General features: G+C 46.9%; 2 protein-coding genes across 3 annotated transcripts in view; both read left to right on the forward strand.

Moving 5' to 3' along the window:
• The first annotated feature begins 14798 nt into the window (after window positions 1-14798).
• On the forward strand, window positions 14799-57314 carry LOC119460950 (uncharacterized). Of its 2 annotated transcripts, none has more exons than XM_037722097.2 (48): window positions 14799-14832; window positions 15227-15265; window positions 15445-15492; window positions 16029-16166; window positions 18170-18384; window positions 18598-18710; window positions 19034-19151; window positions 19925-20077; window positions 20799-20912; window positions 21450-21576; window positions 21994-22035; window positions 22099-22233; window positions 25466-25689; window positions 26386-26495; window positions 27009-27114; window positions 28680-28823; window positions 29699-29815; window positions 30345-30474; window positions 31257-31319; window positions 32810-32842; window positions 32957-33001; window positions 33790-33831; window positions 34328-34459; window positions 35336-35544; window positions 36142-36251; window positions 36865-36991; window positions 37367-37510; window positions 38749-38865; window positions 40047-40173; window positions 40708-40737; window positions 40887-40922; window positions 40991-41035; window positions 41310-41441; window positions 42496-42722; window positions 43586-43677; window positions 43764-43872; window positions 44204-44347; window positions 45433-45724; window positions 46312-46374; window positions 46758-46883; window positions 47813-48036; window positions 49574-49671; window positions 50651-50756; window positions 51601-51762; window positions 53104-53217; window positions 54450-54582; window positions 57054-57098; window positions 57200-57314. In XM_037722097.2, exons 2-48 carry the CDS (start codon window positions 15244-15246, stop codon window positions 57208-57210), a joined length of 5394 nt encoding a protein of 1797 aa, XP_037578025.2. In that variant the 5' UTR covers window positions 14799-14832; window positions 15227-15243; the 3' UTR covers window positions 57211-57314. The 2 variants fall into 2 exon arrangements, with proteins under 2 accessions (XP_037578025.2, XP_049528147.1); XM_049672190.1 differs by having other exon boundaries at window positions 46318-46374.
• Window positions 57315-61696: 4382 nt separating this feature from the next.
• The window catches only part of LOC119462047 (uncharacterized), a 99811-nt gene continuing 89960 nt past the window's right edge, over window positions 61697-71547 (forward strand). Inside the window, exons 1-7 of the mRNA XM_049672403.1 lie at window positions 61697-61829; window positions 62880-62901; window positions 63844-64037; window positions 65553-65612; window positions 66623-66733; window positions 67730-67885; window positions 71091-71320. Coding sequence (XP_049528360.1) covers window positions 61802-61829; window positions 62880-62901; window positions 63844-64037; window positions 65553-65612; window positions 66623-66733; window positions 67730-67885; window positions 71091-71320 — 801 coding nt within the window. The 5' untranslated portion in view covers window positions 61697-61801. The remainder of the gene's footprint in view (window positions 61830-62879; window positions 62902-63843; window positions 64038-65552; window positions 65613-66622; window positions 66734-67729; window positions 67886-71090; window positions 71321-71547) is intronic.

Here is a 71547-nt window from a genome sequence, read left to right on the forward strand (position 1 = left end):
CGCTGCCGTCGACAACAGTTGTGCGCGTTGTTTGTGGGACCGCACACAACCGCTGTCAAAATGCTGGCTACGTGACAGAACGGCTAAAAGCCGTTGTCGACGCTCTTAGGGGAGAGGCGGGCGAGAGCCAAGAGAGAGTCGGCGACACAGGCGGCAGAGGCCGACAGGGCTGCGCGCATGCGCCGCAGTGGGAGAGTGGGTACGCACATGCACAGTTTAGGGTGCCTCGACGCCCTCCTCGCCCACCACTCCCCTTCCACTTTGAAGTCGCGTTTGCTCTCCGCCGTGCGTTCGCTCCCCATGAAAGCGCGCGTCCCTCGTCCTCGCGCGCTTTCACTTGCACATACAGCATATGGCCAATTAGAGATTTTTTTCTATTGCCGGACGCGACCAACCCTCGCACGCTTTTACTCGCACACACAACGCGCGGTGACGGTTTTATCGCCGTTAGACTTTATACGGAACATCACTACGACGGCGACGGCAAAATGCGCTTGAAGTGTCCGCAATAAAAAGTCGTAACTCAAACAACTTTCTAGATGCGCATGTTCAGGCAGGAATTCGAATGAACTAGGACAGCCATTGTTGGCTGCATTGTCATTGACGGGTTGATCCACGCTCACAAGCAGCGTACGAGTGCGTATCGGTGCCATATGTGGCCAGTACAGTTGTTGTAAATTGCGTACATACGCAGGCTCGCATAGATATAATTTTACATATGCATGTTGCATAACGTATGAGTGTAACCTTTCGGTCCATCGCGTGCTTGTGTGGGCGCGTGTCGTGCAAGCGTACTGATTGTATGTGGCTAGCCGAAATCGTCACATTGCTGACATTCAAAATCAGTATAGAATCATTCTCACCCATCTCTCTTTCATTGCCTCTTTTTCCCTCTTGATCATTGTGATGTAGTAGGCTAGGGGAGGTTCTTCAGGCCATTCAAATATTTTATTTCTTTCTTGCTTTTCTTCATTCCAGAGAGTTCAACAGCAGACAAATGTCATGCCATTGACTCTTATTTACAAAGTTTTGGCATTTTTTTCTAGGAGCACCTGCATAAAGAAAAGAAAGAAGAAAGTTAAAAAGCAAGGCATAAGTGGGTGTGCGATGCCGCATGAAATTTTTATTTGTACAAGGCTGGCCTGACGCAGTCCCCTCTCTGTCACTTTTGTAATGATCCGGAGACGATCGACCTTCTTTTTTTTTCCCCAGTCGTCGATTTTAGCTACGAAGAAAAAGACGTTTCGAGGCTCTGTTTCACAAATTCAGCCTTCCCATTACATCCCCAATCATTCTTATTGCGGGGGGCCTCAGCTCTGGGCTTCACATACAGGGATGGTTGAGTTCCCAAACGCGATTTCATTTGCAACACACAAAAAAATTAGTGTGCTAATTTGATATTATCCTTCTTCTCTGCTCTTGAAAATTTCTCCTGCAAATTTCGAGTATTATTTCATTCATCTTCAGTCAATCCTGCATGATTCCTCTTCTGTTTCTATACATTTACTCTTATACAATGCTTTGTATTCCTTCATTTATTCTTCTTTTATATTAAGTATACCGCCCGCTTCTTGGACAATCCCCCGTTGTGGGTCTATGCCATACTGGGGAAATCATCATCATTCTCATCATCACTATTGTCTTTCACGTAGGCACGAGTCACGTGTTTAGGCCACAAAAAAAAAACAATGGGTGTTAACAAATTCCAGTGATCGCACCCAAGATCCATGGTCCCGAGAGGAACGGGGAAGGTGGCGCCGAAGGCCAAGTCGACGAGGTGGCGCGTATTGGACACGTAAGGAGTTCGCGCGCTGTTATTATTCGGCAAGTCTGCAATGCATTAATTGCCCGCCTTCTTCGTCCTCACATTTGCAACACGCACCCGCTTGGTGGCGCCCGCACCCAAGGTGGCTGCTGAGCGCGTGGCCGAGCCGCACGTGCATCCGGGAGCTCGGGTGGGGCGCGCGGCGTGGAACCGAGCCTGAGGAAGACACCGGGGGCAGCATGGCGGACGGCGCCGAACAGGGCCAGGACAGCCCCGTCGAAAAACGTACGTGCTGAGACTCTTCTGCTTTCTCGCCAGAGCTAGTGCGTTCCTGCTTTATCGTGAACCGGCAGACAAGACGAGAGCGCGCCCACGCTGTTGCCAGAGTCGGCCCGTCAGTGCGGCGGGTAAGACTCGTACTGGAACGAACAAGAAGCAATGATTCTGTTAAATTGACACAACATAAACATGTCCCCTTGCTTCTGCTTACGCACTTCCCATTTCGAGGATCATTGGCTGTGGGCGTCTGTGATGCACTGTGATGGTTTTTTATTGCGATAGCAATTATATGGACACTCAAAAGCAGATTTCCGCCGTCGGCGTCGCCGTCGCCGTCGCCGTGAGGTTCCGTATGACGTCAATGGAGATGAAATCGTCGCCGCGCGCCGCCGAACGCTGTATGTGCGAGTGAAAGGGCGCGAGGGACGCGCTCTTTCACGGGGAGTGAACGCGCGTTCTGCGCCGTGCTTCCTTAAGGGCTGCAGAAGTAGGCGTCTCTTTCCTCCTTTACAATCACCATATATGTAGAGCAAACGCGCCTTCTTCTCACGCACGAAAGGCCGCGGGGGGGGGGGGGGGGGGGGGGGAAGGGAGGCAACGTTTAGCTGCGGCACCAAGTGCCTATTTATAGCAGAGGCTCCGGCAACAGTCACCAACGCCGCAGGCATTTTGAGCGAACGCGGGCAAAACGCCGACGGCGTCGACAACAGTTCAGCGCGTTGTCGGTGCTGCTGCATGTCCAAGTTTATACAGCTAAATAATAAATTGTGGGGTTTTACGTGCCAAAACCAGTTCTGATTATGAGGCACGCCGTAGTGGGGGACTCCGGAAATTTGGACCACCTGGGGTTCTTTAACGTGCACCTAAATCTAAGTACACGGGTGTTTTCGCATTTCGCCCCCATCGAAATGCGGCCGCCGTGGCCGGGATTCGATCCCGCGACCTCGTGCTCAGCAGCCCAACACCATAGCCACTGAGCAACCGCGGCGGGTCAAGTTTATACAGCTGATAAAGCTAATATCATTACTCCGTATAGCTCTCTACAAATTTGCTATCGCAATTGATGCTTCGCCTTTCAGGTGAAACTGCGACAACTTTTTTTTTTTTTTAAGATGTTGTGCAAAGGCTTGACATCTGCCTCTGTAAATCGGTATCCGCTCAGTGTTTTTTTAGTACATTGTCATTGTGGAGTGCGTAGCGTTAAGAAGATATGCATGGTAAGACGCAGCTTCCGATAGGACGTCATTTGCGTGTGAAAAAAAAAAGGCGATCGGGCTGTTTGACTTTACTGGAGCCTATCGAAAAAGCTGTTGTATGGTGTTTTCGGCATCACTAATCGAGCGTCAGACTGCAGGTGGGATATTACCATGTGCCACCGGCTTTATACTGTAGAGCGCGCGGGAGCGATCACAAGATGTGCGACGTTAGCGCGGAAGCCACCGAAACATTGCGGTCATTTGGCACTTTTCGTATTCGCCTACGTTTATGTAAGGATGCTTATCTTCGAAGTTCTAATAGCATTCAACACAGATATTCACTGCAACAATCTTAACGGGATTGACTTACCCACAAACTTTGTCAGCGGTGCCATCAGTGGGGCTCTTAGCCAAATGAATTATTTAGCTAAGGCAGACCGTATTGTGGAGAAGTATTGTGGAGAAAGCTAGCCCGAAGGGCGTCCACGTCCACTCACCAATGCTTTCTTTCTTTTCGTCTTCAGAAGAGACAGATGATGACGGGTAAGTGAAAAAGCTGCCGACACTTCGCAATCACGCAGCTCTCAAACCTTCTCGTTTCAAGCACACTTCGCTTTCGTTCCATATACATCGCTTATGCCTTTGCTGATGCTCTGCTAGAACAATAGCAAGCTAGCGCATACGTAAAGTGTCCCCAGTGGCGTTCCCGTTTGTTCAGTACGCCTCGTAACTGCACAGTGCGCTCGCAAACTTTCGTGTGATCCGGCGCGTTGGTGGAAAGAAACATTGAAATGTATGTAGCGTTCGGTCGTGTCAGTGTTGACCTCGCACTGCCCGGATAAAATCTTAATTTGTGACTGTTACTTGCATGCCACTAATTTAGGACAGAGAAGTTGGCACGCCATAATATCACGACGTATTTCGAAAATAAGTCACCTTGTTCTTGAAACTGGTAATTGGCGCAGGACACTGGTCATCGCAGGTGAGAGCGACGTCAGCAGACTGGTTGCGCCCGCCGCTGTCACCCAGCAATTATGATTTCTTAGCCCAAAATTAGTTTAGATTCACTGCCGCGATGGCCTTTTTTGTGAGGGGTAAGCTTAAAATATCATGCGTACGTGTGGTATCGGTCTATGCTTAATTCGCATGAATGTTAATCTGGGATGTCCTACTACAGGTGTGCATCTTTGGAGCATCATCAGTTATCATTTAATTCTAGCGACATTGCATAATTTGGTTTCAATGTTGAGGTGCAGCTACAAATAAGCAATTACAAATTTATCTTGAAAGCAGAGTTCGTGCAGCGTAAATGGACAGGACATAAAGGAACACAAACGGCGTAGACAGGCCGGACAAAGCTGTACATTTCCGCTGAACAAACCCAGTTTTCAAGACCAATGTGCCAACTAGCCCGCGAACGAATCGTATGTGAATTAATCACAGAAACTGCAAAAAAGCGCGTTGTCGCGGCCGCGTTCAGAAATTCAAGCGCTTTCATTTACATCCAGAGACACGTTTCGGTAAAATACGTTTTCTCTAATCAAGCTTAATCAGCACAGGACGTCGGAGCAAAAAGAAGAAAAAATGTCATAGCAACACGACTTAGAATGCATTGTTTTTCGTTAATTCAATTCGATAGCCTTTGCTCCCACTTTCCCATAAGTTCAACGTGAACTTGCCAAAAGGCATGAAAGTTAGATCCATTATACGAGGGCAGGGCGTCCTTAAACAGGCTCGCACTGGGCGGGGATCGCAGGCAGTCCGGCCTGCTGTCGTGCCGGCTGTTCGCGGTCATCGCGGGCGCCGTGTTCATGGCGCTGGTGGTCCTGTTTGGCGTCCCCAAGGACGAGCAGCAGCAGCACGGACTCTCTACAGCCGCACGTGAGTTCTCGAACAGTTCCCTCATCGCCGCGGGTGCCGACTGCCAACCACACCTGTCTCAAAATTCTGCTCGAGCATCAATAGTGCGTCAATCACAGTGAAGATTAAGGGGAAAATAGGGAAAGATAACAGCTTCAATAGAACTTCGGTTAGTGCTAGTTTTGTACGTAGTATTTTAAGGTGAAAAAGTTCAGCGCAAACACCCAGGACAAACCACGAAGAAGAGTTTTGTTTTTTGGCTCGTCTCTTGTTTGTGGTTTGTCCCGAGTGTTCACGCTGATTTTTTTCCACTTAAAAAAATGGCTTCATTGACTGAAACAATTAGTCCTGAAGGCCCGAGATATTGATGAATGAATGGATGCTATGAGCGTCCCCTTTTAAATGTAGCGGTGGGTTGCGTCGCTAAGCTCTTCTTATTTTGCCCAATGTCTTACTTACCTTATATTTTCTTATTTTATTTCTTTTTTTACAGATAAAACATTCCAAGCATCAAACTTTCTGAACCATTATTGGGAACTTTGTTTTTGTACCCCTCCGTTGTTTGCGGTCTCCCTACTTTTCTACCACCAAACCTCCAATCGCCTTTATTATTCTCTGTTGCGGTCCCCCTGCCATCCCTGAGCCCAAGGTCTTCAAGGAGGCTATCGGAGCTTAAACTGAAAGCCGGGTCGATATCTGCACATTCCAATAAAACATGTTCCGTCGTTTCCCTAGCTTTACCGTAGCAAACACATGCTATACTTCTTCCTTGGTGTACCTCACTTTATACCTACGAGTTCTAAGTCATCCTCATCTCGCTTCGAACCGTAAAGAGCTTCCCTTTTAGCTATCCTAAAATGTTTCTTTCCTGATTTTGTCTTTTCCTCTTATGTAGTTATTCATAGCAGTTTTCCTTTCCATTGCCGCAACCCAGGAGATTGTCTCAGCTTCTCTGACTTAGCATTTAACGTTATTTGTTGCCATATTGCATCCATACTGATCGCATACTTGCTGGTAAGCTTCCTAGTTCTTTCCTTCCACTGTGAGTCAATATTTTTCCTGTAGAAAACTTGAACACTCTCGAAAACCATGAATTCGTTCAACACTGTGACAATTAAACAGACTTCGTGATGATCTCATGGCTGGCAGAATTAGGCTCTCACGTAAATGGGGAAAATTGTAATATAGCTTATGAAAAAGGCAAATACTTGCTATCTTACGACGGGATGCCAGGGGGGTTAGACCAATCGAAGCTTTGATGTTAGTAACGCTCAACTGAGAGTCATATTTGGATGTTATAAAACGAGCAGCTCGATTTTATTGCCTCTAACGCCTGGATTAGGTACTCTTGAGGGGGGGCATATAAATTTGCCTGTTAGCAAGCAACACAATGTTGTTCGCATCAAACAAACCTTGGAGCTGCTGGTCTGCTATCGTGCCCGCTTGTTTGTAAGAGAGATAAACCCGATATTGATTCCTTCTAGCGCCCTTTCCATCTTTACCATGTACATCATAAACAGCGGGGATAAAGCGCACCCTTGTCTTAGTCCTTAAGTGATATCAACTTTCTTCTCGCTCCTCAATCCCTTCCCATTCAAAGCAAACGGTATTTTCTAAGTAAATCTCCCTCAAAAGATTTATACAGTCGTTGCCTAAGCCTTCTCCTTCAAGAATATCCCACAAGCTTTGCGGTTAGCGTTATCATACGCTTCGGTAATGGCTAAAAAAGCCAGATACAATGGTCTCCTTTCTTTTCTGGATATTTCAATACACCGAGTAAGAACAAATAAGTTATCGAAATTTTTAATTATGGGGTTTTACGTGCCAAAACCACGATCTGATTATGAGGCACGCCGTATGAGGCACGACTCCGGAAAATTTCGACCACCTGGGGTTCTTTAACGTGCACCTAAATCTAAGTACACGGGTGTTTTCGCATTTCGACCCCATCGAAATGCGGCCGCCGTGGCCGGGATACGATCCCGCGACCTCGTGCTCAGCAGCCCAACACCATAGCCACTAAGCAACCACGGCGGGTAATAAGTTATCAAGACGTCTACCGATTTTGAAGCTACTCTGAAGTTATCTCAATTTGCCGTTATGTTGTGCCCATGATTGCAGTATCAAATTGCCTGCATTACTAACCTTTATATTACCTATGTCATGGTCAACGGTGATTGAATTCTATCTTTTCCAACCCTTACCTTTATAAATTATATTCATCCTACTCTGTCGCCAACTGTTTGATGTTCGCCTATCTTGTAAGCTTTTTCCTACTGCTTTCAACACTGCTTCCTTAAGTTTTGGTCTTAGTTCATTAATCAGCCTAATGGGAACCTCGCTAACCCTGCGACTGTGCGCTTAGGAATTTTCTCTTCGGCATTTATTTAGTTGAAATTTCTCAGCACTAGCTCCTTTTCCGTCTGGTTCTCCTTCATGCACATTTTTTTTTCTCAGAATCCCCATTGTCATTGCCTTGAAATTATTCGACTGTTATTTTTTTCGGGTGTAATTTAAGGCCACGTCCCCTTCCAGGTTGTTTCCATCTTCATGTAGGTTATGTTGTATTGTTTCACACTTTTTACCCAATAAGTTAATGTGGTTCCAATATATTCTAGATGCGGCCTTCTTTTTCTCACGTATTTCTGTCAACCAACGTTCACTGTCACGTTTAATTTTTGCTAGAACCAGTATTTGAACCATAATTTTTTTCTATTCCCGTTTTTTTTTCATATGCTTAATAATTTTAGCGCCAGTGATGCATTGTGCCAAGCAACAACACTAGAAGACGTACCATCGGCTACAGAGAACTAGACTACAGCTATCTAGTGTTGGCACCGCTACGCGGTAGAAATGAGTGCGATAAGAAATTTGAAGTGACAGCTTGGCATCTGTTATCGCTTTTGCCGCAGGACACGACCATCCCGCGGTGCATAACGCCCATCAGCCAGGTGAGGCTCTGACCAACGTTGCACTTCTTGTCGAGAATATGTGGTCTGGCGCGAGCATTTCAAAAAATGTCGCAGTAGAATTTTACACCGGACAATTGAGGTCCTATCACTCTCTTTAACGATTACGCGGAACAATATTTGCATGCGTAAGTTACCTGGTTCCAAAAAAATGACCTTGTCCGGTGAGTATTGGCCCTGCCAACGTAATATCAGTCATCAGTGTAATTAGAATAAATATACGAAGCTTGTCGCATGTACTCGTATGTCTCTGGAACTCAGCTTCGGCAACAATCCCGTAGCATTTATTGTCACGTTGAATAAAGATCTCTCATGCATCGTATCTGCAAAAGCTGAAGGGCTTTAATGTTAACGAATAATGCCGGAACCATCGTGACAATGGCGGCACAGCCGGTTACCTGCTGAAGTATTGAGCACTAATTTTCACGAGCATTCACAACACACCTGGACCTGCATTCCAAAAAACCTCTTACCCTAGGATTGTGCGTAAGAAAAACTTCCAGCCAATAGTAATGCTGGACATAATAGGGAAAGTGGGTGGCCAATGTCATAAACGACTTACTAAAGATAACCTTTGCGAATTCCGCATGCGATCTTTCGTGTCTGTCCTGCCCTCCCCAATAGAGTTCGTTTGCAGGACTTTCTCATATATGCGACCTGGATTCATGTGATCATTTCGACAGCGCTTTGCTTACTTCCCCCTACGAACTTGTTCTTTGTAGACTCTATCCTGTAAGTTTTCTTGCCCGTATGTAACGCCACAAATGTCATAGCAGCTAAAGCGATTAAGTGTGTGTCGTTTTGTTGACCGCTATTGCTAAGGTGGCTTGTTCGATTCAGGGGCCTGGTCCAATTTCTCGGGAAGCTTCTCTCTGGCAGACGGACGAAACGCCGGTAAGGCTCGCCTTCCGCAGCTTGAGTTTGTCGAAGTGCGAAGTCGGCCAACAAAACTTGTTGCTTTATTCCAGCGGACCGGCAAGACAAGACTCCTGGCACACAGAAGGGTAAAAATCATTACACTCTTCTTATCAAAAGTTTCGTCTGGTTTATTTAGTCGCGCACTTCATTTGCTCTCAATGCATTTCAACGAGAGCTTTATTTTATGCTGACCATTCCGTGGGATAACTTATTAGCCGAAGAACACATAATAAAGGCACTTGTTGCAGCTAAACCACTTATTACCATGTCTTCAACATGTTTTGAGTGGCACCCTAGTACGTCAGTGTATTTTTATTTGACCCCGTGTTCTCGCCCCTACGGTGATCTCGCCTTAATTACGCACATACAGCAATAGCATTTCTCACCACTCGAATAACGCTTGCTCCTAATCCAGCGCTTGTTCTGGTCTTTCCTGTCCTTTTCCCGGGGTGCGCTGTAATTAACAGTAACATGGAACACCAACTAACACGGTCTCAAACCTTGTTGCGGTTAATCATAATCCCTGCAAGCTGTAACAAGGTGCATCCAGTTAAATGACAATTATTTTATATGTTTTGAAGATTACTTATGCACTCTCTCGAGACTTCACTAAAGCTCAAGACTGCTTGAGCCTGCGTTCGCTCTCACTGCTGTCAGACGAGGAGTCTAGAAAAAAACGCAATCTAAGATAACGCGAAAACAGACAAAATGCAAGGAGCACACTGTAGACAAGCACTGTCCGGCTAATATCGTTAATGTTTCCCCAGCAGTTCCGGTTGCGCGTTTCTAGAAACATGAAGGGTAAATCTTGTTTAACTGTTATAACACGTCTTATATTTTTAAGACTGTCCTGCCGTTTCACAAGGCTCATATTCTAAAGGCTGCCGTTGCCGTTAAAGAAGCCCCGTGTCAGGTTCTTCGTGAAGGAGAGCACTTACGGCTGCCCCGGTCCTTCTCGTTTGCCGGTTCTCGCTCTATTTTACATAATTCATCCCGTCACAAGACAGAAACTAGGGCATGTGCTCATGCTAACTGCTTTACAGTAACACTTATGATAGTGCATATTTTGACGTAAGATTATAGAAAACAAGGACGTGACTTAAGATTATTAACCTACCAAATTTTAGAGAATAGACAGAGCCAACGAAAGTTTGCAAGTTCAAGTGACGTTGATTGCGGCTGTATGATAGTCTTTGAAAGATGGTGCCGTAGCTCTCGGTATCCGGCTGGCTCTTTGCAGGGCAGTCCACAGAACCACGCCCGCTGCTGTGTGTGGTGTCTCGGTCGCTGAACAACCCGATCCAGTTCCCGCGCAAGCACTGCACGCACATCGTCTATCAGGACGTGGCCTTCAACCCGACAACCGGAAAGTTCACGCCGGTGAACTGTAAGAATTCGTTTTACTCCCTTTTAGGTCCCTCACGTTGGTCTGAAGCGTCTCAAAACCTGAAACTTGCTGTGCACTAAGTTTTTATCGGTTCATGAATACTATGAAACTCCAGATAACGGACCGTGGATGAATGCATGAAATAATTTTTATCTCATAATCTCCGAGTTAATATTATTCTGGTATTTCGGATAACATGCTGATCGTAGGCGAGCTTGACTGGGCCGAAATCTCGATATCAGCAGTAAAACAGCAGGTACACAAACCACGAAGTCGTTCCAATGTAAACACGCATAGACACGGCCGCCGGGCGCAGGGTGGTTTTCAAGATGTGTCAAAGCAGCTTTTTGCCTTGCGCCCCCTGTCTCCGGCTACTCTGTAACTGCGAGAGAAATAAAATTTCATTTTAAATTGGAGAAATGGGAACGAGGTTCGCAACAAGATTTAAGCCTTAAACTAACAAACGTTATGATTTAGTGAAACAAGGCCCTCGAACAACGAGAATGTGGATATTTTTATGTATCTTTTAACGAGTCAAACATCCAAAACGGACACTTGTCCCTACGTAGAAATTACATCAACGAAACCACTTTCATGAAATGTTTGATGTGGGTTCGGTTCGTCCGCGCAGCTGCCACATTTGTGGCGCTTCGAATGCTGGTCGAGGTAACGCGGCAACGGGCACTGGTGGCCGTAGCCAACCTGGAGCAGCATCGGGCCCCCGAGGACGCGCGCCGCCTGGCCGCGGCTTTGGTCAAGTGGACCCCGGCGTCTGGATTCCACGGCGTTGCTGTGCTCGGTATCGACACCGCCTCCGACAAGCTGCCGGACTTGGGCCCACTATTCAAGGCAAGCTATTTAGCAGAATAGATTACATCCACTGACATTACCCTAGAAACCATGTTGGTGAACCAGCACGGTGAGCAGCCGCGTCCGTTGGCGTATCGCTAGGCTCCAACACACTCCAACACAGCTGGCAGGCCAGGGGCCTTTCCTAAGCTTTTCTTGCACCATGGAAGCAGGTTACCAGCGGCAGTGAATATGATACCACTGACGTCGTCCGAGGCGCCATATTGGAGAACCATCGCGGTAAGAAGCTGTTTTCGTGACGTCACGCGCAAGATATCTGGACGTCGGTGCCAGCCAAGTCCACCGCTATGACCGCGAGCGGCGCTGTAGAACACTCCCAGGGTCAGATCGCGTGCACGTACACAACCGTTCAAAAAATTTGATGGGAGAAGTGCCGTCGGCCGTAGCTCAATTGTTGGAGCATGACACGCGTAATGCAGAAGCTGGGGGTACAGCTCTCCCCGGCGGCAAGCTTTTTTTAATGCAATTTCTTTCCCTTTACCTCATCGTTTCAACGATTTCTACATATCAATTAAAACCACAGGTAATTACCCCTATGCTTTCCTTGCCTTCATTGTACCTTGGCTTCATGTGGTTGGGAAGCCAACATGCAATGGGCAACAAAAAACCGAGCCCCTCGTTCAACTCTACACTGAGTGTTTCGATAATTGAGATGTCTTTATGAAGCTGGGGTTTCTGTGTAACAAAATTAGCGCTCTGTAGTCATTAAACGCGCGAAATTAACTTTCACAGCTCAGTCTGTCTCGAGGCCATGCTATGCGCAAAAAAAAGCAATGAACACAGGAGCACAATGTAAAATCAAGTAGATAAGCGATGAAGCGCGTTGAGTATTTGTCGTTGCATCCCCGTATCGCCTAATTTGATATTCCGTTTCAGCCAGCGTAGCAGGATAAGCAGAGCGTCAGACAGAAGCACGTGGTGTATAGTGTGACAGAACTGACTGCGCCTGAACTTATCTCAGAATAGCACACCCAGCCGCCTTCAGGGCCGTGAAAGTGAGTTCAAATGAAGAGAACTCATCTGACGTAAGCTGAACTAATGCTTGCTCAGGTGAAGTCCTCGGTTTTCCATGCAAATCATCTCACACAGAAGCGAGTTGACTTCGATGAGTCACATTCAGAAGTATTGGGTAATAGCAGCGGAAAAAGGTCTAGACAACGTTTAACTGCTATCCAAGAGTGAGTGTAAGCTTTGTTGTACGTTATGTGCCCCTGTCACGTGCTCTCCCAAATGATGTTGCAGCGGAATGGAAGCTACAAAGTCATGCGCAGGCTCTAGAGACTTCCGATTTAGACTGTGTTCAAGATTGAACACATGGAACTCTGACGTCCGCTGTTTTCTAATATGTCGCGGTGCCATCCTTGTTCCGTTCTGTTCTTCCAAGTTTTCCAGGCTCATTAAAGTGTATCCAGGCTCATTAATGTGTATGTGTGGTATCACATACAGGCGTTAAGGGAATCCCTCTCAAACAAACGCCTCCGTAACGCACTCTTCACGCAGGAGCTACACGGTGCCCTGAAGCCGGAGAAGCTGGAATTTCTGGCGGCCGTGCATATTCGGGACTGGGACATTCCTTCGGGCCTCGTCGTTAGCCGACTCACTGCTATAGCACCGTGAGTTTGGGGCGCCTCCACTCAAGCTTATCGACTGAAGAAATAGCCACTTACTTCGTAGCTAATCATGGGTGCATGCCTTAAATGCCGCTAATTTCATCGCTAATGTACACATGTTGTTCGCCAGATTGCAGCAATAAGTTAGCTAAAATTACCTTTGGGGTATAGGCATTACCACTGCTTCCAAAGACTTGGCCATCTGCAGTGGGCTTTGAGCCATCTCTCTCTCTCTCTCTTTCTCTCTCTGCCTCTTAACTGTCGTCCTAATTTTTAATTTTACTTCTACTACTACGGCAGTTCGTCATGCTTATTCAGTAAAGCACGGAAGCTCGGAACCTTGCGCAGGGTTCAATGAACAGTTGTACTACAGGTGGCATGTGTATTTATTTCCTTTGTCGTACTGGCGGCCAGGTAAGCGCGTGCAGTCTCTAATGAGAGCATCTGAGTTTAGAGACGCTGTTGCGAGAGCTTGTCTTTACGATTCAGCGAAATTCGACGCGAGAGCTAGAAATTGTCATGATATTCAGCAGCCATAGCGCTATGTGTACTCCGTGTTCAGTAAGGTAGCTCACCTAGAACTGTTACGACTAAGGCACCTCTAACGACAATTTCGGCTATGGAAAAGAAAACCAGGGAACACAGTGTCAAATTTGCCCTATAAATAAATGACAAATCCACTCTAGAGAAATACGTGTTCCAGTCATCGTAAATAGAGTAGGTTGAACACCGCTCGCGGGGAGTGCCAATGTTACGTTGCCGTCCACAGGCACCTGGACTACCTTGTCCTGGAGACGCACTACGACAACCGCTACAATAGCTGCCACATCGCGTACTCCTCGGTCTTTTACTCGACGGGCGCGCAGCCTTCGCCCAGCGTGCCCATCGGTCAGGCGCTCTCGTGGATGACCAGCCTGCTGATGGAGCAGCGGCAGTACGTCACCACCTGCTTCTCGATCAACATGGGCGCCGTCGTGTTCCGCGACGCGACGGAGATGCGCGGATCCTGCTCGGGCAGCGACCTCGTCTCTTACATGCAGGCACGTTGACACTTTCCGCATGTACATTTGGCCCCAACACGTGCAGGGGCAAGAGTCGTATACGTTTTGGGAAACAAAACCTGCAGAACGAGAGAAAACAACGCTTCTTTAGGGTAGCCAAGACTCTTCAGATTCCTTTGGTTTGGTCAAGCCTTATTCCGAGCACCGATCCCTCTCAAAATATTGTGAGCGCAATGTATGCATAATTAGAATACCGCGCTGCGGAGTTAGGATACGCACAACTTGAACATTAGCAAAGGCGATGAAGCGCTTCTATCAATTGATAACATTTGATAGAAGAACTTCATTGCCTGTGCTTAGAATAGCTCTGCAGCGTTATTCTGTCATTCCAACTAGCCCCAACGCAAGCCTTAATCGATACATGCAGCTCTTATCCTTCAACTTCCCCTATTACCACGTCTCACCCCTCTCTACTTGCTCCGATTGTCTTTGCCGCGGAAACGGAGATTTAGCATGTATCTCGTTTGAAGTCTTACATATGCGACGCGTTTCGTAACGCTTTTATGCGGCCAAATAGGAACTTCCGCTCAGAGGGGGAAATTAGTGTGCGGGCAATGTTTGCATCTAATCTTTCTCATCTGTACATCTTAGAGAAATAAAGGCGGTTCCTCACAATACCAAACATCTTTGTCCTTAAATTTCGTTGCCAACTACCCGGGGACGCGCAGGTATGCAAGGGTGGAGAGTGGCGCCCCTCGTCGGTGGCCAACTTAGACGCGCTGTCCGTGCTGCGGCTCGGACACGGCCGCGTAGAGAGCCACGAGGACGACCCGCTGCTTCTCCAGCAAGGTGAGCCACGCGTTGGCCAACTACCCGCGGGCCTGCGTGGTCGCCTACGATGTCGATCTCGATGACTACGAGGGACAGTGTGACACCTGAGCCGTTCGCCAGGCTGCGGAACCTCCGCCGCGCAGAAGGTGCGTTTGTACAGTCATCAGCCCAGCGCTGCAGTAAATAGATTAGCCACACCACTTTGGAAAGTAGTTCATTTTCATGCCGTTGGTAACTGCAATAACAGAACAAAAGAACATTTGTAACGGCAGAAAAAAAAAACACTTAGACGTGGCTGGAAATGAAATGACGTTGCGAAGGACAAGCTACGCGTGCCTGCTTTACCGTTTGTCCTCACGATGCGGATTGGTAGGCAACGTTGTCTTAGGCAAATCTGCGGTGCCGTTGTCTAAACCTACAAAACACAGCTTGTCACAATTAATCCCAAGCAATCTTAGCACCTTTCTTGCTCTGCGACACGTTCAGTTTTACGCCGGTTCTAATCATTGCAATTTTCTGTTGTTTTATTCTTCTTTGCAGTCCGTAATGACCCACAAATGGCAGCACAGTCCTTGGCAAGTAAGTTGCTTTTAGTTGCTGCTCTAAAAAGCATTCTTAACAGCCTGTTGGACCTTCTTGCAATGTCATAAAAATACGAGCGCGTTCAAAACTGGTGCGAGTTCACTGGTATTGCCCAAGGCCATGTGGCTGTTACATTCAGTCTAATATTTAAATTACCTTGCGCTTTCTTTTTCCAGAGTCACCCAACGATGAACTGAAGAAACGCTGCATGCCATCTGGAAGTCGTAAGCAAAACATCCACACCCGCGCGTTACAGGGATCTCACGTCGTCAGCTTTATATATGCGAGCCAGCTCTTCTGACGTCACCGGTTGAGGCAACACCACCACCACTCTTGTAGAATTCTCGCACACAAAAAGAATCCAAACCAGTGTAAAGATATCAATTCTTGTTACGTCGCGCAATGACGTCATAAGGGGCCGGAAAAAAAAATCAGAAAGAAAACAAAAGTTGGTTGGGCCTCGATCCTGTTGTAATATTCTCCGGCACTTGCTAATCTTTTTTTTTTTCAGGTTGAAACAAACATTGATTGGGTTTCAGAAGAGCGTAGCCGGACTTCACTTTGTCTCTTACTTTTAGGGCGTGCGGGCATGGTAGTTGGCGTAGGTTCCTACATAACGGTTTCAATCTAGGATGGTACACGAAATATGAAAGGAACGCGTAACACGGAGCAGTGTTCTATATTGTTTTTCCTCGTGCATAGTCTGCGCCTTGATGTTTCACAGCTTGTGTGAGCGCCCCCTTCTACCGTTTCTGAACAGAGAACAAGCGGCCGCTAGTGTGTGTGCTGTCTGATCGCATCGACGCCGACCGGAACGTGTCCAAGCTCTTCTGCACTCACATCGTCCTCTCCCTGCGTCGCTACGGTCGGTTGGACGCCCTGCAGGACATCACCAAAGGTGAGCGTCGAGAGACTGTCAACGCAGCGAGCATCTGCGGAACTGCTATGCTGTCCTGAGAAACACAGCACCGTTAGAAACGGCTGTATATGAATGCAAAGAACAAAGAGTTTGTAATAGAGCATCGCGTGAAAACCACAAAGCCTAGTCATGCTAGTCATAAACACTAGAGAAAGGAATACATCAGAAAAAAAGACACCCAGCACACGACCGTGTCACGCGATAGACGAGCGGTAGATGTTCATTCAGTTTGGATGCCCTTTCGGGAAGGGCGGGTCAAGAGGATGAGGCAGAGGTAGAAATAGTTTGGTTCAAACCTGCACGGCTGTGTCAGAATTGTAAAACTAAGTCACGGGAAAGAAAAAATAAACCACGCAATACGCAACACCTTCCTTGCAATGCGCAGAGTAGCCTACAGGGCAAGAACATCCTGTAAATAACTGCGCCTTATTTGTGTGTCTTCCTTCTCGTGACGTCATCTGGCCGAAGGAATGCACTAAAGTGAAACAAAAAAATCTATTGGCTTCATTAAAGGGGGATATTCAAAAGCAACGCTAAATCAGTTTATTACTAGTAAACTATTCCTTATAAGCTCTATTTTTGTTTATCTCGCGGTATTAGGTTGACTATATGAATAGACAACGGTGATTAGTTCCTTTCTTTTTTTTTTTTTTCTTTTAAGTTTCGCACCGAAATCCCAACGCCAGCATTTCAGTGCAACGTCATAGATTCCAAAGTATATCTTTCTGTCGTTTTTCACATTCGGGACGTAGTAGCTTAGTAAGATTTCTTGAAACTAGCTAAGTTCAGTCTTCAGCTCCTTTAGAATACAATGTAGTTTGCCGATCTTTGCCAATAACAAATTAACTAGATGACAGAGTGGACGCTGTCAATATATTTCACATTATACTCTGATGTCACATGACTGGTGCGGGAACTTCGAGGTGGCGTCGCCAGCAGTCTTTAATTTTTCCACGTTTTAAATACAACACACGTGAAAATTAGGTACATAATTCCGTCTAGTACACAGATAGATAGCATAGATCCCGTACATTTTTTTTTTTATTCTAAAAAATGGTCTGTTAGTTTTTGCATGAATGTAGGTGCACAGGTTATGGCGGCAATTTGGTGGGGCAGGTTGTTCCAATCTGTTGCTGCGCGAAAAAAGAATGAGCCTGAAAAAGTGGTAGTGTGAGTGCGAGGGCGGCCAACTTGGTACGCGTGCCGAGTGCGATGTGATATACGGGCAGCGGGAATAATGTATGGCGGTTGATTAAGTGAAGTATGATAAAACTTATGAAAAAGAGAGAGAGTTGAGATGCGACGACGATGAGCGAGTGGGACCAAACCGGATTCTTTTTTCAATGACGACACGCTGACATCATAGGAATACGTTGAATGGATGAACCTTATGGCACGGTTTTGCACCGATTCAAGTGCGTTGATTAGATATGCTTGATGAGGGCTCCATACGGCACATGCATATTCGAGTTTAGGTCTGATTAAGTTTTTATAGGCTTGGCTAGCCTCCTCCCACGGTATACGAGTGGCTTTCTTGGTATTCATTTCATTTCATTGATTCATACTATCGGCCCTTACTGGCTATTACACGAGTGCGTAGCGTACATAAACGTGCATTGTACTTGAAGAGCGTACATTCTATTGCAGTAGAGTAATTTACTAATACAGTTTAAATAATTTTTTCTCCTTAACTGTTTCTCCTAACAACCCCGAGTGCTTAGCGTGGACTAAGCCCTCAGAGGTTTGTCGTATATAGCTGTTTGACATCACGAGCAGTCTACGAAACTTGCAATATCGCAGCGCACTTTGATACAAGACACAGCGAACAAATACAGTGAAGCGCTCGTGTTTGTTCACTGTGTTACGTCCTTGTATCGAGGTGCGCTGCCATATTACACCATGACTTACCCAACCAGCCCACCAGTATGTCTAAGAAGAAACTTGCACACAAGCCTGATGTGTGCTGGCGTTTGTGCGCGCAGAGTACGTGGCGCAGCTGCGCAGTGCGGCCCCGCCGGGCGTCTTCGTGCTGGTGGCGCCGCACGAGCGCGCCCTCGAGCAGAGCCACGAAGGCGAGGCCGTGCGCCTGGCCGAGGCCACCGCGGTGCAGCTCAAGGGCAAGCAGCTCGACGGGCTCGCCTTCCTGCACGTGGCCCGCACAAGCGCGGCGCTCGTCGAACTCGGCCCCACGCTCGAGGTGAGAGCACTCGCAGCTTACACGCACTGTGCGGCTCTGCCGAGCTGCGGCCGTGACGCGACACTTGTCGTTATTAATCGCTGCTGCAATTGTCGCTAATCCGCTGCTGCTCATGTTCAGCGATAGAATCAAGCAGAACAGCTTATAATGTAAATTTGTATTCCTGCTCGTTGTGTTGTCTAATGGGCATGTAACTTCTCTGGCATGTCTTAGGTTCTGCACGAAACCTACAAGGCCGCCAACCTCTGCCTGGCTCTGGATCTCCAAATTCTTGACCCAAGCACTCCGGCTGAAGAAGTCGGAAAATCTCTTTCGCTCGTTGCCAAGTAAGGAACCAAATCATACTCTACGCGTTTGTCAAAATTCGTGACAGAAAACCTAAGAAGCACTGACGGCTGAGCCGCTTGCTGCGTATAATCGCGCCATAAAACTTGCGGCTTCTGTCTCGCGTAAACGATGCGTCTCAAATTGAGAAGCTGAATTCAGCGCTGCTTGTCACAGCACTTAAGAAATATGTAAATAATTGCAGCGATCTTGCACATCATGCTGTTTTGCTACCTATTTGGGGTTATGTTTACCTTTAATTTTGATAAAAGCGGTGGTTCTGCGTTCGTAATCATAATTTGTTTTCTGTTGGCCACTTTGACAGACACGTTGATTTGCTTGTGGTGAACACGCACTACCCGGGCCGCATGGGCCCTTGTCGGGTGATGCCGCTAGCCTCTGCAATACAGCCGGCACAGTCCTGCATTCCCTCCGTGGCAACAGTAAGTGGTCTTATTTACTTCGCGATAGCTGTTCCTGTGCAGTACACTCACGAAGCAATTTATTTCATGGTCAAAGTAATTAGCGCTGGTGATCGCCGCCCTCTACGGCGCCTTCCCAAGCTTCAAGGAAGCTGCAGTATTAGTTAATTAAGCAACAAACATCAGTTCAGTATTAAGCAAAAATCTCAGCCATAATTGGCATTGATGAATTTTATTGAGTTTCTGGAGCTTAACTAAGAAACGCTGTTAATCGACCGCCACGAAAAAGCTGTCTTCCGTTTCATATGAGCACTCCGACGACGCGTCGAGCAGTTCTGCTATCCCTTTGCAGAGGTTCCTATTTCATGAAGAACTATTTCAGGTGCCAATGTTGATTAACTATACTAAAGGATATTTTTCAAGGCTAATGAATGAGGATGGGACTGCTCGAAAACAGCGACCCTGTGTAGCCATAAGAGGTAGCCGACTGAAAAGCGATGATGTTGGATCCGCGTGCCTTACATTGTATGCGCACAATAAAATATAAAGAACCACGATAACGAAGCAAGAGCTTGAAGAGATGGCTCCTGCTGTCTCGACAGTTCTTGTTTTGTTCTCTTTACTTCACTTGCTCACCAATTCAAATTTTGCTCTACAACCTTAGTTGCACCAGTCAAGGCAGCTCGAGCTCGTGCCATTTCGTATTTTGGTGGCGACTCGTAACGTGTGGGAAATTAAGGAGCGTGCCTGTCGTCACTGCCACAAGAAAGCTAACGCGCAGCGCTCTCCGGCAGGACACTGCGGTGCAGTGGCTCAAGGATGTGAGCGAAACGGGCCTCACTCTGGTCTGCCTGTCCGTGGACTTGCGCGTCCTTCGCTTCCGCGCATACGGCACGGTGGCACCCTTCGGCTCCTGCCGGCGCGAGGAGGCGCTGGACTTCCCCAGAGTACGTACGCCTGCCTCGTATACGATCGGTATCAGTGCGCATTTCGATAAACGCGGAACCGCACTCGAAACGCAGCAAAGTGTGTTAAGGCTATAACCACTGTAGCGGACCATCGGACGTACAGGAAAACAAGGGACGTGGTCGTCTCGTTTCGGTGCTAACCATGCTCTGGTACCAACGTTTTTACGAGCGGTCTTGTCTTTGTCGAAGAAAAAGCGGTCATACTATGCGTGGTTTCGATTGGTTCCTCTTTCCGATGGCAGGGAGCCCGGGAGGGAATGGTGTATGTGGGTGATCGCGGAAAATGTACATGGCTATGGCAAAAATGATTAGGTTGGTAATGCATGCTTCTGCCTATACAAAGATGATTCGGCTATTGTAAGATCGCATGTGAATTCAAGCGTATATGCCTGAATGCACTACTGCCACTCAATGTATTCATTGTTTTCTCGCCATCGTGTCGGTAAACTGAAGCACCTGTTAGCAGGTTCACCACCATGGCAGCAACACTTTTTCTACTAGGCCTTTCAAATTTTCGAGTCCAGAAGTTTGTGGTGGTGCAAATTTAATAAGCTGAAGTTCTCAAGTAATAATTGTATGTAATGGCGGGCGCGGTTGTTTTACCTTTTCTATCGTCTTGTACTCCATTACCTTGCGAAGTGCACATGTGAAGAATGGTGCCATCACTCAGTGGATGTCTTTAATACTGCGCTCGCGACAGGCTTGTACAGGTGGCTCCTGGACTCAGGTGCACAATGCTTCGCGTGACAGCCCCATGTGGCAGGACGGTTACAACCTGCAGACGTACGACACGGCAAGCTCCCTTACACAGAGGGTAAGCTCAATGCCAATGTTTTTGTTGCAACAGACTGTGTTTGACAACATTATTCACCTGGAAGGTTAAGGCGATTTTCCCCCGGTGATATTAAACAAGGAAAGAATGTACGTCATACTAAAGACGGCTCCCAGTAGAAATCGGCTGACTGACCAAAGAAGGACGATATGAAATATTTGTTTGATCTGCAACAAATTAAACATCTTCAGACGATGCATTTACATTTCTGGTGCAGATATTTTGTTCACGACGATCTATGTTAAAGAGGCCAAATAACTTATGTTTAAAGTCTTGCTGACATACACGCACTCTGTAATATAGATCTAGCTGGCGTGCCTCAGAGTCGCTCATGCTAGTTAACGTCCGATAATTGCCGGCGTGAAAGATACCGCCTGTTTCACTTTATACTGTCATGATGGCAGTAGTATAAGTGGTGCTAGGCCGCACGCCTTCAATCGTTGTATTTGAACAGCCAGCCAAGTAGCTCTAATGTCTGCCGGTGATTCGTGGTCACAGAATTACACCGTACTCCTGCAGGTTCGGTCGCTGCTTCCTCTTCCGAACGCTGGCGTCGCTGTCTTCAACTTGGACTACGAGGACTACGCTGGGGTCTGCGATGGTGGCGTGCCTCAGGCTCGACTCATGGCAATTAGGGCGGCACTCGGTAATACAACGTAGCACAACATTGATGCGCATGGCGACGCTTCCAGGCGGCGGTACCGTTGGCATATCCTCGCTTTCAATGATGCTACTGCACTTTCAACGTGTGAACGCGATATTCTCAGAAGTCACGATGCGATTATGAGACGACCATAACTTCGTTAATACTATTAGTTAAAGGTCGCCCAACTCGTAACCTGGGCTGTCAAATGTGCCGCCTGACGTATGCCAAGTGCCCGCCCTGGTGTCTGACAAGTGCCACTTGTTGTTTTCTTCTTTTTCTTTCTTTTTTTCTTTCTTTTTCTTCTTTCTTTTGGTGGTGGTGGGGGGGGGGGGGGGGGGGGGGCGAGGGAGTACAAGCTTCGCTGTTAAACACATCGCGTACCTTGGTTCACAACAGTTCCCTTCTCTCTCGTTTCAGACGAGGAGAATATCACCGCCCAGACTACGATAACCCTCGAGGGTAAGTAAGCGATTGACCAAGTAAGCGACAGGGAAAGAAGAGACCGAGCTTTATTCTTCGCAGCCCCCGATCGTCCACTCGTCTGCGTGCTCTCTGCGGCCGTGAGGAACGAGTCCCGCGTACCGTCCTCCCACTGCACGCACCTGGTGCACGAAGGCGCTCGCTATTCTGTAACCGAAGAGAAGCTCGTCATTCCCGGTGAGCGCGTGTAACTTTGGTGTAACGCAGTTTCACAATGTGGAGACTTTCTCGAAACCTCTCGTTTACCCTCTTCGCCTTAAGAGCAAGCTTGAGCTCGGCAGCTTCTGTCTAAATTCATGGGAACGGGGATGATGTTTTATTGCGACAGCAGTTATGCGGGGGTTCGAGACTCCTTCACGCCGTTGGTGGCGCCGTTGTCGTGCTGTCCGGCTGACTAAAAAGTAGCGACAATCTCCTCCTCCGCCTTCCCTCCTCCTCGTTTCTCATCTCTTTCGCGCTCCTTTTTCGACCGTTGCGGAGCCTACACCGCTTGAAACACGTGCACTTGTTTATCTTTCACCGCTGATCAGATTCGACGATCGCCGACTGTGTTCGTCGCTATCGTTGTGCTCCTTGCCAGTCGGTAGACGCTTCTCGGGCGAAAATGGCGATGGAGCGTGATCGTAAACAAACGCCGCCAGCGCCCAGGGGCTCGATGGTCCACGTGATGCCATTAGGCCAATACCGACGCGGCGTCGGCCTCGGACAGGGTGTGCGAGGAGGCGGCGGCCTTCTTCAAAGCGTGACGCTACTTTTTATATATAGGGGTTTTACGGCTGACGGCGCATGCGCGCCTCGCACGCGGTAGTTTGAAGCTCGGCTCCCAGAAGATACGGAGTGGCGGAGTGCGTTTGGCTACCAAAATGACTAAGCGAACTGGACGCATCGTCAAGGGTATACGCTCAATCGCCATCGTGGCGGAACCAGGGTAGCGTCGTGCCTTCCCACTGCTGGCATGACCGTTGTGCGTGCACACCTGTAAGCCCACTGGCGTTTCTGCTGTGTAATGCTCTGAGCGGAACGGGCAGTGAACGTCCAGCTAACGTTATCTGATATTTCACTAGCCGGGAACTAACACCGACGGTTTCCCGTCGGTCCCATCTCGTGCACCATCAATGTAAGTGTGAAGCCTGCAGTACCACTGGCGGCGCTCAATTCGGCAGGTGAGATGCCTGGTAGCTGCCAGGGTGCTCTTCTCGCTGCACCAGCAGTCGTCTTGGCTTGCTGCGTCACGTCAAAATGTCACACCAGCGTATAGTTAACACCACTCGATAAGTTCAAGCACAGAACTAAACCTTGCGAATGCTGTCAATGCGCACCCCCTTCAGGCGAAAATACCAATGTTCTTTTTTTTTACTTGCACTGATTTTGATGAGAATTGGTGCATTTAAAGAGAACTTAAAATCTAGGAACGCTGAGAAGCGGATGTTGAACTTATGCTGCAAATGTTTTTAGAAAATTTTTTGAAGTTTGCAAAATTTCAGTGACCTGCAGTATCACGTTTACAACACTGACTCGGCAAGCAAAATTCTCAGCACAGACTCAGTCTACAAGTCTACGACGCTGACTCAGCAATCTAAAAGCAAGCAAAATTGATGTGTTATGCATCGCCCTGAAATATACCATTAATTTGTCAGTAGGATTTTTGCTAAACTTTGGTAAGCATTGTAACAATTTTTACGTAAGCTCTAAATGCATACGTTAGATTTGTCTGCTTGCACTTCTCTAAACAATATTCAGTTTACGGAACTGCGATATGTTTTTGGTGCCTAGTTACAAATTTATGAACTTCGTGCCTCAATTTTTAAACATAGCGATTTTCCGCAAGCTTCTTGTACAATTAAATCAAAACTTTGTTTGCTAGAGTGGCCAAATTTGATTTTCTCTAGCAAATGTAACAAATTTCGTTCAAATCTTACCAATATTTGTCTCATAAAACCAGTTCTGCATTTTCTTTTCATATATTTGAATAGAGAAATTGTGGTTGTCCTCGAGCTGAATCTTCCCCTTCAGCGTTCACCCTTAAGCGCTCGTCCTATCAATTTGTGCCGATATCACCAGGAGGATTTCCTTGAGCTCTGCGATTAGAAACCCGCCAATTTGCATTTCCAGCCTCAGATGAGCACAAGAAAGTAGATATACCGGGTGTTTCAGCGAACACTTTCAAAATTCTTTAAAGGTTGCCTGTATCAAATAGCACAATTCTAGTTTATGAGCTTGTCTACTCGAAGAGGCGGACATTACTTGCACAAAAAATTAAGATGCATAATCGACTAATTAACAAAAATCACTAATTATGTTTTTAAATTACCATGCGGCCCATATTGCAGATTACAAATTCTAGCCGTGTAATTCGCAAGGAGCACTCACTTGGCACGAATTCTCAGGACGACTTCAGTTTCGAGATATTAATTCTCGAACTTTGCGGAGAAATAGATTGGCGTTCCAGTTTTGTGCGTCCATGAATAAAGCTACATTTTTCAGATAAGAGTGGAATGACAGTGCATTTTTGCCGCTAGTTTGACGGTGCATATCTCGTAAATGGTGTCATCCACGCAATTCTTTTCAAGTGGATATGCCTTGCAGTCTCACCCGCTAGAATTTGTAAATTGAAATATGTGCCATAAGGTAATTAGTTAAAAACCTAATTAGTGAATTGTTGTTAATTGGTCGATTATGCATTTCAATTTTTTGTGCAAGTAATGTCTACCTCTTTGAGTAGACCAGCTCATGAACTAGAATCGTACTATCTGCCACAGGCAACCTTTAAGAATTCTTGAAAGTGTTCGCTGAAACAGCCTGTATATAGGCCACAGTCGACTACGCCAGTCCGGCACGAGCCTGAACGCTTCGAACATCACGTTAGCACGCTGCAAAATCTTTCCTCGTACGACGTGTGGTCCTGATTCATTGAGCATGGCACACTCATCATGTATTTAGCTTCGACGCCAGCGCGGGTATACGTCCAGGAAAGACCAGACGTCTTGTAAGAAGAGAATTTCTGTTGTGGCTATCTTAACACCGACGTTCATTTCTATCAGTCATCACGAAGTTACCGCAAACGCAATAACTGCCGTCAACTCTATTTTATGAATAAGGAAGCTGTGACGTCACTTCTGGGCCGCTTTTTACTGTATGCAAATTCATTCAGCAGCTGTTGAACATGACGTGTTCGCTCTTTCCACGCGAAAAGGTGAGACCTCGTGCGCACAGGACGGCACAGCACGATGCGCAAGTCGTTTTGCTGTCTACAGTAGTATTATCTTTAAATCAGTTTACGTGCAGCGAAGGTCTACTATAGCTTATGTGGAAGTGTGCAAGAAAAGTGTCGCGAGCGTATAAGTACACAGCTTCCCCCCAAAAGAAAGGACTTGCTTTCTCAGCGGTGAGCCACTCTCTCTTCATCCAGAGAACACGGTCAGTCTGGCCGCTAACCGGAGCAAGCAGCGACACCTCGTTGGACTGAACGGTAACGAGATGGTAGAGTTGCTCATGACGGCCAACGACAGGGACAGACACGAAGTCGCTACCAGGATGGCTTCCGCCGTGCTCGCCGCCAAAATGCAAGGCCTGGCCATCCTCAACTTCAACAGGACGTCGAAGACGATCGCAAACTTTGGAAGCGTGCTCGAGGCGAGTATGCCCGGTGTGAAACTGCACTATGCAGTGCATCGGGGTTACCGTTGCTGTGCCGGGATACTTAGATGTTTGATCCTCGGCCTCAGTAATCGAGGTTTTGTGTGGCTGTAACAATATAATTGGAACGCCACAGCATGTTGATTCTATAGCACCGCTTAAACTACCGAAAACTCGCCCCTGCATAACAAAACATTTATGGTTATAGTTCACATCTCTGGTCATTGTCATTGTTTTATAACGTATATATTTTACGCAAGCTACAGCGACTGAATTTAGGCCTATTTACAGCCCTGCTACATCCACAATTTGCAGTACATTTCCATTTCATAAACGATTCATTGAAACCTATCACCATATGTATGGCAATCATTGGCCAAACTGGCCCTTGCGCCATAAAACCACATACATCATCACCGAAAACTTGTTAGAAACATTCGTTATGATAATTTCTGGTAAAGTATGTGGGTAAATTGCGATGAAAAGATTGTACACGTGTGAAATGTTACAGGAGATAAACTGCGTGGTAACAGCTCAAAATTGACGGAACGCAAGACGAAATAAGAATAAACACGGCACTTTCTTTGTCTTGTGTTTCGTCAATTTTGCGCTGTTACCCTACTTTCGCACCATGAACCAACTAGCCCAAGCCACAACCCTAGCTGGGTTCGAGAGAGTACTTATTTAATGCAGGTTATACGGAGCGTTTTCGCCAAGGAGCTGACCATCGTGTTCGGTGCTGAAGTTCTGGACTTCAGCCTACCAGCAGAGATCATGGGACAGCGCCTGACAAAAGCAGCCAAGTACGAATGATGGGAAGACGCCTTTACTCAGCACCGCGGAAACTGGCATGCTTGTAAACCTGATGCGTAACGCTAACTGGTCATTTCTCAAAGTAACGTGTCGCAGTCATGATTTTCTTATGAAATTCTCCTCACCTAATAACGTCTGTTTTGATAAGATCACCAAACGCTTACAATTTAGAGGACCCGTAGCCGGAGCTCAAAACCTGTATGTACTTAAGACTATGTAATAGGCGAATATCTGGGGAGGTATTCTGTAAGAGTCGTCTACTGTTGAAGTTCTGATTGACTGGGCTGGGTACGCTTCAGCAGGAACCACGCGCCACAGCCAATCAGCGCTTCAGCAGCAGACGGAATGGACATGTCCACTATGTGGACTATTACAAAATACGTCCCCTGTTGACCGCCCATAGTTGACGTCAACTACATATGCCACGTCAGTTTCCTTTGTTATGGCTAATCAAATCCGGCGAACTCATATGCATGGGCCACCTGGTTTGTTGCTCTTTGCAGGCACGTAGACATCTTCATCCTTCAGACGCACTACCGGCGCCCCCGAGGTTATTGCCGCGTCAGCTACCCGTCCACGTACAGGGGAGACACACCGCTCGTCACTTTGGTACGTTGGAGCTTGTCTTTCAAGTAGACGGTACACGCAGCGCAACATGTCAATAGTTGTAGATATGTAGATGATAAACCAAGACCCCCACGACAACATTTCTTCCGTTATTTCATTTCTTCAAACCTATAGTCTTTATTTTGTTGGGCCAGGATGGTTTTCATCTTATTTAAGTCGCGGACGACCACGTTCACAAGCGCGTCGACGAAAATCGTCAAAAAAAATCCATAGCATGCTTGCGCATGTACCTTGGGCGTTCATCTTTCTGCATAAAGCCTGCACACGGACCATTCAGCGTTTTTGGAGTGATGAAAGGAACGGGTAAAACTTGAGACAAAAAGCGTGTAAACTTGAAAACGTTCTAGATGCCCGATGCCAGGCTGATTTGCTAATAGCTGACGCGCGTCAGCGTGACAACTGAATGAGCTTAAAGCTTAGTCGTGACTTTTGATGCATTGGCTTTCACGGTGATTGAAGCACCCAGGGTGGCAGCTCTACACGCTTTACTCTTCCAGCGACCCGCCGTGGTTGCTTAGTGGCTATGGTGTTGGGCTGCTGAGCACGAGGTCGCAGGATCGAATCCCGGCCACGGCGGCCGCATTTCGATGGGGGAGAAATGCGAAAACACTCGTGTACTTACATTTAGGTGCACGTTAAAGAACCCGTCCAAATTTCCGGAGTCCCCCACTACGGCGTGCCTCATAATCAGAACTGGTTTTGGCACGTAAAACCCCATAATTTAATTTTTACTCTTCCAGCACTATGCTCGTACGAGATGAAAGCAAAGTTTGTGTAAGGATTGTGTGAACATGCTACTATACTATACCACGATGCGCAACATGGGTGCTATTTACTGAACGCATGCGCATGTACAGAAATTCATTCTCGACATCATATAACTTAGATGGCAACCCCCGGATTAGGGTGCCTCCCTGTTGATGAAGACGCTGTGTAATCGAACCAGCGCCCCGTTTCTGAACGTCGAAGCGAGAAGTTTGGTTATCAAACCCAACTTCTCGTCTTCAGTCGAAACAATGGTTATTAAACAAATGGAAGCTTACTTTCCAAAAATACAATGGGACAGCATGCAATCACAGCATGGGTATGCTGACAAACTTTGAAAATAGCTCGAGCGTGTTAGCTTCATGAACTATTTTGCAGTTTGTTATGTGAATATCGTAGAATTTTCGAACGCCTAACGTAAGGAACTACACTGAATACGCGGGACACTGAAAAATGATACTGCTATTGCTTTCATACAAAAAGAAGCGTTTTCCGATGGGCACATTGTTCACGGAAGCGAAAACGCTCTCCGCAAGTAGCATACGGTGTTTTTTTATTGCTGGACAACGGCGATGTCTGTCTCTCCCACCCCACTCGTAGTTATGCGCACATCGCCTGTCAACACCAAATCTGACCAAGGATGCTGATGCGAAACATCCTGTCACGCCGCGTGTGTCGCGTGACACTTTGTCAATACCGGCAATGTTTGTGCGAAGACCTTGTGCCACCCATTTCGAACACGAGGTCCTCGCGGACAAATCTATCTTGTTTAACGTTCGCAGTCGGCAGCCGCTGCATGGGCCCGGGCCATGGAGACTACCAACCGTGTGTGCGTCTCCTACACGTTGGGCGTGATTCAGTTCCAGAAGGGAGACGCCATGGGACCAGCCGCGTGCGACAATGTTACCCTTCTCGACCGCGCCGATGTACGTACGGTGCAGCTAGATGCTGGAGAAACAATTTTAAGCTGTTAGTAGGGCCTATAAACTGCCACGTGCACCTAAAGTTACGTTTATAGAGAACCTCGCTTTTGTAGCGCATTTAATTCCAGCCCTCATCGACCGAATCAAGCTAGTGAAAGAAACTGAAGTAGGCAAAATGCTTGAACATGGCCGGGTCTCTTTGACCGTGGGCCAATGGAAGCTACTCCATATTTCACAGCTGACTCGCAGTGGTGGCAAGGCGCAAGTGCAATTGATTGTAACGATCGGATGTAACCGTCTTCTAGGGCGCTTTGACTAGCTTAGTTGGCATGCTTGATAAACTGGTTTGGTTAGCATGCTTTTGACTTCAATTATAGATGAATTTTAGTGGAGCCTCTCCGGGGAAGACAAGCTTCTGTGGCAAAGATAATTGGCATCTACAACAGAAAATAACGTGCAAGAATTTGGTGCTTTTGTATGCTCTTGTTTTGTGTTTTGAATGTATCTTTCGTATTATTTATTACTTCTTCGCAGTTGAATCACAGCGGCAGTGTCTTAACTGCATGAGCAGGCGTTTTAATAAGCGTTTTATATATATAGCCAATTATTTCGGATAGCGCATTCACCCTGCCTTATTCACGCCCGCTCCCCTCTACCTCCTGGGAGATAAATTTATTTTTCTTTCATCATTCTTTTTAGATGTTGACACTACCTTTATTCCTCTAATAGCTCATTACGAACTCGCGAAGCCAATCTTTCAGAAAATCTGAGCGCCAGTAGGCCGACCACAAGATGGTTGTAGCAGTCTTAATTTCGGTATACATTGGTTGTTTATGAACTGAGTAAATTACTGAAGAAAATGTTATCCGCAATTGCAGGCATGTGACGAGAAAGACTGGGAAGTGGACGCAAACAATACGAAAACTCTATCCGTCATTCGCAAGAAAGACAAATTCATACAGACGTTCGAATCGCCGGAGTTCCTGGCCGAAAAGGTGAGTGTCACTTGTGCACACAAACTATTAGCAATATTAGCAACGTGAAGGCATCATACAATTAGTCAATCCAATCATCTGGACTCTTCTCTTCCGCTCTTGTTTTATGCAAAGGTATTATTTCTTTGACGTTCGGTCAGCGGAGTCGAGACTGTTATTCGAATTTTTACTCCGACAACAAAACGTGATTAGAAAAGTTTATATACACTGTGATGCAGCGCCCCAGACAACTAGTCCATGGCGCCCTTCATGCTTCGTTGACCCTGAGCGACTTTAAGTTCAGTTCATGGACCGATTCGGTAATGCCGTACTTTGGGAGAATCCAGTAACGAATTAGCCCGCACAATAAATTGAAGAAAGTTCATTCGTTTACTCGACTTCTTATTCATTCATCCGTTCATTCATTCTATTGATCACTTCGCCACTCGCTTGGGACGTGTGAATAGTTTCGCATTCAATACACTTACGACCTAAATACACAGAGTATACAGAGTTCATGCTCGACTTTTCTGATGATCCTACAACGCAGGTTTCCCGAACGTTCAGCGAAAATCCAGGGAGCTGCGTAGCCTTGTTCAATGTCGACCTCGAGGACGCTACGGGCAACTGCGGAAACGCGCACGCACGCAAGTTCGCCCGCCTTGCGGTTGTGGCAGAAAGTGAGAAAGCGAAACTTGTTTTATTCCTTTGTCTCTGTCATTTTCTTATTTCTAGAAATTTTTATTTTTTTATTTTATTAACCACGAGGGAATCCAACACGGCCGGGTTGTCTGTCCCCATTTTGGCATGCTGGGAAACATTTTCCTCGTGGTTAGTTTATCGCTAATCAGGTTTATCTTTCATGCGTAGTTCCTTTTAGCGACTGAAACCAGTTCTACAAAGATCGGGAAACACCATTCAATGAAATCACCGGAGATAAAAACACTTGGTATCACCACGTTTCGTTTGTAGACGACGTATGTAGTCTTGTGCCATGTTGAACATCGTTCTACGCAACATATCGACACCGTTACAACGACAATATCCCCGCATGTGTCGTTATGGGTAATAAGAAAGACAGTCGGCTCCCCGCGATCAAATATTCCTGGGCTAGCCAGGCTAATGTGAGACAAACCGCCAGTTTCTTCAATTTTGCACGCAGGCACTTTCTAAGCTATTTAAACAAGCATTTGAAATTATATTTAAATGCAAAAAATAATACTAATATTGCATTGTTAATATCAATGGAATCAAATTGCAAAGCAAATGAGGCGAGCCAAACAAGTGATAAGCATCTGTATGCCATGACAGTGTTGATCTTAATCGACAGGGTGGATAGTTCAGTTACAGTAGCTTTCAAAACAGTAATCTTTCTTTTAGACTGATGAAGCCACGCACTTTGTCAGTCAGTCGTTATATGTGCGTCCTCGCGGCGCTAATTTTTTTGGTTTTTTTTTCACAGAGTACATTGAACTCGATAGCAGGACCAAGTCCAAGCATCAGCTCCTGCCTATGCTGACGAAAGGTGAGGCGTACGCTGAAATGCGCTCCGTCGCGTACCCTGTGTTCACGGTCTTAAAGTCAGAGGGTTCACAGGTTTCTGTCTTAAAGTCGGGGGTTTTGGCCGAAAGTTCCCTGCTGCCACGTGGAAGATGTGTGTTCTTTTACAGCGAAGTTGTTAAGGGCTCACTCTTCGATGGTCGCGTCGGGATGTAGAAAAAAACTTTCATTGGCCGTATGCTGTATGTGCGAGTGAAAGCGCACGAGGGACGCGCGCTTTCACGGGGAGCGAACGCACGGCGGAGAGCAAACGCCACCTCTTCCGTCACGCGAAAGGCCGTGGGGGGACGGGAGAGAGGGAGGGGAGGCGACGTTTAGCTGAGGCACAAAATGAGTATCTTGCGACCTGGGCGCAAGGGGAACTGGCGACTCAATCTCCCACGCGAAAGGAGGACAGAGGGAAGGCAGCGTGGGAGGGAGGGGTTGCGGCTTCTTCTCTGCGAGCAACTTGTACTTTGCGCGGCGCCGGGTGGTCGCGCGCACCGTATCTTGAAAGGGATCTGCAACACGGCTTCTACCTTTGTATGCGTTGTGCTTTCGCCGCTCAGTTTCCGTTGAAGCGATAGACCGCATGAACCTTAGCTTGCTGCTGCTGGCGCGCTTGCTCACGCAAGCGTTTTGACAGTGGTTATGTGCGGCCACAAAAACAACGCGCAGAACTGTTGTCGACGGTGGCGGCACTTTGCCCGCGTTCGCAAGGAACGCGCGCGGCGTTGGTGACGTGTTTGTGAAGAATGTGCCAACCTTTGCCGTACACCCTATGGCAGTGTACCGTAGCGACCCACACCCTAAAGGTGTGGACCACAGGGCCATGGTCCCTGTGGTCGCTAAATAAATGAAAACCACCGGATAATATATATTTCTCGTTCTTTAAGAGTTCAAATAACCAATTACACCATCACATCTTAATAGGCATAATTGGAAATACATAATTCCCACCATAGTACAGCTTCGCTGGTCTTCCATCTCCACCCCAGTGGAAGGGCTGACAGTATTTTTTTTTAAATCTCTACAGTTACGAATGGTTTACTGTTTACCTCTATAGCTTAAATAGGTTATTGTTTGTCTGTACAGTTTTAATGGCTTCGTTTTTGTCTGTATAGCTTTAGTCGTTTAGTGTTTATGTGTATAAGTAAAATATTTTAGTGTGTCAGCGTAGCTTAAGCACAGGTTTTCTATATGCGCAGTTGTATGATTGCACCCGCGTTCTATAGGTATAGCCAGTACACGCCCACGCGTAATGCGATATCTTTGAGCAAGAGTACGGTAAGAAGTTGCTCTTTGCAGCTGTCTTCGGTTGGACCTAATTGATTTATCCGATTGTAAATAGATGAACAATTACTACGGGCTTACTGACTTTGCTTGCTGCTGAGGGGTATAACACAAAGAAAGAAAATCCTTAATTAGCTTAGACTAGCATTGTAATTTTTTTGCAAACTTCTGTTTTATTTGCAGTTGTGCCCAACGACACCGCCGCAAATTTAGCAGGTGAGTTACCTGCAGTAAACACGGGCTTTTTCTTTTTTTTTTTTTTCTTCTTTTAGATATTTCACTACATCTGTCATAGTGTCCCGAGTGTTTAGAAGTGAAAATGCTGTGCAGGTTACCTGCCACACTTCGCTCCCGAACGTCTGGTTGGATTGAAAGGTAAAGTGGCGTCCATCGTCTCAATCACCCGTAAATATTCCAAAGCTGTGTCTGTTCGCTATGTAAAAACGAGTGCAAAATAAGCGACGCTTGAGGAATGTTTTTCTGTCTTAAAGGAGCCCCATCAACACTGTCACAGTACACCACCTACAACGAAGCTTTGGGATTTTCGTACTGTGTTCACGCTGAGGCATTTCATTGGCATTTGATAACCAAGCCATTTTACCTCCCCAACTGCAGTACGAGAACAGTCTACCAGTGGTTTCCAATTATCCTGCTCTTGTTAGTACATTCATTTTAGGCTTAAAAACGCGTGATATTCTCCTCGTAATGATTGTTGACGAATACTTGAATGCCGAACGAGGCGTAAAGTACGCTTAAACCTATAATAAGCGGGAAACATCAGATCCCTCAAAAGATGTACGTTCTACGCTTAAATTATTTTAAAAGCAGAATAATTACGCAAGCCTGATAGTCGCCAGTCGAGTCTCAAGTCACGAGTGAGTGCAGAGTGTTCTGCAGTTATCGTGTTTATGGCGCTTGCCGTAGTTTGTTCACGGTTGCAGCACTAGATTGTAATAATACCTTAATACTGCGTCAGCATAGCGTGGCGCACGCACGTCTTGCTAGCTTTTTCGCTTTTTTTGCTTGCACGCCACCGCAAAGGAAGACACTACAGTGAGGAATTCTGAGTAGCTTATCACACTCGCAGCGCGATACACGCGCCAATACAAGCGACTTCCATCGTGGAGCTCATCTGCAAGACCCATTGTTCGTTTGCCTTTCAGCACGGACTACCGTTTACCGTCCTGACATCTTGGGAGTGCCAGGTGCGTTGATACTTTGCTACTGCTGCTCACTGCCACCTTCGCGCACGTCACCGCTTTACAACTTCCCACTGACTGGACAGGCCAACGAAATACAACGGCTACTTTATTGCTGCCTCAATTACGAACAGTTACATGACGAAAGACGTTCATGGCCGGGTAAACCTTTATCCGACGTTATTTTTCACGTCACATCGTCATTGGCTTTATGGAAAGTTGGAAATTCGGCACGTCAAAAGGGCGGCGCGCAATATGACGGATGCCACGTGAAGGAGAAACTATTGTCGCGCGTATACTTCTTTTGGAATACGGCTCTTATTGGAGTAGAGAGCTTTAGGGGGACACAAGCGTTGGGGGCCCCTAGCGCTTGAGGGCCCCCACGCTGGCGTCCCCCTAATCTAAAACTCTCTACTGCTGATCCCTGTGTATGCCGCCAGCGCGTCCGGCCATGAAGGCATTTGTTTTGATGTGACATGCCTATTCTCTTGCTTTGTGACAGAAAAAAGGCCGTTCGTGTGCCTGTTCAGCCCGTCCTGGACGAATGCAAGCGTCAGCCCGGTTCCTTCACGATGCACCCACGTAGTGCTCAGCGCCGAATCGCTGGACGCTCCCAATTTGACTGCGACAATGAGTGAGTGCTTCGCTTTAGACATCAATTCACGCCACTATAAGTGACATCTCGCCTCTTCTGATTTTGCCATACACGTATAAAGCGCCTCATGTGTTCGTCTTACGCGCGTACTACAGGACATGTATGAGCCAAAACGTCCAATAATGAACGAGAAATCCTCAAACACACGTGCGTCTGCAGCGTGCTGCTGGGCGAACGCCACGTTTATACATTTGTGCAGGCTGCTTCTACTTCCTCATGGTGGAATGTCCCGGTGCGTTAACATTGGCTACACTCGAAGTTCGAAGGATTCTTCGTGCTTCGTGTGTTTGGAACGACAGAAATCTGAGCGGATTGCTAAGGAATCGTAGTTGAAAAAGGTTAGGCGTGAAAAAAAAAAAACAGGCACAATAGAAAGTAGGCGTTTGTGTTGTCCTTTTTTGTTCCTCTTGTCCTCTTGTTTTCAACGCCTAACTTTTCCAATTATGAATTCATGTGTTTACGCAACGAGATCCTTTTTCTGGTTCCGTGTCAACTGTACCTGTTGCCACTCTCTGGCAGTGCGCGTCTGACGATGGTGTGTTTACTATTTAATAACGGTGGCGCCTACTTTCAGTGACTCCGAAAGAACTAAATAGAACTGCATCTTGTAAAGGGGAGCACCTTTAGAAAATAGAACCTTTCTTCGTGAGCGCGGAGGGACGGTAGAGTAGGCGCAGCGCAAGTTTGTGGGAGGAACTTTTAATGCATTCCTAACTTTTACGTAGACGAAACGGTGGTTTCGGGCTGGCGCTGCTCTTGTTCGCTCGCTGCTCATCAATATCTTAACTACAGGATGAGTGGACGACCAAACCAGCTCGTGTCACCGATTCCACCTCTCACGCCTCGCACCTGCAGGCGAACGGGATGCTGCGCTCGAGCGTCTTTCGCGGGGCCTCGGTCATGGCGTGAAGCTGTACGTGCGTCTGCAAGGCTGGCGCCGGGACATCGCCACCAAAGCACAGGCAGTGCAGGACGCCATGAGGCTCTCGTACGCCCAAGGCGTGGCGCTCACTGACATCCGCATCGCCTCTACTGAAGCAGCGCAGCTCGCTCTAGGGATACAGGTAAGAAAAAAAAAGCGCGGGGAGGAGGCGCTGTGAGTGTCAGTGCCACGTACACCCGTCAGCAAAAGCATACAGACCAGGGAATTGCGCGATAAAGCCGATTTTTTCAACTGTCTGCGAATGCAACTTGAAATTGAGGACTGCAGTCCAAACTTGGGACTGCGAACTTTCCAATGTACTCGTCAATTTCAGTTTATGGATGTTAATTACGAAGAAATTCAGTTTTTTCAGTGACCCTGTGGTCCGTATACTTTTGCCCATGGGTGTACCTTCTCTGTGGCTCATTACATGTACGAACTACATAAGTGTTCCCTATGTATCTACCCCACGAATTATGACGTTGTGCACAGTTGGTGCGAAGTCGTGCTCTAGAGAAAGCGACATTCTTAATTATATTGACCCACACTGCCATTCAGGCATCAGGCAGAATTAAAAAGGTTATAAAGTAGCAGGACACGTAGACAAAATTGTAAAAGCAAACTATCAGTCAGACGAAACAGAAAAGCTACGCCGCAAGTAATAGATAGGTGTCCAGTGAGTGTTGTGACAGCTGGGATGGCGAGTTTGCCTCATACGTGCCGCTTAATTCCTTTGCAGGCGCTGATGGAGCAGATGCCGAAAGACACGTCCCTGATTCTTGGCTTAGAAATGAGCGATTACGATGAAGTCGGCCAGTTGCTGTCGCAAAGGCTCGCACCTCTCTACGAGTAAGCGAGCTTCAACGGCTGCTTTTATAGAAATTTTAATAAAATTTTCTTAGTGCAGCGATAGCCTGGCTGTGAGAAATGCCATAAGCAACGGTTACCGTATTTATTTTTACATCTTTGTTTTCTTAACTATTACAAGCCTACAGGCGTTTTTTGCAATTCTGATGGGGGATCTAGCCTCGGCGATGCGAAGTCGAATCTATATCAGGCTCGATACAACCGTACCATAGCTGCTGAATCACTGCAACGCTTGTGTTCTCCCATGAGCTTCATGGGGTGATGATTTTAGTGGTGATGTAGGGGTGTAATTAGCGCAGGCAAGAGCTAGCGCTTCTTGTCGCGCGGATGCCTGTTCAATCGCCAGGCTGCAAAATGGTCGTTCAACCACACGTAGGTGTTGCCGCCAAGTGCAGCGGTCATTTCATTGCAACATAAGAACCGCCATTAGCGATTATTGGCCCAGTTTAACTCATATGATTAGAAACAAGCTCCTGGTTACCTGCGCGTTGCGGTAAAATACATCACTGACTGTTCAGAGTTAGAATTTGCTGCTGTACTTCACCACCGGAACAACGCTAGTTCATCAGAGCGGGTCCACACTTTCTGCACGCAGATTCGCAGATGTTGTGGTGCTGCAGACGCATCTGAGGACTGGACACAGTTGGCCCTTCTGCCGGACGACCTATGCTTCCCTGTTCGATCATCCATCCGACGACTCCTGCCTCCAGACGCCGCCCGCGGTCAGCCAAACTTAAGCAGTTCTCGTTTCTGTTTCAACCCACACCCCATGCGCATTTGGCAGCCCATGCGTAATGTAGCTAGTCCCTCTGAGAGCTTGCCCTGCATCTCTTACACTCCCCTGTGCACAGCTAATGGGACCATTTTTGCACTCTAACATTTTATCCAGAGAAATCACTTGCTTCTTATTTGTGCATCCGCATCAAGACCAACATTTATTTAAGTAGTTAGTTTACATTCTTGCTATGAACTTGTACGAAAATTTTGTGTCTTGAATCACCTGTCGCTCGTGTGAAACACCCGCCTGTCCTCCGCACATGGTCCCATTCTGCTTACGGCGCTGCTTTAAACGAAAAATGGACAATGTCGTGGTGCAGGTGACAGCTCTGAGCTGGATCAAGCTGCTTCAGCCATTCTCGGTGCCTACCTGCCTGTCGCTCAACATGGCCGCTGTAAAGTTCCGGGCCTCGAAAAACGCGACACCCGAGGCATCTTGCGAGGACGCCCTAGAGACGAACGACGTACGTGCACGCGCGAAGAGCGATCGGCATTATAATTTTATTTAGTGCAAGGCAACAGACGGAGACAAATAACAAGCTCTACTCAATTTATATTGCAGTGTTTATTTGCTTCTTCCTGTCGCACTGTGCTAGATATGTCAGCACATCAACTATTTCATTTGTTTCTACTGCTATTGCCTGTCCACAACAGATCCCTAATGAAAGATCACATTTTGTCAAGTACCTTAGACGTTCAGGCCGGTGTTTCGGTAGTCGAACCTAATTTTGTAAAAGTTGCTTTGTAATTCTTAGTGTGTTAGTTTATATTAGTGTGGTGACATGCGGTGATCCTCATGATGGTATCTAGATCGTAACAAGAACGCAGAACGAAAGGGAGCACTAAATAAAAGTCAATAAAACCATATGTTGTTTTGATGCCAATGGTTGGCCCACTTTTTGGGAGCACTTTATCTTCGTTGAACTCGCAAACCTGCACTTGGTTCTCATTATTTTGCCTTTAATCTCTTCGTTAGTGATCTAGTGAAACCATTCGATGTCATTGTCTCAAAACCCAAAGTCACGACCGGTAATTTTGTTCTGGCTTACGGTGCTAAAGGAAGCTAAGTTCGTAACTTGCACTTGGCAAAGAGTGCGATTAGTACAATTCAGTCAAATTCTTGGCCTTCGACAGAATTATCCAAATAAAAAATATAAAAACAGACGTCGTCAATTGCAATATAAGGACAAAAAGCTAGCTACCTCAGACGAAGGTTAGCATTCATAACCGGATAAAGAAAAATGTCATACGGGCAGGTCGTAGATTCGGTGGACTGAGATCACTGTCTCGTGTAGCTGAAATTACAGTTCAGTTCAGCAAGTGGCACCTTGTTAAGGCGCTACACAAACATCATGCGGTTGGTGCAGAACGTCAAGGTGTGTTAACTCCGATCTATCACATTTAAGCAAGAGTAAGCTTACGTCATGCTTGAAATATTTTAACTTATTGGGAACCATTCAAGTGGCCGCAACGTCTTTCCGAACTTCTCTTGCGTAGTAAATTTGTAGCAGTTGACCTGTTCTGGTCCATCTATACTTGTAAAAATATGCTGCCCTTCTTGTTCTTTTTTGTTTCTTTCTTTCTTTCTTTCTTTCTTTCTTTCTTTCTTCTTTCTTTCTTTCTTTCTTTCTTTCTTTCTTTCCTTCCTTTCTTCTTTCTTTCTTTCTTTTTCGTAGCACTAAAGCAAAGGTACTGTTCGCAGGTTTGCACCGCGCAAGCATGGCCAAGCGCAGCGGAGTCCACCTCGAAGCTGGCTGCCTATCGTTATAAGGACGGCTTCTCTGTTACCATGGAGACAGCGGAGCTGCTGCGCGAGAAGGTTCGTCATCTTTGGTCGCTTTGAGCATTGTTTTTGTTTCTTAGCCGGACTTCGGAATACATAAACCAAGTATGGGCAGCGGTGTTCAATATACTAATTCACGTAGGCAGCCATACAGAAAACCTAACTTTACGGTTCAGAGTGATAATCGCGATCACCGTGAAAACAATACACACTAATCTGTATCCCTCTGAGCTTGTCTTGGATGGTAAATTAGCTTAAATGCAACACACTCATCTTCGAAAATGTAAGCGCAAAAAGAACACGCACAGCAAGGATGACAACACCGACAGTGCTGACTCGCAAATGCATCTTTATTTCACAAAAAGCAAACACCGTGCACATATGAAAAGTTAGTATCAACATTTGCATTGGAATAACACTCTAATGAAATTATACGACTAACACTGAATAGAAACGCGACGGCGCGTTGATTTTTCACCTCTAACGACACCTTCACCACAATAAGGCTATGTATGCAGTGGTGCACCCTTTACAGGCAAATGTAGGATGGGTTGCACAGTAATTCAACTCGAATAGACTCGCAAGCTGACGCGTAACCAACACTTAGCTTTAGTTTTATTCTCTAGATTTAGTTTAGTTCATTAGTTTTAACTAACATCAGGAGGGTCCCACCATCCGACAGCCAGGAGCGCGAGGCGTAAATCTGCAGGGCGAAGGCGCTCGCGCACTTCGGGTGCTGCAGGAGATAAGTGCGGAGAAGACAGCGAGATGGGTCCATTCTTCGGGCACTGTTCGTACGTGCTTACGCCCCACACACTATGCCACGAATATATGCGATTTTTTGCATGCGAGTACAATTTACAATCCATGCTATGAGACTAAAAGCAGACCTCAGTGGACATCAGCATCAGCTGGCATCAGCTCTGGCGCAGCACTGAGTAGCCTGGAAATGAAGGTGGCCCGGAAACGAAGGTGCCTTCGGCGCTGCTCTGACAAGCTTCGGATTAAATGTTCGCTATTCCCGCCTACAGAATGAATACTTAGCACGAAGCTTAGCACGTTGCTTTCCGTAGAATTGCCCATCACGCGTGACTTTTCAGAACGACCTGACATGGACTACATATGTTTGGAGCGGAAATTGCATGCACGACTTCGGCTTTTTGAAAGGAGTAGTAAACCGTATGGCACGACGCCTAAAACATCTCTAACATGCGCAGTTGTCGCGGGCGCACCGGCTTTACCCTCGTTTCTGCGTGGCACTGTACAACGTGGACGTGGACGCCGAGCCATGTGAGGGATCGGACCTCTCCTTTGCACGCGTCGCCCAGATCGCCGACGCGGCCCGTGAGTGTCAAATCTGTGCTCATTTTGCTAGCAGCACAGTGCGCGCCCAGTGCACTGTTATTAAAAGAAAACGCGCCAGCAATGTAGCTAGCACTTTGTGGGCACTACACCTGTGTGGGGCCGGGGAAGAGGGGTATCAATGCTCTGCACCGACGCACTGAAGGGAGCAATTGTCATTTGTCTTTATTTCCTACTGCAAACTCGGGCGCTTCTGTACTTGTCACAGAGGGACGCTGTCGCATGTCACATGTTGATGTTTACTCTCTAAATGTGCATCCAAACTGTGTGTGCATTTGCGTTTTTAATAGGCGGCGTAATAACATTTTAAAAGCGCCGAACAAATGTAAACCGAAAATGTGAAGATATCGCGCAGTTTAAAAGGAAAGAATTCCTGTCGACCTTCACTGGCGCCGTGAACCTTACGGCATGGAAATAGTGATCCCGGTGGTTCGTTTTGACCAGTTTTACAGTATCACTTGCGTCCCGATTTGTGTTTCTCTGGGGGATTTGCTAACGGGGAGACAATCATTACAGAGTACAAGCACCGCAAGCCAACCACACAGCGTAAGTACTCTCCTATGAAACCCTCACACTCCTATAAGAAGGAATGAAAAAAACGTTTCACTATTCGCAGAAGAGAACTTTACTGCTCTTGCCTTGTCTTTGGCCGTGAGGGGCAAGCTTTCATTCCGAGATTACTTTTTTTTTTTCAGAGCCAAGGGGGAGAGACTCGGGGGAAAGTCCAGATGGTAAGATCGAACATAACGCCGCTTGAACAAACTTTACGATAATTCTTGCTCCTTTCCGTCCTACTTAGACGACTCTGGGCCGAGAACAGCTGTGCAGAACGCGACATCCAGCCGTAAGTACAGGCCGGTGCGGACCGTTGAAGTAGTACCACTGGCTTTTACGTGACACTTGCACCACGAGTGAGAGTGTGTGCTGCCTTCCTTCTAACCCTACGGACCTTCGCTTGTGGTTTTAAAAGTCAAACAACGTCTCACCTATGCATTTATATTGCTACGGAACAGTTGAAGGCGCCAGCAGACACTTGTCGGCGTGTCAATGACGACAAACAGCTGTTGCTTACGTTGGTGGGTATTTTTGTCATCCTTAATCTTTATGTTGCAATGCAGATGCCCTTGTGTGCATCCTGTCAGCCTCGGCGCTGAACGTGGAAACATTTCCAATGCGGCTTTGTTCCTACGTGGTCTACACACGCCGAGTGACGCCAGGCGCTCCACCACAGCCCTTTGTCCCCCAAGATGGTAATAGTTAGTGTGGCCTTTCGGCAGCTAAGCAGTGACACAAGGAGCTCAGTAATATATTAGTGAATGGTTCTTTTCTAGCTGGCCCAATCAGCTTTGCAATTCGCCCTTGCTAAAAGGTGGTCTCAACATATTTAAATTACGTGGTGACGTATTGCAGCCACGTTCGAGGTTTCCCTGGAAGTTGTATGCAGCAACATACTGAATAGGCTATAACGTCACTTCGTGGAACACTTAGTTAGGTTCGTTACCTTCAAAGTTCGCCTTGCCCATGGTTCGCCGTACATCTTACAAAAACAGCGCGACTGTACACAACACAGAGAAATGGGAACAGACGCGATGAGTGATCGTCGTGTTGGTTCCTCTGTGTGTCGTGTAGATTGCGCTGTTTTTTGTAACTATGTACAAGCGTCTGCCAACTAAACCATTCTCCCTTCTGCATGGTTCCGAAAAATTTGCGCAATAATTTCCATGTGCGAATGCTCATCGCTATTCACTTAGGTTTACTATGTGCAAGAAACACAATATTGTAGCTCGACGTTTAAAGGTGGTTATAGTGACTAAGAAAAGTCATTTTGGCGGCGAAATAATTCTTTAGCGTTAACGAAAACGTGAAAAATTAGGTGCGCAGAGCGCAATACTGCAATGTGATACTATTCGTCTTAAATAACTGTCGTAGAATTGCGTAATAGCCTCACTTGTTTACCCCTGATCTCGCGCGAAAGTCCGCGTACGGTTGTTGATTTGATAAAAGCGCGAAGATTCGCTTCGACAAGTAGAGAACACCGACGTAGGTTGTTTTAATTTTTTCGAAGAAGCTTGTTTCACAAACAGATGACGTTTTTAATCTATCGCATTTTGAGGGGCAGTTTATATACGGGTACAGCATTTTTTTTTTCAAACTGATTTCATCATGGCTCGGTGAGCAGCCATTATATGAGCACGACTATTACATGGGCCTATGTGATCGGTTTTTTACTCCTGCACAGTTCGCAAACAGCAGTAGCTACCTAGACTAAGCAACTTCGTTTCTGCCCGTTTACAATCTCCACAGATCCCAAGTTCTCCAAGTTCGTGCGCCGATGCGTAGAGACAGAGAGTAACGGCCTCGTTGCCGTCACGCCTTCGATGCTGACTACGCTGTTTGATGGTAACAGCTCAACGCTCGTTGTTGACGCCCTGAATGGCGTGATGCGCCGGCTGGCCGACAGCAAGCTTGCAGGTATCGCTGTTTTCGCCACTCCTAGCGCTGACCTTCAAGCACTGGCAAGCATGACGCAGGTAAGTCATTGTGTGGAAGACGCATTTTTAACGCACCCTCAGCGACATTGGTGCCAATAGAAATATTTAACGTGCACGTATGTAGTGGTGATAACTGTCAGTAAACATTTTTGTTGGGAAGGAGGAGGGTAGCGGATAGTCGCCTTCAATTTTTTACCGCATCAATGATATCATATATCGCAGGCACTTTAATTCTTACACTGCCACTCCCAAGATGACTCGTGCACCCACCCTCGCACAACCCCTGCCACTCTCGAGTGTACTCGTTTGGCGTTTGCATCGCACTCCCAGCCTCTCCAGAAGCAGCCCGTGCAAAAAAAGAAAAAAAAAACGGCGCACCTGTTGCGCCATCTATGTAGAGGTCATCGAAACACACAAAACTTGCGAGTTGAATTTCTGACGGCAAGTGGAACAAATGTCTTAGTGCTCCGTCACTACGTCTCGGCAGGGCAGCCATGGCAAATCAGTGTGACAGGTCCGTCCGCAATTCGACAGATTAAGGAATTTATTAACGTTTTGCGAATTCTTAAGTGACAGAAAGCGACGACGAAGAACCGCCTTTTATGCATGAAGTGTCTGCTTAAACAACACGCGAAATAAACTGGGCAGGGCCTGAGGAGCAATCTGAAATAAAACCAGTAGTGAAGCGGTTAAACTATGGGTAAAATCCCACCTTTCCCCTTGTCTCTACTGGCCGATCTCGCATGTGGCGTCCAAACGGCTTACGCGTTCTATACCGGAAAGTTGTAATACGGTAAGATTTGTTACATGTACTCGTGTCAGTCGTGAATGCAGCAATCGACCTATCAGTCTTTCCGATGAGAAGTATGGAGCCGCTTACACACGAAATACGCTTTGCCCAGGAGGCCTTCAAACGCATGAAGGACAAGTTCAAGATGGTCGTCGGAGTGCATGTCACGAAATTCGACGCCCCGGTGCTCAAGGAACTGAGCAAGTGAGGCCCCGACGAGTCTCGTAGCCTGACGACTGCGCCTTCGCTCAACCGCAAAACACGACTGATTACCTTTTCTTTATTTGTAGGAGCAGCCACTTGCTCGTGCTCTTCACTCACAGCATGCTTCGGGGCTCTAACTGCACCGTCACGGCTCCCAGCTCATTACCTCTCACCCCGTCGCACTATGAAATCATGGTGAGTGCATGCCTGAGCAGGAACACTTAGTGGTTGTGCAGAGCATGTTGAAAACTTGAAGCCTCACTGTCAAGTTACGCATACTCGAATATTTTTTTTTTTTTGCGAGATTAGACTTCCTTACACAGCACAGGGAAGATTGTCAACTCGAAATACTTTCATCTTATCTTTCAAACAGCGGCATTTTCTCATGTATTAAGTGACACTTGTCAGATGGCAAAATTCTCTCGTCGCGAGCAAATAAGCAGGCACCACCACCTTTTCTTCTTTTTTTTTCCTTTACGTTCGATGTGCTCGTACATTACCCCCATAATTCCTTGTGTTTTTCCAGAAACAAATTTCCACGCTAGAAGGTGACCGACAACCGTCTACGTGCATCTCTGTAAATTTTGCCGTCATGGGCTTCAAGACGCGTTCTTCGAATGCATCGCTGGGAGACGGCTGCGTGAACCGAAGGCTGGAATCGTACGATCATGTTAGTAGCATTTGCTTTTCCTTTAAAAAAATGCTCCATTTTCCGCTGTGTGTTTGTATGTGCAGGGCAGCACGTTCCAGTGCTGACAATGATGTCGTGTGTGCGTTTTTGTCCGACCTATTTTTTTTTTCTCGCATTGTTAGATTCATTCCATGAAACCTCTCAGTAGCTAGTGGGGAGGGAGAGGGGGGGGGGCAGTGGGACCGGAGCTCAAGCGTGACCATTGTCGTACGTGACATTTCCCGGCATGCAAAGTAGAAAGTTTTCTTTGTGATCCGTGATTAGTCCATTGTACTCTTACCAGTCGGCAGGCTATGGATAGAAACTCCAAACCATCTCGCGCCAGATGTTATGCTGTGCATCTACAATTATTGCTACCGCAGCCATTGAGCATGGCTTATATGACAGAATTGCTTATGAAGTGTACATAAATTTAATTATTACTTACGAGACACTACAAGTAATTGCAGTACCATTGTATTAAGCGATACTGCAAGTGTACATCGAAGTAGGCGTCTTAGTTTTTTAGCCTCAACGACAATGTATCCAAGAACTTTCTACGTCAGCAATGCCACGACACGCATTCCCCAATTCTGCAGGGATAACCACTGCTTTAACTCTGAACATTACTATAGGTATTTGCCTTACATGTGTAATTCATTCAAATAATAGACATCTACTCGAAAATAGCATGAATATACAACGGAAGGCCATGCTTGGGGCCCCATCTTTGACAAAACTTCGCAATCATAGAAAAAATCATCCAGGTTGTGGAATCAAACCCAGTATCACTGGTCTTCCGAAATTGTCGTTCTGCCAACTGTACAAATCAAGCAATCGCACTGGAAAGGCGTCGCTCGCGGGTCACATTTCCCAACCAGGACATTTTTTTTTTCAAGCACTTAGTTCTTTTTGTTGTTGTTTTCTTCCTAAACAACCTATACGGGATTACTTCGTAGCGTCGTGCTGGTTTCGAGTCGTTGTCCATCTTGCGTGTTTCCGCTAAAATGCGATTCCTTGCACAACACACAACTTCGAAGATCAGCTTAAGGGCAACATCATAATTACGGCCGCATCCAATGCAGACATGCTGGGCCGCCGGCGACTTGTGGCAGGCGACGTCGCTGCTGGTGCACCGCCACAACAGCAGCTGGGTGCAGACGTTCGAAACCGAGCGTTCGGTGGGATCCGCGGTGCGACCCTTCCTGGAGGCGTACCCGCAGGGCTGCGCCGCGGCCGTGTACGCAGATTTCGAGGACGCCTCGGGGACTTGCCGGCCACGCTACTCGCGCCTTCGGGCGCTGTCCGCACTGATGACCGCCAAGGCCGCCGATGCCTCGCCGTCCGCCGATTCCCTGCCGACCAAAGAGGAGTCCGGTACTTCGACCCTTTCAACGACGATTTCGATGCAATTATATTGTGCACGTCCGAATACTATGTTGCTTTGTTAAATATGCGCGAAAGAAGGGAGTTTGAACAGCAGGCCAATAGCTTTCGCCCTTGACGACCCTTACCGTGTAGGTAATTGCTACACAATATTCTGCTCGGTGCGGTGTAAGAAAAATGAAAACAGAGAAAAAAATTACACATATATGGCGCTTGTCTGCCTGTGCGTTTTCTGTTTTCGTGTAGAACATGGAAACCCAACTTTCCCGAGAACAATATCTTATGGACTTGGTACGTGGGAGCTCTTTACCTCGTAGGAATGGAGTGGGAAGCGCTATAGGTGAGCGACGGATGTTTACAGACCATGCAAACAGCATTTATGCTTGTGTGTATGTGTGGACACCGTCATCGGGTATTTTATGCGTGATACACTCACGCTGATAACAACCGCACGGAACGCAGTTCAGCCTGATTAGAGCGTGGGCTAGCGTCGGACGGTGTGAAATAAATATATGGTGTCACCCTAAATACGTCGTCGGAAATACGTTCAGCGCAGGCTGACCCTCATGACGTTCTAGTTACAGGTTCACTGCCAACAGCTGCACCCGAGGACATGATCTCTACCCACGTCACCAAGCGAAGTAAGCCTATTTTCAACTGAACTACCGCGTCATATAAAGGCTTCTTCTTTACTAATAGTTGCGATAAGTCACCTTCATAGCCTGTTATGTTAAATCATTTTATTTTGTTGTTGCCAAACTTGTCAAAGGCACTATCCGTTCCAAACGTACGAACAAGCCGAGTAAGTAGATTGCAGACAACGCAAACTCTTACCGATCAAGTCCTCATAATGTGGAATTATGGCACACGGAAAGATTGGCGCATACAAGATTCAGATGCAAAATCAAATGGTACTGCATCTTAAGTCGATTAATGCGTTATTATCCTTACAGAGCATTTGATTGTCTATTGAACCTTTTATTTGAAGCTGAATATTTCACGCAATTGTGTTAATGCGGCGCAGACAAAATGGTCTGCTTCGTGACGCCGTCTTCACACATTATGACCGATCTACCCGCCGACTCGTGCGACTACCTGGTTCTCTCGACGCAGAACTTCACCGCTGTCGAGAATGTCACCGCTCTCTTCAGTAAGTACCACATCCGCCATCGACGATGAACCAATGTCATCTCTGGCCATCCACGCAATGTCATTTTCATGCGCTTAGACACTCGATGGCAGAAAACCCCGTATATCATAAAAATTGAAACTTTTTATCAATCTGCACCGCTCAGACAGCGAATATCCTCCTCTTGGTAGTATTTTACATCACTAGTGCCATTTCAATTTCCACGAAAAATAAACATTAGAGAAACTGAATGTTAGAAATCATTGTCAGATTTTACAGGGACGCGGTAAAAACACTGCATGTACTAAACAGTGTAAAGCAGGCGCTTTTATTTCGTAATTTTTTTTTTCTTGATCCCCATCTTTTTGCGCCGTTTCCTATCTCTTGAAGCAGTAATTAGTGTGCTAAGAGTACCCGCTGTGGTTGCTCAGTGGTTATGGTGTTGGGCTGCTGAGCATAAGGTTGCACGGCGGTGGCATTTCGATGGGGGCGAAATGCAGAAAACACCCATGTACTTAGATTTAGGTGCACGTTAAAGAACCCCAGGTGGTCCAAATTAATCTGGAGTCCCTCAATACGACGTGCCTCATAATCAGATGGTGGTTTTGGCACATAAAACCCCATAATTACCCGCCGTGGTTGCTCAGTGGCTATGGTGTTCGGCTACTGAGCACGAGGTTGCGGGATCGAATCCCTGGCCGCGGCGGGCTGAAATGCGAAAACACCCGTGTACTTACATTTAGGTGCACGTTAAAGAACCCCAGGGTGGTCCAAATTTCCGGAGTCCCCCACTACGGCGTGCCTCATAATCATCAGATCGTGGTTTTGGCACGTAAAACCTCAATGTAAAACCCCATAATTATTAAGATTACGAAGATCATCAGGCAAGCGCCTGCAATACATTGCATCACCATTGCTATCGTTAAATAACTGAGCTTGCGCATGCGCAGGTCGGTGGAAGGAGCTCATGACGCAGCTGTCGCACAAGACCCGGCTGGTGCTCGGGATGAACGCGCGCACTTTGGTCTCTCTCTACAAGGGCGACTACGCGGCCGGCGTGCTGCTTGTCGAGTCCGTGCCTTCATGGCTGAAGCCCAACGGTGGGCGTGGCCTGGCTCTGCTCGCTGGATCACTCGCCTCGCAAGACGAGCTGCTGCTCTTCCGCATTCTGAAGGTGCGTTCTTAAGGAAATGACAGCTATACTGTGTGACATACAACCATTTGTAGAACATACGCTGCAGCTAGCTTACGCCGAAGCTTCGCACATTTGACACCAGCGCCATCACGTACAGCCTAGCGGACAGCGGAAGCAAAATGGCAGGGACGCGATAAACATTTGCTGTGACACCCTCTGATCTCGAGGCAAGAGCAGTCGAGATATGAAAATGCCAAAGTGCGCATGCTCCGAATACCTCGGCAGTGCTTGTGGTCGAGATTAGAAGCGCCAATACCAGGGAGCTTCAACCTGCTAAATCTCGCTGCATAACAGTCACACGAATGACAAAGCATGCGTCGTTGTCGTTTTTAATGTCTCGTTTTCTTCGAATCCCTGGCGGCTGGTTTCGGTAACGCTGGAGTGATAAATTAAAACTCCGCAGTGCCCTCTGGAGCGATTAAGCTGGTTTTGCGACGGGGCTGATAGTTTCGGGTTCATCTTTATCGATGCTTAATGGTATCTTTGTACATGCGTCATTAATCACGCATATTGCCTACGGACACGTGAAGCACACAGCCATTATAGGTATACGTTATAATGACTCGTTTGATACGTAACCGCACGTTCGCCTGTCAGAAAGTGTGTAAAGGAGCAAGTCCGTTCTATACGTGGTCACACCGCGTTAAAACGTTGCCTGGCGCACATTCAACCTTTGTAATAAGCTAGTATTCCCCCATATGGACACTACATTGACCATACATGTACTGACCTCTACTGTAAGAGAGAGAGAGAAAAAATTTTAATGAGATGCTGTCTAGAGCCCGGCTGATTGCGTGCTGGGCTTGTTATGACTGCTTGCTTCGTAACAGCAAAAATGAGTGTCAAGGAACGCTGGTTTGCGGCACGGGCCGTTTTATTTACTCCACTTCGGCCGTTCTTCTGTTCATCGAGATAGGCGTGGACACAAGCCGCTCCTCATCGGTATGCTGTACAAGTAGAAGGGACATGACAGTCCTGGTAACAGTTCAGTTGAGATAAATGTAAATACTGCAACTTGCAAAAACCTTTGTGCACACAGCTGGTAGCGACGCAGTATATTCATTTACACGAGTGGCAACGTCTTCATTGTACCTTCTCGCGTACTAAGGGAACTTCTTTCCTTACCTTTCATCAAAGTAGACAGACTTCTTTATTTTTAGAGGGCCAACAACGCAGTGTCTATAGTTTTGCATAGTTTGTGTAAATTCGCATACAAGCTCTCCGTATAGAATTTTGTTCCTGAAAAACCATTTTCTCGATTCATACACCGCATCACTGACTTCAATACTGACGAGCAACAGCTATGAGACAAAGGAAATGCATCCTTGTACAGCACCGCATCCGCTACTTTGTCGCTGCCATTTTCTCTTGTGCGAAGTTGACTTGACTCGCGTACGAATTTGTATACTGGTAGCTGATAGATGTAGTCGTAATTGTTGTAGTTATATTAGTAGCTAATCCGATATATGGCAACTTCTGCTGCTGTACGCATGTTCCTTCTGACCTTGCTGCGCAGGATTTGCGTTCGGCACTCGACCAGGCCGGGAATCCGGCACCTGAAATCATCTTGGCCGTGTCCTCTGACAGCGAACTCTTCCACAAGGAACTTATCGAGTGAGCCGGTGCCCCAAAGCTACTCCGGAATTAGCTTTATCACGTCTCCAGGCGAATAAGTGATTAAGAAAAGATTAGCGGTAGCTGCTGTGTACAAATGCTCCGGAAAGGAGCGGAAGTGCAACAAGAGTGTCGAGCAAGGTGAAGGCTGAAGTATTGCAAAGCGCTGAAAATACTGAATGCAACAAGGAAAAGCCCGGTGACTTCCCTTGTTGTAACCTTTTCGACAACACCTGTAATTGCGTAGCTCTAGTCACATTTGTCCTGGCATGGTAACCTTAACATGCTACGTTGAAAATAGCCTTTTTTTGCGTTGTGGTGTAACATGCCGCAAGGCTAAGTGCCGGGCGAGCTGGTACATGGTCGACGAAGATGAAAGTGCGTGTCCAACATCGTCCTGCGTACTCCTTGTTTTTTGTGTATGCGTTTCTTTCGCTGTTTTTCATCTTGGTGTAACATGTGCAGCAGCAAAAGTCGGTCGCTAAATGTAAATTATTTATACACATCTGTAAATACGTGCCAAGAATAAAATTGCGGTTAAGGCCACGACTACTTGTTTAGGATACTGGCCTACCAAGTGCACCTTGTAAGCGATTTGATCAGCGGCTGCACCACGAGAAAATTTTGCCGGTAATAGCTCGTAAACAGCTATCTGGGCTGAATTCCGAAAAGTTAAAATGAATACGTCGGCTATTTCAAGATATCTTGAGGAACGGAGTGAAAAATATTGGCGAATCATGTTTAAAAAACGAGCGCTTGTACGGAGGTGACTATTTTCATTCAACACGGTATCTTTGGGCTAGTTCGTTTACACAAAGGTATTTAGGAATCACTTCCCTCGGTATCCCAAGGCTCCCGTATGGCCTCTTAACATCTGACGTTCCCACGTGACACCTGCCATTTGTAGAATTGAAGCATAGTTTCAGCATTACTTTTATTATACGTAACCATGGCTGTTTCTACGGGATTCGCTCTTCAGGCTGTCTGACGTGTTCGTGCTCGTGGACCACCACATCCCTCGGGAGGCTGGCTCTCCCTCCTGTAAGGTGGCCTTCCCTTCAGTTTCACCGAGGACGTCGTCACTGGTGAGCAGTGTTATAGGCACTTCTCACTGATTGATTACATATACTTTAGTTAGTTTAACATAATCCCCAATAACTTACCAAATCATAGTTCGGTTGACCTAATTGATTTTTGTCATTGCTATGCTCCATGATTTCTTAATGATCAAAATATATTTCATAATGAGGAAATTACGGCTTTGTTAGAGGTAGTGAGTTAGGCCTTTGACTTGGAACGAGAGGTATCCAGTTATTCGAAAACTTCAAATTCAAGTAGCTGCGAAGAATGTATTCACGTTTCGGAAACTGCTTCGCTACACTAGAAAACTTACGCAACGACTCCATCCGGGTACCTACCCTTTGCCCCGCTTTACTCGTTTCTGCTGTTAAGGTAGTCATCAATGTAATGTAGGTTTTCGTGCATAGTGTTTTCGTGACGCTACTATGGGTATGCAGATACTTGTAAATAACGGAACCTCGACCGCCAAAAGAGGTACGTGCCTAAAGTTCGTCAAAGCGTGTTCAGGAAGCAGTTTCGAAGTTCAGGAAGCTTTTTCAAAGTGATTGCACTTGGACGATAATTATTTCTAAGTATGTTTAGGTAAAGTAGCGTGCGTAGTTGTACAGTAGAAGTGGAAGCACAATATTCAAGAGCCTATTTTATTCTTACTGTCGTTTGTACGTTAAGCAAGAAATGTTAGTAGTACAGTGAAGAAACTCGTACTTGGCGAATAGTCGTTGGTAGACCTAGGATCGCCGACGTTATAGGGAATTGGACTATCGGCCGCTATATTTTTGCTACAGGGCACGGACTATCTTCATTATTCGAAGACTTACAAACGTCGCCTTCGCGTGTTCCTTAACGCAGACGTCGCCCATGCTGATCGCCAAGGATCTGATGCATAAAGGCACCGAGAACAAGACGTACTGTATCAGCATCAACCTGGCAGTGCTCAAGTTCGCCACCAGCGCCGACAGCCTCGCCGATGGCAGCCGCTGTGACTCGGAGGACGAGGTCGCCTATTCCGAGGTTAGCCGGCGGCTCTTCGAGCACGCACATCACGCCGCACTTAAATGCGACTCACAGATTCCATAATGTGACGTTCCGTAAAGCTCTCGTGGCCGTCGATAGCGTCTCATCATTATGTATACTAGGACAGCTATTTTTCTTTTTCATGAATTGACTGAAAGACAGTCAGGAAAAACAGAGTTGCTGTATGTGTGCTGACACTCGCACCACTCATTACTTTTGTTTTAAAACGGGAGGTTTAACGTCCTAATGGTCCTAAACCCTACCAAATGTAAAGCAATGTCGTTTTCTCGCCGTTCTAACCCTTTGGTATTTCAATACGAAATCACTAACGAACAAATTGAGTTTGTAAAGAATTATAAGTACCTGGGTGTTACCGTCTCAAATGATCTGGACTGGTGTCTGCATGTGACTAACGTTATCTCTTCAGCTAACAAATCTCTTGGGTTCCTACGACGTCACTTAAAAAATGCACCGCAGCATGTTAAATTATTAGCTTATAAGACACTAATACGACCCAAACTGGAGTACGCATCAGCCATTTGGAGCCCTCGCCAGACTTTCCTCATTACCGCTCTTGAGGCACTTCAGAATCGGGCCATCCGGTTCATTCACTCCGCCTTTTCATACGATGTCAGTGTAACTTCGTTAAAAGCGGAATCGGGCATACAAACCCTTTCCCACCGCCGTCTAATTGCTAGCTTATCATTATTTCACAAATTCTACCACAGCGTACTCAATCGTCCACCATATATCTTGCCACCGTCACGCATATCCCATCGCATAGGACATTCCTTAAACGTAGCTCGTCCACGTGCGCGTACTATCACTTTTGCATCTTCTTTTTTTCCTCGAACAGCCAAAGACTGGAACGGCCTTGCGCACAACATAGTTTCTATACCCTGCTCATCTGCCTTCATAGAAGAAATTGCCTCGCATTATGCCTTGTAATATTTTTTTTTTTTTAGTCTTTGTATCTCATATTTTGTAACCCACCCCTTATGTAATACCCCGAACAGGGGTCTTTAAGGAAATAAAGTGAAAGTGAAAGTGAAAGTTGCGCTGTGGGGGACGTCGTGTGGACGGGGCCTGGTCAATTTTGACGTGCATCCGAAACCCGGTACAGGAGGGTTTTATTGCAATCTATTCCCATTGGAAATGTGCCGTCGCTGTCGGGAATCGAACCCGCGTCCTCGGGCTGTGCAGCAGACCGCGGTCACTGAGCTACCGCGGCGAGTGCCATTCATTACTGACGTAGCTTTTCATGCACACGTTAATCGCGAGACGACTGGAAAAATGTTTCTCGCAATGACTTTCGCTTTTTTATACTTATGTGTGCAGGTGTGCCAGAGAAACAATGCGATTCCCGTGTACGATATGAACTGGATGACTGCGTCCCTCAAGGACAGCAAGAAGCTCTACACCTTCGAGAAGGCCGAGATGTTGCTCTCGAAGGTAAGATGCAAGCATTGGATTCTACACTGCTTTTTATAAGATTCCGTAAGAAAGGACGAAGAAAAATTGTTGTGAAAAAATTGCCGTGTAAACAGACTGCGTACACACTTGTCACCCCTGGCACTCGATAGATTGTTCTTGTTATCGTCGTCCTTGTTGCGACGAGAACGACGACCTCGACATACCACTAGAGCGATGACATGTGATGCGTTTACCTTCTAATCCACCATGAGAGTAGTCATATAACAATCGCATTCAAGTCTTCAACGTATTTTCAATAGGTTCCAATCGTCAGAGCAGCAATTCCTTTGACGCGTCGTCCAACTGACCGAGTGGTTTCGACGCACGTGTTTCCCGCTCTACGGTGGTGATCCTTTAAATTTGACGAAGACGCGCAAAGGGGACTTCGTAGCAGAGACACGGTGAAAGCGGGAGTCAAAGAATATGCATTGAAATGCCTCAAGAACTTTCGACGTACTGAATCACAGCACCTAACTCATGTGCCGGAGCTTTAATTATTTTTTAGTAACCCAGTAAAAAGGATCTTCCAAAGCAGTAGGTTCGGTATTTGTGCTGTTTCGAGAATTGGTCAGTGCAGAAAAGTTTTCGAGTGGAAGGTTTGGGCCTCAACTAGCCCAAACATTTGCCTTGCTTTACCTTTCACGTAAGAGATTGTGTGATCTGGTTAATTACATTGAATGAATTCGAATATTGAGAGGAAGATGCACAAAAAACAACACAGGACACACGGGTTTCTTGAGCAGCTCACAGCATCAATATTTCTGGTTGTCACTGACTTGGGTAACCGTTGTGACGTGATCTGTATTGTGAATATCCTGGCTGCAACATTAAAAAAGAATTTACAGTCACTTAAGTATTCATACGTGATTTGAATGCGAAAGCATAGTGATTTCTTTAAGTTATCAAATCAAATTAAAACTGTACCTTAATCTACCTTAATCCACTTTAATCCACCTTAATCCAATTTTGGGAGTGGGCCAGGTCAATTTTTTGGGTGTGGGCCACGGCGTCCGTCCAACGCCGTGGCTGTTCGCCGTAGTATTTCGGTGACCCACATGACCCACTTGGTCACGTGGGTTTTCTCGCCATCGGATGATAACGCTGGACGCTCACCGGATTTTTCGCTTCGTGGGGCATATAAGGCCTTCGCCTTAATAATTAAAAATGACGCCCACACTCACATTGCTGTGCTACCTGGCGGTGTCGTGCAGGTCCTCTTTCTGAAGGCGTGGTTCCCGAGTCTCTGCGTGGCCGCCTTCCACGCCGAACTAGACGCTGTGGACAGGGAGGCATGCCCGCAGTCCGAACAGTACGCAAGACTGCTCAGTGTTCGCAGGGGACTCGGTGAGTCCTCCTCGCAGCTCCATCTATGCGCAAAGTCCTAGACATATCGTGTCTGGAACAATTAGATAGTCGTTCTCGTTTGCGTTTATTGTTAATGTTAATGAAAACGCAGCTGTGTCTGTTGAAACTTGTCGCATTCTAAACGATCAGAAATCACTGCCTTTATAGACAAACGAAGACACTCGCAATTGTGAAACTGCGATTGCATGCAGAAGTGAGATGACGTCACCGGGACATTCTTTTTTTAGGAGCGAAGCTCCTTAGGCTTTCACGATGTCCATTGTCGCCGTCGTCGTCGTAGCTCCCCGTCGCGCACGCAGCGCGCATACCCACCGCGCACAGGTGTTGCGCTGCGCCGGCGCCGCTCCGAAACCCTTCTCCGAGCAAGCGCACGACGTCATGCGCAGAACCGTTCGCAGAGCGCACGCAGCGCGCATACCGACCGCGCGCAGGTGTTGCGCTGCGCCGGCGCCGCTGCCGCTACACTTAGCACTGCAGTATGGAGGAGCGCAACGTAAGCGCAAACGTCATGGCTCTGGTCCTACACTTCGAGAACGAGACGCGGCAGCCCAACGGCAACGCCGCGAAGCTAACCCCGAGCTACGAGCGCGAGAAGCAGCAGCACGCCGGCAACGGCAGCAAGACCCCGAAGCGAAAGCTCGAGCAGCAGCCGTATTCGTCCAAGGAGCTTCGCTCCATCATCAGCATTCACTTCGTGGATCGGCTGCCAATTTTTTCTGTTATGGTTGCGTCAGCTAATGAGGAAGCGATGTGGTTCGTCTGCGACAGCACCTAAGCGCGGCGATGCGGTGGGGGCGGGAAGTTGTAATCTAAGCAGTTATTGATGCAACAAGCTTCCAAAATCGGATGTCGCATTTCTTTCGCTTACGAATAGCGTTTGTTACTTTTTCTTTTTTTTTAACACGAAAGTGTTTTATGCCGGGGTCCACCAAGACTTCACTGACGTATTTCCGTCACGGAAATACGTCATAGAACATAATACAAAGAAAGAAACCAGAAGAAAAAGTTCCACAAACATGCAAAATTTGGAAATCGAACCCACGACCTCTCGGTCCGCGACGATAGATCGCCGAGCGTTTAACCCATTGCGCCACAAACGCATTTGCAGAGAGCTACACAGACGCGCCTTATATATCTAACACTCCTCCGTGTACCCGCGCTCTTGCTCGGGGCGGTGCCGCCGCCTACGAGCAGAAAAGAGAAGTACTGCATTATGACACTAAAGCCCGGCCCACATTCAGCGTTTTCACCGGCGTTTCCTGCCGTTGCGTCTCTCGGCGTCGTTGCATTAACGGCGCCGGAGAGGTCACCCAGCCACATGAGACGCACGCAAACAGCGCCAGTCCAGCGTCGCACAATGTGACCAGACAGATTTAACCAGAAGCAGTGTGCAATGTCATTCAAGTGAACTATGAGTAAGGTTCCCGATTAAGGTTTTTAAGCCCTGTTTATAGTTCTGCGGCACACACACACAAAAACATTCACGGTAGCGCGCTCGAAGGTACGAGCGCCTGCTTTCTCAGACGGCGCCACCTCGCCGACGAGACACTGGCGCCACATGGTGGCACGCAAGCGAAATGGTTGCTGCGGAAGTCGCTTGCAAAAGTTGCCAGCAGCGCGGCCGCGGCCACGCGCTGATTGGTCGGCGCCACGTCGGCGTTCATCGAGCCGCTTCCGGCGGCGGCGCCGGCGCCGAGATTTCTGGTGTGCCTTGAGTACGACGTTTCGGCTTGGCGCCTCCCTCAGCATCGACGCTGAGCGGCGCCGGGTGACGAAACGCCAGGAAACGCCGGGAAAACGCCGAATGTGGTCGGGCCTTAACGCGCACCGACAGTGAACGCTTCGGTGGTCTCAGCACTACGACGCCTCGATGCCAGCATTCGAAGGGACGCTGGCATCAAGAAGCACTACCAACGCCACCTAGGTGGCGTTCACCGTACTCAGCACAGCGGAGCGTGGCCTCCGCAATTAGCTCTGAAAATGTTTCTGAAGTTGATCGCGGAGGCTGCAATTACGACGCGCTGTACGCGCTGATTTGACTCGGTGACGATTCAGTTACGTGCTTTGTCTTGCGCGTTGTATTAGTGTGTCAGTTACGTGCTTCGTCTTTCGCGTTGTGCTAGCGTGTGCAGCGTAGTGCAGCTTCCATATGCACGACGGTTGCTCATGGTCATCGACGTTGGTAGTCGTGATGGAGGAGACGTGCCACCAGGCGTCAGCGTGGGTGCATCAACGCCTAAGGGCGCTTTAGCCACAAAACACCAATAGACATTATATATCAATGTGCAATAAACATTACACTACTTCTGTGAAGACACGTTTCACTTTCGTGTTCTATACCGATTCCTATATAAGAGGGATCAACCACATTTTTTGTTTCTTAGCCACTGTGGAATTCGCTTGAAAATCTAGCCAGCCGTAATAAAAATAAACATCTTGCCTTCTTCCAGACTCATCCGTGCATGGAGAAAGTCACTGGAGGAGAAATGCCGCAGGTGAGTCGCAAAACCAGGAATGCGTCATGAAAAAAACTTATACATTCGGCAAACACATATTTTCTCACTCACATGTTCACATTCTCTTCCTACTTTTTCAGATGGTGCCTGACAAACATCCTGGCATGGAGTCTGTTTCTCAGTTTTGCAGAGGGATCGGCGCCCACACTTTTATCTTACACTGATTTAATAATACACTTGGCCCCCGGTGTCGTAGTTCCATGCTGTCATTTTTGTTTTCTTCAACGTATCGCAAAGGGACCGTCTAGAGCCGGAAGATCTTCCAAATTATGATTACAGGCAACGCAAGCTTGTCATGGACACAGGAGGAGGCAATAGCAAACAAGAGCACTCCTGTGTTTGCTCCTCTGTCCACGTCAAGTTCGCGCTTCCTGTAACCGTGGAATCGTACCAGCTAGCCTGATGACATTGCTTATTCCTCCAGTCCACCGAAAACTGTGTCTACAAATTGCAATACCAATGTCACACAAGTTTTGATCGTACGGGACCGAATGAGGATGGGACTTGGCGTGTTACACGGCCATTTTTTATTCGACTTACGATGTGCGACTTGTGCTCGACTCAGTCGCACATCATAACTCGCGACTGATATTTTCGAGCTAAATCTTGGAAGTTTCCGTGAGCGAATTCGGGCAGCTTATTTTACGCATGAAAGCTTCGTCTCGAAACGACGCAGCTACTATAAATTGCCTGACGTCAGAATATTTCAGATCGTTACAGCAAAACATCTTGCGCTCGTAGTCAACAAGTCATATTGGATTTTTATGTTGACAAAGTTAACTTGCGGGTTGCTTTTAGAATCACAGAACTTTTTATAAACAGGTTCTTGCTTCGGACGCATGTAGCAATGCATTGTGAGTGGATGTGAACAAGCGACCTTGCATTCGGCTTAATCTTAAAGGGTACAGCGCTGAAGTTTTTTTTTAGGGGAGTTGGTTGATGTCCATTATGACGGCCGCAAAAGTAAGACGGCAACAGAGTTTCCTGTACATGACGGCAGAATTAAAGCTTTGCAGTGCATTGAGTAATCCATCGGACGACCGCAAACAGACTATTTCGCTGCCTTTTTAGGCCTATAGCTGCGCTGACCATGGTGAAAGCACCGCTCAGTCGCATCCTCCGAGAATACGCATCTAAACTCGCCACAAAGTTGACGAGCTTGATTTTTCTTCGCGGTAGCTGACTCGATCTACTTCAACCTGCACTCGCACCTGACCTGCTGACGTACGTAAACCTGCTTGACTGTGGCCACGTGCCGAAACCTTTAGCGCGTTCACGTGATTTCCTGGCTGTTGCAGGTAAGCACCGCATCGCCGCTCCAATTCACGCTACGAAGAACGAAATGAAGCTGAGACTAAAGAACTTGAGATTCGAAATAAACAGTGAGAAAGCGAACGGATTGCGGCCTTTTAGCGACTTACTTCATTTATCCTTTAAATTCGACGGAGACGCGCAAAGGGGACTTCGTGGTAGTGACACACTGACACGTCGTTGCTAGACTTTGTAACGTCGCATGCAAAGGAGCACAGATAGACGCGCGCGTATACAGAGGAATCCGGCAAGTGTTTTGATCAAATTTGAACACGTTGTTTGGGAACGCTTCGCCACCTTCACTGGACGCCCTGAGTGGCTACAGAACTGGTACCAGAACGATAGCACTTGTATTCGATAAATCCTTACGATCGGGTAGTTTTCCTGTGCTCGTGTTTCGTCCCCGGCCTGGGCAGCGCCACGCCAGAAGCGCTCTAGTACGGAGCGGCAGATCAAAATTGGAGCCCTGGACAAAGGGCCCCATCATTGCTAAACCCAGTCAAGAGTACTGCGTACACATTTGTCACCCCTGGCACTCGATAGATGGGACTACCAAAAAAGACACCTGGCCTTTGCGCCAACATCTAAAATCGCCATCGTTCTATACCGAATTGAATAAAAATGCACAAATAGTCATTAGTGTCTGTCATTTTATGTTGTTTCAAAAATGAACGTTAATATAATTCATATTGCCCGAGTCCCGCTGCGGTGCTGCTGTAGGCATGAGAACGCCGGAGAGTTATCGATAACTTCGGATAGTCGTCTTTCACAAAGGTTCAAGACAACTTGCAGACTCCTTTGGCAAATGCGACCGTTGTATACTGTCTGTTACCGTGGCTTAGTCTGTATTGGTACGACTTCTAAGATCACGTTCTTATTATATTGTGTAGGAATTCTTTATTAAAACGAGCACTAACGGTATTGTGTACAGTCATATCGGAGGAAAAGTGAAGGTCAGCCACTCGTGGCCGGTGCGCCGGTTCAATAGTGCGCTCCCGTTTTATTCGTCTATTTTTGCATCGTATGTAAGTAACGATCAGTGCAAGAGGCAGTACGGGAAAAGCGAGACTTGTTACGAATTCCACGAAAGCTTTGGTAAGCCATGACTATGTTTCAAGTTAACTCGAGCTACGAACAAGTCGAACGTCCCGTGAGTCGGGTTTTCCACGGTGTCGTGGCACCCTTCATGAAACTCGCATAGAGTTCACTGGCGAATTCCTAAGTTGGTGAAATGAAACTTCTGAAAGTTTTGTTTGTCTTAAAGATATGCGGCAGGATAGAAAATAAAATGCTCAAGAGATTCAGGTACATTGCAAAATCAACACCTAGCGGACGAAGCCAGACCAGACCTGCGTAAATAAAAATTTAGCGGTGAAATACGACAGCTGTCAAAGAAACTATAAATTGACTTAAGAGACACCAATTATTATTCCATGGGAAACACAGATGATAGAAGTTAGGAGACAATGTAAGGGAGGATTTTGCATAATTTGAGATACGGATACATTTATCTACTTAGCCGCGGTTACACACGCCAAAGTCCACGCAACAGAAATAACACGGCCATCGAGGGATGCTTGCGCGAGTGAATCCGCCATTTCGCTCAAGCTCAATTCACGGTGACCCGGCACCAAAAGTAAGTGAATTTGCCGTACGTTTGGAGGAGCCACTGAACAAAATACTTGTAGAAGTTTCCTTTTTATAGCTTCTCTTTTCATTTCCTTTTTTTTTCTTCCTTTTTTTTTAGTAGCCCTAGTTCACACCACCCGATAATACCACTCCCCAAAAAAAGGTATGCGCAACATTCCACCGGGCGCTGGTCCTCACAGCTTCTTTCCTCCTTTCTTTTGGAGCCTCGACAACGGGACTCGGTCACATTACAAGCTATTGGCCCCTTAAATATGCGCGTGCGCGTGTGTATTTAATGCGTTTCAGATAATATCCCGCCATTGAATTTCTTTGTGTTTGTTTATCGCTCGTTATCAAGCAATTTAGCCATCCTTGTAGAGTTTTTTTTTTGTTGCTTTTTTTTTCATCGATGCTATAGTCTTAATACATCCTGGCCTCACAAGACTAGATGCCACAACACTCACAAGAATAAGAACTGCTACCTATCGATGACGACAAGTGAAGAGTGCTACTGCAGCCGAAGTGTCCATACGGGACCTTCAGACCAGACATTAAAGAACGCTTTGTGGGAATACCGAGCGTTTGAGGCCCAGCAGCAGCAGGCCTTCCAAGTACTTGCCTCTCCGTGGTGCAGACGTCGAGACCTCTAAATAAGGGTGCATGTCGACCAGCAAGTCCGTCCACACGAGTCTCCTCGATTATATGAGGTTCAACCATCTGTATGAATTCCTCTAACTCTTAGGAGGCCATGTGTAAATTTAATTTCTTATTATTATTTCTCACTTTCTCATATTGTTCAATTAGTTTTCAATAAAGCCGTTTAATCACTCATTCGATTCCTGTTATCACTTTCGATCATCCACCACATTCTTGGATAGTCCCACATAGTGGGTATGAGCCATGGCTTTCAAGACAACTGCTGCTCGCCAACAATAACTCTACCAACGTCCACGACGCCCGTGTAGTACGTGTAGTACGCACATGCCAAGGCGTAGGAAAGGCCATTGTTGCCATGCATAGTGGTTATAACGCTTAACAATAACAATTTCCGTGTTGTTTGCAGCCCATAATAAAGTACTTTTAGACCCCTAGAATGGATAGGTTCAATCTTTTTATTTCAGTTTTCTTACAACGAAAACTGGGGCTGGAGAGAAAAAAAGGAGTTCAAACGACTGCTTCACAAGCCTCGCCAACCCGAAAAAAAAGAAAAAGAGCAAGAATTGAAAACATTGTTGGCAGTACATAAGCAATGTCTAAAACCGCATTAAGAACTTCGTAACATGGCAGATAAGTTTCAGGTTAGTATTGTTAATATAAAAGAGCTTGCATACCATAAACATAAATAATTTAGATAAACATAACTGACACCAGATCGCTTAAAATATTGGCACAATAGTATGACACTGGTTACATATTTGTACTTAAACATCCGAAACAAGGTCAATAAATGGTTGTAAGTACAATCAGTCGGCAAGATAGGCTGCGAAAGGCTACGAAACAATTAAACGGTGTCAATTAAATGGCGCCAGCTAAACGGTGTTACTGCCTTTGAGTGCATCATCATCAACAACAACAACAGTAGAAGGAAGGAAGAGGAGGTGTGAACTGTCGCGAGACAGAAGAAGACGCCTCGACCGGCTCGGACGGTGAGCCAGCTCGTGCTTGCGAAGCTACTCGCAGGCGAGCCCAGCCCGCGGCTCCCCTCTTTATTTTTTATTTCAGAGCACGACTCCAGGGACGCCATGGACGCGGCCCCGGAACAGCCCAAAGGTGAGCCCACTACAAGAATTCCCACGCCGCCCACATCAGCACTCGGGGATCATCCGGGAGACGTATAGGACGGCAACTGAGGTGTCGTTCAGCAGATCGAACGTTATCTACGTTTCCAACAGCCCTAAATGCATTCCAGAATAACGCGACGTCTGACGCTGACCGTATCGTGCACATTTAGGATAAAATGGTACGAGGAGACCGTTTGCGGCGGCCTCTACTCACGCCCACAGCGTCCTTGCACCACGTGTGGTACGCACATGCGCACTTTTCATGCATGGCGATTATAATGATGTCTAACGATTTTCCTGTTGTGGTTTTGTAAAGCCCGTAGTACGAGAGGGACATTGTGCAACGAAACAATTGACAGTCTTTATTATAACCATGTGAACAGTGTAACGCAACGATAACGTAAATGCTGGTTGAACAAGACATATCAATATCTATATGCAGCAACAGAGCTGCGACGAAGCTGTGACCGCCTGAATGATACGCGTGTTCTAGGCTATAATGAATGCTCCATGGCTGAATCCACTACTTATACATGCGGCGTGCGGGACTACGATGATCAGTGCTCTACAACCGCGTTGTCCAGTCCTCACAATGTATAGGTAGGGTGGTGTATTTGCTCTGCAAACGTAGTACAAGTAAATGATGACAGTAATACAAGAAGGAAGCAAAAATAGACAGGCAATCTGTGAGGTTAATTGCTTTGCACGAGGTGTGTCGCTATATAAATCAACTTTTTTAGCTTTAAGCAACAGCGCTTCTTGATTGGAGTGGTGCAACATCGCACTGTGCGAATAATGCTGCATGACTTCAATCTAGCTGCCGCAAGTCACTGCCGCACATTGACTCAAACGTATTTTCAAGCGCTTAGACCTCTTACCTCATTACTGCTTGTACAACAGCGACGAAAAAAGAGTTGAATGAGTGCTTCAACAGTATGTGTATGTCTTGTTTAGCTCCGTCAGTCGGCGAAGCGTTATTGCCTTTCTCTTTGTGCGACAAATTGAACTTACCAGCATGTCCAACCTTTTCTTTACGCAGATTCACCTGAGGCCGAACAACCGTAAGCTTGTCTAGTGCCAGTAGTTATATCCAAGGAAGGCTGCTTTTATGGCGCTCATTCTTGCAGAGATATGCTATCTATAGCTTATTGTGCAGTAAAAATACGCTGTGGTTATAGATATGGGCCATACATTCGGAACATCCATAAGTATACTTCCTTTGTTCCTATTGCTGGCTCTGAGAATATCAAACCTCATCGATGGAATCTTCTTTTGTTCCACCCAACTAATGGCTGAGCTAAAAATTTTACTTTCAAATAGTATCTATAGCGATGACGTTGCACAGGGAATCAACTTAGTCTTTCAAAGGCAAAATCCGTAAACACTTAAAGTTGTTTGAAGCGTCGAAACATTTTGCTTCTCTGCTATCCCAGAGTCCCAGGCCGAGCTAAGAGGAACAGTTCATTGTTTGAATGATTTTTCGTTAAATAGAAAAATCCGCATTGAACATCGGTTTCCTTCAGCAGTCATCTAGCTGGCGTTCTGCAAAAAAAAAAATCTTAGCTTGATAATATGTTCTCCCTTGCCGTTCATTTGTGAACGTTTCTTGCATGTTAAATATAGTAAGAAATCGCGGTACAAGAGTCAACACTAAAGAGCAGTACCTATGGGCTACTGTTGACATGAAGGCGTGGACGAGCCGAAAAGATTTCGAAACTGCTGTCGAGTCCGCAACAATCCTCCGGCACTTTGAGCGCGGCCGTTTTGTCGGCTTGACTAGCTCTGCCCCATTTAGGTGTATATAAGAGTCGCGTGGCCCAGTTCAGCTCACGACGGGCCGTACGGCTATAGTTGCGTCAATAACCGCATTCACCCAAGTTTCCAGCATCTTCCAACAATCGAGGTCGCAGTCACGCAGCCACGTAGCCCCGTCATATCGGTTGCCGTGTCGTATATATCTGGTTCTCATACACCGCTCTTCCCGCCCTGACATCGTGGCGCAGTGGGCCGAGCCCGGGCCAGGGAGGACGACAGCCGAGCCTCAAGGTTTTGGCGATTATGTTCTGCGTGGTCCTGGGCCTGGCACTGGCGTTCGCCCTGGGAAGCCGCACTTCGTCTTCGCCGCACGAAGGCGAAGGCGGCGTCAAGTCACCGCCGCCGCCGACATCCGCTGTCGTCCGCCAGCCTCACGACACCGGTGAGAAGCGCAAGCGACGGTAGAAAGTGCGGAGGTCGTCATGAAGGCGACCGCAGCCACGTTCATTAAAGATCGCAGACTTGAAGACGCGTTGAGCGGCAACGGCTGCGATCCACATTTGCAGTCTGTGACCTACAACCTTCCAAAAAGGAGTTCCTTGCGGTTAGGTTCCTTGACAATATATTCGACAAATTTTAAATGTCGTGAATTCTTCGTATACAGTCTATACAGTTTTATAGGCTGCATTAGATTTTTCATAACTTTCTTTCAATTCGCTTCCTCAGTCCGCTTCGCAAGCCTTGTGGCGATAATTTTGCGACGTATATTCCGTCCTTGAAAACTTCTCGTGTACAGAAGTGCCGCAATAGGCAGCAAATACGAATAGCGAAAGAAAACTCGAGAAAGGCGAATGCACAGTAGTTCCTCTGGTGCACAGACTCTCAAGACCTGACGGCACAGCCAACTCCGTCTGTGCTCATTTGGGTCGACGACTCCCAAAATTGAATAATCGAAATATTTGCAAATGTTTTCGATAATTAAGTCCCCCATTCCTTGTCTTGAAACAAAGAGCTTTTACATTGCTTTTTTTTTTTTTGCCTGTTCTGCGTTAGCCCCTCTCCTTCCTACTGGTGCCCAGCACGGTGCCTCACGACAACGGCACTTACAACAGCGTCCATCGAACTCGGAATATTTAGGATTACAGACTTTTCGGCTAGCTGGTTTGATACAGTTATTGGGGTCATAACGATTTGGTGGCCCCAATAACTTTATCACATTATTTACCCGCAGTGGTAGCCCAGTCGCTATTGCGCTGCGCCGCTAAACTCAAGGTCGCGGGATCGAGCCCGGCTGCGGCGGCCGCATTTCGATGGGGGTGAAATTCAATGACGCTTGTATACCGTGCATTGGATGCATGGTGAAGAACCCAGGTGGTCAAATTAGTCAGGAGTACCCCCCCCCCCTCCCTCGTACGACATGCCTCACAATCAGATCGTGGTTTTGGTATGTAAAACCGCAGAATTTAATTTTTAACTCAAATTAAAGAAATCTGCGTTTGGACCGCTCCATGTTTGCGTTTGCAGCCGCAAGTGCGAATGAACTCTGTGATGATCTCTCGAAAGCGAAAACGTAGCACACTCTAAAAAATATATGTGCACCCTTTGGAGCTTATCTTGTCGCTGTCATCTCTTTATCGAATAATCCCATATGAACATATGCGGATCCCATTTGTTAGAACGTCTATGCTCACATATATCATATATAGAGGCTTGCTACGTATGATATATGGGAACATACGGGGTTCTTGACCCCAATACATTCGTATGGCATTATTGCATGTAAGGCATGTGTGTTTTTTCTATGGGGTACTATAGAAGACCACGTGCGCTAACCTTGACGGAAGGTCGGACAAACATGCAGGACATTTCACTCGCGCGTTTGCGCAGTTTTTGTATGCAGTCAACCTGCATAACGTTTGGACAATCACTGAGAGACTTCATGACGATGCCTTCGCAGCTGCCCCAGTAAAATCGGAGCAGCACGCGGAACCTGCGAAAAGTCAAGTGGCAAAACAAGGTGAGTGTTCCGAGAGGCCTTGTTGTTGCGCGAGTTGGTTTTGAATCTTAGATGAGTGTCAGATCTCAGCATTGCTTCAAACGGCTGACATGAGCTGTATGAAAGGAGCATACTGCATGAGCAGAGCCTACCATGCCACGAAGCATGCGTAGACAATCAGGAGGCAGTTCTACGGAATGCCATTGCAGTGCACCATTGCAGCTTCTCGGTAAATTTACGCGCATTTTTTACTATGGCAGCCGATGACGCTCATAACGGAAGAGATATACCGGGTGTTTCAGCGAACACTTGCAAAAATGTTTAAAGGTTGCTTGTGGCAGATAGCACAATTCTAGTTGATGCACTGGTCCACTCGAAGAGGTGGACATTACACAAAAAATTGAAATGCATTATCGACTAATTAACAAAATTTCAATAATTAAGTTTGGACTAATTACCTTAGGGCAGATATTGCAATTTACAAATTCTAGCGTGGAGTTCGCAAGGCGGATCCACGTGGAACGAATTCTCAGGATGACACCAGTTTGGAGATATTAATTCCCGAACTTTGCGGAGAAATGCATTGGCGTTCCAGTTACTTTCTTAACAAAACATCGTTTTATGCAGTGAAGCACGAAAGTAACTGGAACGCCTGTGCATTTCTCCGCAATGTTCGGGAATTAATATCTCGAAACTGGTGTCATTCTGAGAGTTCGTTCCAAGTGGGTCCATCCTTGCGAACTCCCCGGCTAGAATGTGTAAATTAGCGATATGGGCAATAAGATAATTAGTTAAAAACGTAATGAGTGATTTTTGTTAATTAGTCGATTATGCACTTTCAATTTTTTGTGCATGTCCGCCTCTTCGAGTAGACCAGCTCATGTACTAAAATTGTGGTATCTGCCACAGGAAACCTTTAACATTTTTTGAAAGTGTTCGCTGAAAAACCCGGTATACCATTGTAGGCATTCACAATTCCTTATAAAAGCGAACAGCATTGGTTTAAAAGAGTGCTGTGCATGGCATTGCAGTCGCCGGAGACGGGGCGTACCGGACAGCGTATGTAAACGTTTCCGTGGACCACGTGGCAATTGGACACGCTCCTGCTGCCGACGTTGCCAAGCCCGCAGGCCCTGCTGAAGGTACGCGTACGTGACCGCTCTCGCTGGGCTGCTTATTGGCATATTGTAATTTTCACCACACATAATGCGAGTAAATGCTTACTAGCGGATGGACAGTGTAGCGCAAATGGAAGTTGAACTTTGCGCGACACAAAGATAAGTATATAGTACAACAGCTCCAGTCACTATCTCGAGCAAGGTTCGAAGAGATAGAGAGAGAGAGAGAGCATCCTTTCTTGATAAAGATGGTTGATGAAGATCAGTGTGCATGCCCTTCTATATTTTCTCTACATTTATAACGCATCCCACTCTCTCTATCTTTTCAGTGGTTAACGTGGCTTCGCTGCGCTAGACTTGAACTCACCTCACAAGACATGCACTCGATCTTATTAAATTTGCCTGAGAGCCGAAATAGTATACACCTTAGTGGTGAAGAACCAATTAAAATTAGGCGCTCAAGTTAGCCGAGCTACGAAATAGGTCAGCAGAGGGAGCTACAAAGCGAATCACTGTCTGGAGGTAACAAAGATTCATTGTGGTTTAATACCACATTTGTCCTTTGATAAAACGCGGAAAATGTTTGTGTGACATGTTACATTATTTCTCGGGGTTATTGTTCCCGTTGCTATATGTTACTCGGCTATTAAAAATTATCATCTTTGTATCAGCATTCTGTATTTGCATGCTTATTTTCCATGTCTATCTTAATAGCGCAAGGAAGGCTACGACTCGAGAGAAATCAACAGGACAAGCACTTTCTCGCGAGTCGTAATCTTCCTTGCGCTATTAGAGGCAAACACACATACGTACAAACTCGCCCAAATTTCAGCTCTTGTAAGTTAATTTCCCACAATAGCTACTGAATGTGAGCTTATGCGATGTTCGTCTGCGCTCGTTCGGCTAAGTTAAACGAAAAGAAAAGACATTTGTTTAGATATTTCTAACAAGTGTAATGTACGTTTTAGAGCACCCAGCGTACGTGTGAGGGCGCTAGTGAGTGTGACTACGCATGCGCAGGAACTCCCGGCCAAGGCGTTGCTGCCGGCCCGCTGTTCTGCGTGGTGTCGAACAGTGCCACGCACGCGGCCCAGTTCCCACGTGACGTGTGCACGCACCTAATTTACTCGGACGTCCACTACCTGGTCGACGAGGGAAAGTTCGTGCCTGTCAACGGTGAGTGTGGCCTATCTTTCACGCAACAAGAAAAGTTGACAGTCACTTTAGCATGCGCTAAAGAGGATGAAGGGGAAAGCCTGCGCACTCACGAGACATTCATTAAATTACTTGGCATTCTCATTCAAGGTGCGCTGTTACTTCCTATTACTTGCTTTCTCCCACCAAAGGTGGTGGGTTCCTGTGCCTTAATTAACACTACCTTATAACTGCACCTTAAATAACTTCGCCCTAATTAACACCAAATGTCGTGAGTTCGACTACCACCAATGGTCGTGGGTTCGACCACCCATGGTGGCATCATCAATTTTGGTGCCATTTAATTTTGGTGCCACAACGCCGGACGGTCAATTTTTCGACCCATGAGCTATCTAAGGCCTTAAGAACGGAAGTGCTTCGAACGTCTAATTTCGGGCAAAAGTATAGAGAGGATGACTCATGCGTAACACAAGTAGTCACTACAGGTTTTGTAGAAGGGCTCTTGCACAACTCTCCGCATTTAAAAGCTCTGTTGTTTAAGAAGTGCTGCTACAGCCCGAACCGCAGAGAGGACGTAGTTAAGAGCATCGACACGAAATGCGGAAGTGCCCGAAGCTGAAATATTTCATTGATACCTTCCCTTGAGAGTAACCCGCCGTGGTTGCTCAGTGGCTATGGTGTCGGGCTGCTGAGCGCGAGGTCGCGGGATCGAATCCCGGCCACGGCGGCCGCATTTCGATGGGGGCGAAATGCGAAAACACCCGTGTACTTAGATTTAAGTACACGTTAAAGAACCCCAGGTGGTCCAAATTTCCGGAGTCCCCCACTACGGCGTGCCTCAGAATCAGATCGTGGTTTTGGCACGTAAAACCCCATAATTTAATTTTTTTATTTCCCTTGAGAGTACAGCGCTTTCTCCCGTTGCTCCTTCCATCTTTTCAGTTTCCTCTGCTTGTCTGAAGGAGCAACACTGAGATCGCTAAGAAGATTCATCTTCTTTCTAGATCTATCTGCATCTTCAGAGTACCGAAACAGCTGCAGGAGCCCCACAATGGGGCTGATAGCAATGGCGAGCACACGAGAAGTACAAAAATAAATAGGCAAACAAAAGCAATTTTAAATAAGACAGACACCAACCAAGATGACAATTATCTTCATTTTGGTCGGCGTCTGTTTTGTTTCTCTTCATGATTCTTGCCAACCAGACGCGATTTCGTCGCTCGACTTAAAAAACAATCTGGGTGCGCTTCCATCAGTCAGTCTTTTACCTAGTATGTTGGAATACACTTGACTTATATTGCGTAAGCGTTCTTTGGCGAGTAGCCGGGCAATTTTGTTAGCAAAATTGTGTCCGTAACGCGAAAAGCATGACGTCTTACACATAGGGATACATAAGGCTCCTTATAGAGAATGAATGGGGAAGCCTATAGTAGGGGTGGGCCAACTTGAAATTTGGGGTGGGCCAATTTGAAATGTGGGGATGGGCCAGCTTAAATTTGGTGGTATGCTTACGCATACTTAGAAAACTCGAGTGGAGTCGCTGCATAATTTCATTTTATTTCCTTTATTGACGGATGTCATCAGTCTAATCATTCGTGAAGTTTGTTGAGGACGTGGACGATAAGTCTTTAAAGGACCCCTCACCAGGCCACATTGCAAATTTTAGTTATAAATTGGAAGTTCTATAACGATGTCTAGGAATCGTTTTGCCGAAATAATTTTTCAAATCGGCTTATTATTAAAGGCAGCAACACAAACTGAATGCACGGTTACCATACCGCCAGAGACGAGCGCGACTGCCAACAGATACTCTCTCCCCTGCCGGCGTGCGCATGCGGGAAAGTTGCGGACTGCCGGAAAATTGCGGCGTTCGCATGCAACTTTCCTTCCCATCCTTCTCCCATACCAGATCCGAAGGACTGCGAAGAGTTCACGTGCCCAAGCCCCGCCAAATTATTATTTTTTTTTTTTTTTTTTTTACAGCGAAGCTGTTTATGGGTAGGGTTCTGTGCATTTTTCTTCTTCTCGAGCAAAAATGTGGGCTGATCCTAGTGATAGTGCACAAAGAATCCAAGTGCAATGGCATATACCCCTGTGGACTCCAGGTAGTGGGCACCAGGACCTGTAACGCGCCCTTGAACTACCCTTGTCACAACTGAGACCCACGTCGGCCATGCCTACATTCGCACCGCCCTCTCTTTGTCGGGATTCCAACCGCTTGCGTGCCTAGTTTCCTGCCGCTCTCCCGGGGCGGTGGCATTGTCGCGCGTGTATATAAGACAAGGCGCCGTTCTCCTTTTTGAATTTCTCTTCTCTCGTCGTAATGGGGAGGCCCCGTGTATTGCGCACTCCCGAGGATCAACGCGCCTACGAAGAGTGACGACGAGAACAAAGATGAGAATGTCCGCTCAAGACAATACAATGGGTTCTTACCTTTGATCAAAATTCTGTGTCACCTCTGTGTCATGTGCTAAACAGCTTCGCTGGTCGTCCACCTTCACAGAGTGGAATGGCTCATGATATTTTTTTTACCTTTTTTTGCTGCGCGGCACATTTCCGGTGGCAGCGTTGCGCGTTCCGCATTGGACGATTTACCGAAGTAACGTATCTTGGTGAATGACGTTGCTAAGACTGCGTTTTACGTCACGGCGTTTGTGCGCATTACCTTGACTCTCTGGCTGGGAGCTCCGCTTCATCGAAGGGGAGGACGCACAGCGTTTGATTTGAAATTTCAGCTGTTTTCGGGGCGACTCGCAACTGTGTAATACTTTGCAGACACGATCGTCAGCGCGTGTAATATGCGATGGGCTTGTCTGTTTAAAATGCCAAAACCTGATCAGGGGCCCTTTAAACTGCTTCTTCACTGACTAGTGGTGGGTCCACGGAACCACCACGCATATGTGTTACAGTTGTGACGAAATATTTCTTCGATTATTATATCATATCAACGTTGACACACAAGATGGATGCATAATTTTTATAACTATTTTATAGCAAGGTCAAATTAGCCAGGTACTGAAGAATATTGGCAGACTTTCTGACTGTACGTACCCTACGTTTAATGCCCAAGTGAAGGTAGCGTGAAAGCGCAAAAGAAAGCGCCTGGCCGGGCTTGTAATACAGCCAGCCTGTCGCTTGCCCATTCCGCCAGTGACTGACATTCCTTGTTCTTTAGCGTGAACGACAAGCTGGTACACGACGATCGTCACAATAACGCCTCCTGCAGACCAGACGTTCTCGGCGCTGTTGCTGCTGACGAGCACCACCCCGCAGCTAAAGATCTTGGTCAGCGTCGGGGGCCCCACCCTTGACGATATGGAGCGCTCGCCACCGCTCCTCACTCGCTTCGCCAGAAACGCCGCGGGTTGGCTGACGTCTCGCAGCCTGACGGGCCTGGCCTTCATCGAGTACGCGGCCTCAACGACCCGCATCGTGGAGTACGCCGTTCCCCTGCAGGTACGTATGCCTTTATGGTGGAGTTCACTTAGATGTGCCGTTTGGTGGCGATGTTGGTGGCGCGGCTTTCTTGGTGGTCGAACAATGGTGAAACACAGCGTGCAGCTCGTCTTCCGGCCCACACTCGCACACGTGACTCCATGCTCTCCTCGAAACCAGAAGGTTTCGTTAGACTATAACCCGCACAAACCGATGCCACTGTTATTACTGGTCCTTGGAAATAATTT

Source organism: Dermacentor silvarum, chromosome 8, assembly GCF_013339745.2.
Source record: "Dermacentor silvarum isolate Dsil-2018 chromosome 8, BIME_Dsil_1.4, whole genome shotgun sequence".
NCBI classification, from domain to species: domain Eukaryota; kingdom Metazoa; phylum Arthropoda; class Arachnida; order Ixodida; family Ixodidae; genus Dermacentor; species Dermacentor silvarum.

Coding starts and splice junctions, on each gene's coding strand:
- LOC119460950 (XM_037722097.2), top strand. CDS start 15,244: ATGGCAGCACAGTCCTTGGCAA. Junction 40,738..40,886: donor CCGCAAGCCAACCACACAGC/GTAAGTACTCTC, acceptor TTTTTTTTTCAG/AGCCAAGGGGGAGAGACTCG. Junction 51,763..53,103: donor ACGAGGTCGCCTATTCCGAG/GTTAGCCGGCGG, acceptor TTATGTGTGCAG/GTGTGCCAGAGAAACAATGC.